At 40.4% G+C, this 72,089-nt stretch overlaps 1 long non-coding RNA gene and 1 pseudogene across 1 annotated transcript; both read right to left on the bottom strand.

Annotated features, from left to right (window-relative positions):
• Positions 1 to 26,240: 26,240 nt before the first annotated feature.
• On the bottom strand, positions 26,241 to 32,318 carry LOC139042675 (centromere protein V-like protein 3; annotated as a pseudogene).
• A 1,206-nt stretch (positions 32,319 to 33,524) lies between these two features.
• LOC139042676 (uncharacterized) lies at positions 33,525 to 62,900 on the bottom strand. The gene is made up of 4 exons (XR_011499679.1): positions 62,793 to 62,900; positions 46,026 to 46,128; positions 44,399 to 44,607; positions 33,525 to 34,138 (listed from the first exon to the last, which is right to left on the bottom strand). It is a non-coding gene; the product is annotated as an uncharacterized lncRNA (long non-coding RNA).
• Between the last annotated feature and the right edge of the window lie 9,189 nt (positions 62,901 to 72,089).

Below are 72,089 nucleotides of genomic sequence, written 5' to 3'. Positions count from 1 at the left end.
AAAGGCACAAGGATGTGGAGACTAAACGATACACTATTGAACAAGCAATGGATCATTGAATAAATTATAGAAGAAATCAAAACATACCTGGAGACAAATGAAAATGATAACATGCCATACCAACTCATATGGGATACAGCAAAAGCTGTATTAAGAGGAAAATTCATAGCAATACAGACACATCTTAACAAACAAGAAAAATCCCAAATAAGCAATCTTTAACTACACCTACCTGAATTAGAGAAAGAAGAACAAACAAAGCCCAAAGTCAGCAGAAGGAGAGAAATAATGAAAATTAGAGCAGAAATAAATGCTATTGAAACAAAAAAGGCAGTAGAAAGGATCAAAGAAACAAAGAGCTGGTTCTTTGAGAAGATAGATAAAATTGACAAACCTCTAGCCAGACTTACAAAGAAAAAAAGGGAGAAAGCTCAAATAAACAAAATCAGAAATGAAAGAGGAGAATTAACAGACTCCACAGAAATACAACGGATTATAAGAGAATACTACGAAAAACTCTATACAAGCAAAATGGATAACCTAGAGGAAATGGATAAATTCTTGGACTCCTACAATCTCCCAAAGCTCACTCAAGAAGAGGCAGACAATTTGAACAGACCAATCACAAGGAAAGAGATTGAAACAGCAATCAAAAGCATCCCAAAGAATAAAACCCCAGGACCAGATGGCTTTCCTGGGGAATTCTGCCAAACTTTCAGAGAGGATTTAATACTTGTCCTTTTCAAGCTATTCCAAAAAATTTGGGAGGATGGAACACTTCCTAATACATTCTACGAGTCCAACATCATGCTGATACCAAAGCCTGACAAGGACAGCATGAAAAAGGAGAACTACAGGCCAATATCACTGATGAACATAGATGCAAAAATTCTCAACAAAATTTTGGCAACCAGAATTCAGCAATTCATCAAAAGGATCATACATCATGGTCAAGTGGGATTCATACCAGGGACACAGGGATGGTTCAACATCTGCAAATCAATCAACGTGATACACCACATCAACAAACTGAGGAATAAAAACCACATGATCATCTCAATAGATGCAGAGAAAGCATTTGACAAGATCCAACAGCCATTTATGATAAAAACTCTGAACAAAATGGGCATAGAAGGGAACTACCTCAACATAATAAAAGCCATATATGACAAACCCACAGCCAACATCATACTCAATGGGCAAAAACTGAGCGCCATCCCCCTGAAAACAGGAATGAGACAAGGATGCCCTCTATCACCACTCTTATTTAACATAGTACTGGAGGTCCTGGCCAGAGCAATTAGACAAGAAAAAGAAATAAAAGGAATCCAAATAGGGAGGGAAGAAGTGAAACTCTTGCAGTTTGCAGATGACATGATCTTATATATAGAAAACCCCAAAGAATCCATTGGAAAACCGTTAGAAGTAACCAACAACTACAGCAAAGTTGCAGGGTATAAAATCAATTTGCATAAATCAGTAGCATTTCTATATTCTAATAATGAACTAACAGAAAAAGAACTCAAGAACACAATACCATTCACAATCGCTACAAAAAGAATAAAATACCTTGGGGTGAATTTAACTAAGGAAGTGAAAGACCTATACAATGAAAATCACAAGGCTTTTCTGAAAGAAATGGATGACGACATAAAGAGATGGAAGGACATTCCATGCACATGGATTGGAAGAATACACATAGCTAAGATGTCCATTCTACCTAAAGCAATCTACAGATTCAACGCTATCCCAATCAGAATCCCAATGATATTCTTTACAGAAATAGAACAAAGAATCCTAAAATTCATATGGGGCAACAAAAGACCCTGAATTGCTAAAGCAATCAAGAGAAGAAAGAACAAAACGGGAGGCATCACAATCCCTGACTTCAAAACATACTACAAAGCTACAGTAATCAAAACAGCATGGTACTGGTACAAAAACAGGTGCACAGATCAATGGAACAGAATTGAAAGCCCAGAAATAAAACCACACATCTGTGAACAGCTAATCTTCGAAAACGGAGCTGAGGGCCTACAATGGAGAAAAGAAAGTCTTTTCAACAAATGGTGTTGGGAAAACTGGAAAGCCACAGGTAAAAGAATGAAAATTGACCATTCTTTCTCACCATTCACCAAAATAAACTCAAAATGGATCAAAGACCCAAAGGTAAGACCTGAAACCATAAGGCTTCTAGAAGAAAATGTAGGCAGTACACACTTTGACATCAGTATTAAAAGGATCTTTTTGGACACCATGTCTTCCCAGAGAAGGGAAACAATAGAAAGAATAAACAAATGGGACTTCATCAGACTAAAGAGCTTCCTCAAGGCAAATGAAAACAGGATTGAAACAAAAAAAACCCCCACTAACTGGGAAAAAAATATTTGCAAGTCATACATCAGACAAAGGCTTAATATCCATAATATATAAAGAACTCACACAACTCAACAACAAAAAATCAAACAACCTGATCAAAAAATGGGCAGGAAACATGAACAGACATTTCTCCAAAGAAGATATACAGATGGCCAATAGGCACATGAAAAGACGTTCATCATCGCTGATCATCAGGGAAATGCAAATCAAAACTACACTAAGATATCACCTTACACCCATTAGAATGACAAAAATATCTAAAACTAATAGTAACAAATGTTGGAGAGGTTGTGGAGAAAAAGGAACCCTCATACACTGCTGGTGGGAATGCAAACTGGTGCAGCCACTATGGAAAACAGTATGGAGATTCCTCAAAAAATTAAAAATAGAACTACCATGTGACCCAGCTATCCCACTACTGGGTATCTATCCAAAGAGCTTGAAATCAGCAATTCCAAAAGTCCTATGCACCCCAATGTTCATTGCAGCATTATTTACAATAGCCAAGACGTGGAAGCAACCTAAGTGCCCATCAACAGATGATTGAATAAAGTAGATGTGGTATATATATACCATGGAATACTACTCAGCCATAAAAAAGAACAAAATCATCCCATTCACAACAACATGGATGGACCTTGAGGGAATTATGTTAAGTGAAATAAGCCAGATAGAGAAGGACAATCTCTGTATGACTCCATTCATATGTGGAATTTAAAAATGTAGACAAAGAGAACAGATTAGTGGCTACCAGGGGAAAGGTGGGGTGGGGGTGGGCACAAAGGGTGAAGGGGTGCACCTACAACACGATTGACAAACAATAATGTACAACTGAAATTTCAAAAGATTGTAACTTATTAACTCAATAAAATTTTTTTTAAAAAAGTTTGAAAACATGGACCCCAACGATAAAAGGTTTTCATTAATAGAGAGGAATGTTCGTGGTGCATTTTCTGCTTGCAAGCAAATCTATGATGAAAAAAAGAGACAAACCAAGCAAACCATCATCATCATATTTCTTAAAAAAGTGACACCTCCTCAAGAAGAGCTTCAGGCAGTTCCTTCAGTGAGTATTCTAGAAGAAGACATTGTTATCATAGGAGATAACAGCTCCATGTGTGTTGTTGTCCCTTCAGACCTTCCAGTGGGACAAGATGTGGACGTGGAAGGCAGTGACATTGATGGTCCTGACCCTGTGAAGGCCTATGTTAATGTGTGTGTTTGTGTTTTAGTTTTTAACAAAAGAGTTTAACCAGTATAAAAATAAAAGATAGCAAAAACCTTATAGAATAAGGATGTAAAAAAAGAAAATATTTTTGTAATTTTGTATATTTTTTCAAGCTAAGGATTATTACAAAAAAGTCAGAAAGTTAAAAACATTAAAAAGTTACAGTAAACTAAGATTAGTTTATTGTTGAAGAAAAAAATATTTTTTATAAATTTAGTGTAGCCTAAGTGTACAGTGTTTATAAAGTCTACAGTTGTGTCCAGTAATGTCTTAGGCCTTCACTCACCACTTGCTCACTGACTCACTCAGAGCAACTTCCAGTCCTGCAACTTCCAGTCCTGGTAAGTGCCCTCTACAGATGCACCATTTTTATCTTTTATATTGTATTTTTACTGTACTTTTTCTGTGTTAGATATGTTTAGATACACAAACGCTTACTGTTGCATTACAATTGCCTACAGTATTCAGTATAGTAACATGCTAGACAGGTCTGTAGCACAGGAGCAATAGGCTATACCATATAGCCTAGGTGTGTAGTAAGCTATATCATCTAGGTTTGTGTAACCTATGTTACACTCTATGACGTTTGCACAATGACAAAATCACCCAGTGACGCATTTCTCAGAACATATCCCTGTCATCAAGTGATGACTGTACTTACCTTTCCCAGTGCATTGTTTATTTTCATATGTTTTAAGGTTAATTACCAGTCTTTCATTTCAGCTTGAAGAACTCATTTCAGCATTTATTGTAAGGCAGATCTAATGGTGATGAACTCCCTCGGCTTTTGTTTGTCTGGGTAAGTCTTTTATCTCTCCTTCCTTTGACGACTTTGCCAAATAGAGTATTCTTGATGGGGAGTTTTTTTACCTTGAGCGCTTTGACTATATCATTCCACTCTCTACTGGCCCATTAAGATTCTGCTGAGAAATCCTCAGATAAGCTTATAAGGGTTCCCTTGTAAGTTACAAGCTTCTTTTCTCTCACTACTTTTAAGATTCTCTTCATCTTTGATTTTTGACAATTTTATTATATATGTCTTAGGGAAGATTTCTTTCAGTTGAATTCGATTGGGACCTTTGAGCTTCATGAAGTTGGATGTCCAAATCTCTCTCCAGATTTGGGAAGTTTTCAGCCATTATTTCTTTAAATAAGCTTTCTGCTCCCTTCTTCCTTTCTTATCCTGTGACTCCAATAATTGGCAGATATTTTTAATGGTTTCCCTTCAATCCTATAGCCTTTCTTCACTCTCTTATTCTTTTTTCTTTGTTCTCTGACTCGATAATTTCAAAGATCCTGCCCTCTAATTCAGATTCTTCCTTCTGCTTGATCCATTCTGGCATTGATGCTCTCCTATTGCATTTTCATTTCATTCATTTTATACTTCAGCTCCAAAATTTCTCTTTTGTTCTTTTTTATAGTTTCTATCTATTTGTTAATCTCATTTTGTTCAGGTATTGTTTTTCTGATTTCTTTGAATTTTCTGTGTTTTCTTTTAGCTCATTGATCTTCCTTAAAACATCTATTTTGGATTCTTTATCAGTTGGATTACAAATCTCTGTATTGGGTGTCAGTTACTAGAAGATTTTATGATCTTTTGACGTTGTTATGTTACCTTGATTTTTTTTGTGTTCCTTGAAGTCTTGTGTTGATGTCTTCACATATGAAGTGGCAGTCACCTCCTCCAGTCTTTACTGACTGTCTTTGGGAGAGAAATACCTTCTGTTAGCCCTGCTGGTGATTATGAGTTTTTCTCAGACGTTCTATGGATGTGCCTGCTCCACAATTTTTGCTCCTTCTTGTCACAGAATTCTTAAGTTTGTATGCCTTCTCTTAATACGGCAACACACCAGGCTGGATGCTAACATCCTCCCTTTTGCTTTCCCATAGGCAGTGCTGAAGCTGAAATTTGTGGTCTTTCCCTGGATCACACATGTGAGCCAGCTTTCTGTGCACGCTCACTATCCATTTGCCAAAGCTCGCTCTCACCGCCTTTGGAAGCACACACAGGGAGCTGGCCACAGGGCGAGCTGGCCACAGAGTGGAGGATTGTGTAGGTGAGGTATGTGCAGTGCTGGGGACACCTGTGGACCAATAAGGAAGATCAGCAGGTCAGGCTTTCCAAGCACCTTATGGTTAGACTTCTTGATGGAGTCTTTAATGTGATTAGTAGGATCTTTGTGCTACTAATGGCCTCTGAGAGTCCTATCTGCTTTTCTCCCAGCCTCTTCCTGCCCCCCTAGATATCCAGTTGACAATTCAGTGCTCTGAATGAGGCAAGAGACAAATGGGGAATGCTTGGGAATGTGGACACTTACTCACATGGTCTCACTTTCCCCTGTGGGAGAAATGACAGGCTGAGAAGGTCTCTCTTGCACTAAGCTGTGCCACCTTGGGAGAGAGGCAACATGGGTAAAGACAAAGTCTTCCTTTTAATCTCCCAAATGCATCCAAACTCATTTTTTGGTGTGTTCCAACAGTGTGCTGGAACTTCTGCTGGACTCCTGGACTTCCACAAAGGCTCTGTCTTTGTGGATGATGGTCTAAGACAATGTTCTCCAAGAGCTCCTAGAGCATGGCTGAGAGGTGCTGGAACCGGTCCATGGGCCACTGCAGGGTCCAAAGCCAGGACTCAGGTCTGTATGCCTATTACCCAATGCACAGGTGAGCAAGCATTCTCTCTGGTCCTTGGTGTTTGGTGCTGGGTTAAATAGCTCCCACAAAGGTATTTTTGTCCGTAGATGGATGCCAAATTGTTGTTGTTAAGGGAGGTATGAGCAAAGGACATCTTATTCAGCCGTCATTTCATTGTCTATGGATATCCAATTACTCCAGCACCATTTATTGTAAAGGCCATGCTTCCTCCATTGAATTGCTATTGTACCTTTTTCAAAAATCAGTTGGACATACTGCATGGGTCTATTTCTGGATTGTCCATTCTGTTCCAATGATATGTGTGTCCATCCCTCCACTAATACCACACTGTCTTGATTGCTGTAGCTATACGATAACAATTGATTTCTAGTGAAATGATTCCAAAACTTTATTCTTCCTTTTCAAGGTTGTTTTAGCTATTCTTTGGTCTGTGCCTTTTTTTTTCCTGAGGAAGATTAGCCCTGAACTAACATTTGTGCCAATCTTCCTCCACTTTATATGTGGGTCACCGCCACAGCATGAGTGGTATGGGTCCATACCCTGGATCCCCAGGCCACCGAAGCAGAGCACGCTGAACTTAACCACTATGGCACTGGGCTGGCCCTGTGCCTTTTCATATAAATTTTAAAATAAGCTATCTATGTCTACAAAAATCTATCCTGGGATTTTCACAAGAGTTACATTAAACTTACCTGTCATTTTGGAGAAAATTGAAATCATTATTATGTTGAGTCTTCTAACTCGTGGTATGTCTCCACTTGTTTAGATCTTCTTTGATTTATTTCATTAGCATTTGTATTTTTAGCATACACATTCTCTACACATTTTGTTGATTTTATATGAAAGTAGTTTTTCCTTTTTTTGGAGCTACTGTGAGAAGTATTTTATTTTTCATTTCAATTTACACATGTTCTTTGTTAGTATATACAAATGACATAGATGTCTGTGAGTTGGTGTTGTATCTTACAAGTTTATTAATTCTAGAAGTTTTTGTACATTCTTTGGATATTCTATATAGAAAATCATGTTATCTTTAAAAGGGACAGCTTTATTTCTTCCTTTTCAATCTGCATAAATTTATTACTTTTTCTTCCATTTTATTTGTGTTGGCTAGAACTTTCAATTCTATGTTTAATGAGTGTGTTAAAAGTGGACATCCTTGCTTTTTTTTCAGTCTTAGAGAGAAAGTATTGGATCTTTTACTGTTCAATATGATGTTTTTGTAGATTCTGTTTATCAAGTTGAGAAAGTTCCCATCCATTCCTAGTATACTAAGAGTTTTTTTATCACGAATGGGTGTTGGATATTGTCAAATGCTTTCTTTCTGCATCAATTGATATGATCATATTATTTGTCTTCTTTCGCCTGTTGACATGGTGGATTACCTCGATTCATGATTTTTATTGTAATGAAATTCACATAATTTAAAATTTACCATTTAAAGTCTACAACTCAATGGCGTTTTGTACATTCATAATGTTGAACAACCATCACTACTATCTAGTTCCAGAACATTTTCATCACCCTAAAAGGAAACTCCATACTCATTAAGCAGTCACTCCCATCCCACCTCTCCCCACCAGCTCCTGGCTGCCACTATCTGGCTTTCTATCTCTATGAATTTGCCTATTCTGGACATTTCATATAAATAAAATCATACAATATGTGGTCTTTGGTGTCTAGCTTCTTTCAGTTAGCGTGTTTTCAAAGTTTATTCATGTTGTAGTATATATCAGTACTTCATTGTTTTATTTGGCTAAATAACTTTTCATTGTATGGGTATAGTATGTTTTGTTTATCCATTCAACCAATGGCGGTCATTTGGGTTGTTTCTTCCTTTTGGCTATTCTGAATAGTGCTGCTATAAACACTCTTATAAAAGTTTTGTTTGAACGCCTGTTTTCAGTTCTTTTGAATGTATGCCTAGGGGTGGAATTGTTAAGTTATATGGTAATTCTGTATTTAATTTTTGAAGAACCACCAAACTGTTTCCTACTTTAGCTATACCATTTTAGATTCTCCTCAGCAATATATGAAGGTTTCAATTTATCCACATCCTCATCAACACAAATTATTTTCTGAGTTTTTATTATTATTATTACTATTATTACTATTATTATTATTATTATAACCATCCTAGTGGATGTGAAGTGGTATTTCATTGTAGTTTTGATTTATATTTCCCTAATGACTAATGATAGTGAACATATTTAACATGTTTGCTGGATATTTGTATATCTTCTTTGGGCATATGTCTATTCCATTCTTTGTCCATTTTTTAATTTGATTGTCTTGAGATTGTTGAGTTGTAAGGATACTTTGTCACATTCTGGATATTAGACCCTTGTCAGATATATGATTTACAAATATCTTCTCTAATTCTGTGGGTGGTCTTTATATTCTCTTGATAGTTTCCTTTGATGCACAAATGTTTTTAATTTTGTTGAAGTCCAATTTATTTATTTAATTTTTAGGCTTATGCTTGGTTTTTGTGTCCTAGAAATTACTGTCAAATCTAAAGGCACAGAGATTTATCTCTGTATTTTCTTCTAAGAATTTTATAATTTTAGCTCATATTTAGGCATTTGATCCATTTTAAGATACTTTTTATATATATGGTGTGATGTAAAGTTCCGACTTCATTCTTTTCCATGTGGATATCCAGTTGCCCAAGCATGATTTGTTGCCGTGATTATTCTTTCTTGATTGAATGGTCTTAGCCCCTTTGGCATCTACAATCAATTGATTGTAGATGTTTCGATTTATTTCTGGACTCTCAATTCTATTCCATTGATCTATATGTCTATCATTTTGCCTGTACCACATTGTTTTGATTACTGGAGCTTTGTAGTAAATTTTGAAATAAGGAAGTGTGAGTACTGTAATTTTATTCTTATTTTTCAAGATTGGTTTGACTATTTGGGGTGACTTGAAATTCAATATTAATTGTGGGATCAGCCTTTCCATTTTTGCAAGAAAGGTTATCTGGATTATGATAGGGATTGTATTGAATCTGTAGATCACTTTCAGCGGTATTGCCATTTTAATAATATTACATCTTCCAATCCATGAATAAGTGATGCCTTTCCATTTATTTAGGTTTTTAATTTCTTTCAGTAATGTTTTGTAGCTTTCAGTGTAGGAGTCTTTCACCACTTTGGCTAAATGTATCCCCAAGGGTTTTATTCTTTTTGATGCTATTGTAGGTGGCATTGTCTTCTTAATTTACTTTTCTGATTGTTCATTGCTAATGTATAGAAATACACTGCTTTTTGCATGTTGATCTTGTATTCTGCAACTTTGCAAAATTTGTTTATTAGCTCCAATAATTTTATGGTGGATTCTTTAGCATTTCCTTTTAGGAGGATTATGTTATCTGTGAATAGAGATAGTTTTATTTTTTCCTTTCCAATTTGGATACCACTTATCTCTTTTTCTTGCCTAATTGCTCTGGCTAAAACTCCCAGTAAAATATTAAATAGAAGTGCCCAAAGCAGGCATCCTTGTCTTGTTAGTAATATTAGGGGGAAATCCGTCAGTGTTTCACCCTTAAGTATGATGTTAGCTGTGTGACTTTCATAAATTCCCTGTATACCATTTAATAATTCCCCTCTATTCTTAGTTTGTGGAGTGTTTTTTATCTTGAAAGGGAGTTTGATTTTGTCAAATGCTTCTTCTGCATCAATTGAAATGTTCATATTGGGTTATTTTTTCCTTCTTTCTATTAATGTGCTGTTACATTGATTGACTTTTGTATGTTGAAACATCTTTGCATTCCTGGGATAATATCCTTTTGATCATGGTGTATAATCTTTTTAATATGATGCTGGTTTCAGGTTGCTAGTATTTTGTTGAGGATTTTTGCATCTATATTCATAAGTGACACTGGTCTTTAAGTTTCTTTTTTTTGGCATGTAGTTTTTTGGTTTTACTATCAGAGTAATTATAGCCTAATAAAATCACTTAGGAAGTATTCCCTTCTCTTCTGTATTTTAGAAAGTTCTGAGAAGGATCAGTGTTAGTTCTTTAATGTCAGGTAGAATTCACCAGTGAAACTGTCTGGTACTGGGCTTTTCTTTGTGGGGAGATTTTGGATTATTAATTCACTCTCCTTACTTGTTACAGCTCTATTCAGATTTTCTGTTTCTTCTTGGGTCTGTTTTGGTAACTTACGGGTTTCTAAGAATCTTCCCATTTCATATATATTATCTAATTTGTTGAACTGCAATTCTTCATAATGTTCTCTTATAATCTTTTTTCTTTCTGTAAAGGTGTGTAGAAATGTCCCTACTTTTATTTCCGATTTGGGTAAATTAAGTCTTCTTTTTTTCTTAGTCAATCTAAGTTTGTTGATGTGGTTTATCTTTCAAAAACCAATTTTGATTTCATGGATTCTCTATTTTGTTTTCTCTTTTGTTTATCTCTAATCTTTATTATTTCCTTCATTTTGCTAGTTTTGGATTTAGTTTTCTCTTCTGTTTTCTAGTTACTTAAGGTGGAAAGTTATGTTATTGATTTGAGCTCTTTCTTTTCTAGTGTAGGCATTTACAGCAATAAATTTCTCTCTGAGCAGTGTTTTCACTGCATCACATAAGTTTTGGTATGTCGTGTTTTCATTTTCATACATTTCAAAGCATTTTTAAATTTCACTTATGATTCTTTTCTTTGACTCATTGGCTGTTTAGAGTATGTGGTTTTGTTAGATGCTCAGCTCACTACTGGTCCCCACTAACACTGCTCTGGTAGGGGAATCTGTATTGTCTGCTTCCACCAAGTGAGGGATGGGAGATCAGCTCCACCTCACCCCATCCAGAGACACAATCTCTGCATGGGAATTATTAGAACATCACTACCTGCTTTCTTCAAGTGGAAGTTGAAGATCAGTTTTCCTCTTAGCATGCTGAAACTGTTCAGTGGGGCAATGAGAACACTGCTTGCTTCTGCCAGATGAAAGATAGAACATTAACTCCCTGCTCAGCTTCACCAATTCCAGTGGGTTGGGGAATTAGAGGGCTGCCAATATGGGGGGGAAGGAGGTGCAGTTTTCACTTTGGTGTTTGATTGGAGTAGGGCTGTTGTTGCCAAAAAGGTTTTATATTGTTAGGCCATCCTTTTCCAGTCCTTTGGCTAAGAGCAAGAGCTTTTCTTGGAGCATTTTGTCTATGCCTGATGGAAGTTCTAGGTTGGAGGCATCTGCAGAGCTCTGTCTGTCTGCAATATAATGGAGTCAATAAAGGAACTCAGGAAATCAGTACCCGTGTTGTTCTTTGAATCTGAAGGTCCTTAGGCAGCCTGACTTTTTTCCACCTTTCACGTGTTTTCATGTTTGTAGTATTATGTCTGGAGATTTTTAGTTGTAAGAAGGAGGACCTTAAGGGTATGTGGGGCTGCTCCATCTTGCATATCCCACAAATTTTGAAATGTTACATTTTCATTTTTATTGAGCTCCAAATATTTTAAAATTTGTCTTGAAACTTCCTTTTTGAGTCATGGATCATTTATAAGTGTGTAGTTTTGTTTGAAAATATTTAGAGATTTTCCCAGATAGCTTTCTGTTATTAACTTCTGGTTTAATTATGTTATGGTTGAAGAATTTATCTTATTTTTTCCTATTCTTTTAAATTTGTTAAGATTTTTATAGCCTAGATAAAAGCCTATCTTCCTTAAGGTTCAATGTAAATCTGAAAAGACTGTTCAATCTACTGTTATTAGTTGGGGCATTCTATAAATAGCAATTACGTCAAGACATATTTTGAAAAACTTGAGGAGAAAAATAGTCCATTATATTTATCCAGACATTTACCATTTCTATTTATTTTTCTTCATTCTGAAGTTCAAAGTTTTCTGCTCTTATCATTTTCCTTCAGTCTGAAAAACTTTACTTAGCATTTATTTTAGACTAGCTCTTTTAGCAGCAAACTCTATTAGTATTCCTTTTATCTGAGAATATCATTGTTTAATTATTATTACTTAATGATATTTTTGTTGGATGTAGAACTCTAGGTTGACAGTTATTTTCTTTCAGAACGTTAAAGATATTGCTCCACTGTCTTCTGGCCTCCATGGTTTCCTAGGAGTAGTGTACCATTATTTGAATCATTATCCTCTTATATGCATTGTGTTACTTTTTCCTGGCCATTTTCAAGGTTTTTTTTAAATCTTTAGTTTTTAGAAGTTTTATTATAATTTCTATGGGCAGGATTTTCTTTGTTTACAATCTTTGGAGTTCACTGAGCTTCCTGAGTCTGGAAATTTATGTCTTTCACCTATTTTGAGAAGTTTCAGCAATTATTTCTTGAAATATGTGTTCTGTACTAATATCTTTTTCCTATCCTTTTGCGATTCCAATGAACACCACAATTTCTGAGTCTCTGCTCATTTTATTTCAATCTTTTTTCTCTTTGCTCATGTGATTGGATAATTTCTATTTATCTGATTTCAAGTTACTGAATCTGTATCATTTCCATTCTTCTATTGAACTCATCTAGTGAATTTTCAAATTTCTGATATTGTATTTTTGATTTATAAAATTTCCATTTTACTTTTTAAAAAATAAGTTATATTTTTATGCTTAAAACATGTATATATTTCCTTTCATTTCAACAGCATTTACCTTCAATACCCCTGGCCCCATGCAACATGGTTGTAACAGCTTCTTTAAAACCTTTGTCTGACATTTCCAATATCTGGGTCACCTTGGGGTTGGCACATGTTGCATTTCCCTTGCATTTTTTTTTTCAAATTTTCCTCATTCTTGATATGTATTATAATTTTGGATTGTATTCTTGTTTAGAGTTTTATAGTATTTTGAATATTATGTTGTTAGACTCTAGGTTCTACTAATATCCTCTGGAGAATACTTTTTTGTTTATTTGGTTGGTTTAGCTAGAATCAACCTGGTTAGGTTTAAACTAAAAGTTCTGTCTCACCTTCTTTGAGTGATTATTCTATTTTCAGTTCAGTTTAGAAAGGAATTGCTATGCTGCTTTGACTGTCCCACACACGCACCTCTCAGGATTTAGTCTGAGATTTGAGTGGTGGTTTATGGTATAGTTAAGTTCAAAATATCTTACTATTCTGCTTTGGGTCTATCCTGTGCATGTGAAACCTAACAATAAGCCTGAAATATATACAGATTCATTCACAGAATTTTCTTATGCACTATCCTCTCCAAAATTCCCATCCTCAAATTCTCTGGTTCCCAAGGGCCCCTTCAACCAGTCCTCGGTCCAGAAAGATAGAGTTGCTCTTGGATTTTTAATCACCCATGCCACCATAGGGGAATTCTGTGGATGAAAATTCTCTCTAGCTCTGAGTGTCACAAGCCTTCAGGTAGGACATCACCTCTTCTTTCCCAGATGACAGCTCTTTCTAGGAAGCTGATGTCTCTGAATAATGGACCTTATTTGAAGGGCAGAACAGAAGAAACAGCTCCGTTTCCCAAGTCCTTTAAACTCTGTAAGGTACCCATCCCTCTTATAGTGTCCTTTACTTTTGTTGCTCAGGTTGCATGCTCCTTGTTCACCAGTGGAAATTTGGAAAGATAGAGCCAAATCTTGTTGGTTTCAGAGAAGAGCCTTTTAGTTTTGATCAAGAATACCTTACAAGGATCCTATGCCATGTGAGGTGCCTGTATTTTTCAGTAAAAATTGTATTGGGTGTGGATGACTATCTTAGGAGTAAAGACTTCTATATCTCAGCGGTTCTAATATAATTGAATTTCTGTTATCATCCAAAATTGAGTATTTATATACACGTGGTAAAATGGAAAATGGTCCATTGCACTCAGATTCTTAACTGCATTAGCAAAAATATTGTACTTAGCAGCACAATGAAATATTTTCTCGTTTTCAAACAATTAAAAATACATATTTAACTTCCCCAACATTAAAAGCTAATTTGAAAAAATATCCATTTACAATGAATCTAAAGCAGATGCCTCCTCCCCATACCTGTGTTTTGTTTTCTCTTTGGGGGCATCCTGACTTCTTTCCCAATATTTAAGTCCTTGAACTAGAATTTTAAAACAAGTTTAAATGTTGTAAGTCTGCCCCACCTCACTCTCTACAATAGCCTCTTTGAGAATAGTTCTGATGTTCACTACTTTTTGATATATTGCAATTTAAAATCTTTATCTCTTTCTCTTTTGCTGGAACACTGCTAACCACAGCTAAACACAGTCATGAAAACTTGCTTTTTAAACAAAATGATCTCTCATATCCAAAGGCAAGATGCAAGTGGAAATCAGTGGTTAAGCATAAAATATACTTTTAAAGAACAATATAGTTCTGTTTCCCAGTATCCATTCCACTTCACTGAACTTGGAATCCAAGGTTCTATTATATTTTTTCTAAATATTATACTGGAGCATGGAAATTTTATTGACAAAATGTGTAGCTCCAGGACAGATTCAGGCAGGAAACACAGAAATAATTTTTTAAAATTTGCTAGTGTATATTCATCCATTCCAGGCAGCCTGGATACACACACACACACACACACACACATATGTTACAGCAAAAGAATCTCATAAATTCAACACTGGGGATGTTTGTTTCCATTCTGGGGGGTACTGTGTTAAGCAAACAAGGATGTCTGAAACCTCTGAACGCTCATTTTAAAACAATTACCTCTGAGCTGATTTGCACAGAAATATTGAACACGTATTGAACACTTAGGATATGCCAGCATTGTTTTAAGTACTTCGTGTTTATGGACTAACTTAATTCTCACGGCAACCTTGTGATGTAGGTACTATTATTTTATATACTATATTATAGTATAGTACATAACTTTATATATGATTATAAATATATATTATAGTATGTAATTTTATTTTATATATTATATACTAGCACACACGAGGAAATGAAAGACCTTAGTCAATTTACACAGCTAGCAAATGGTGGTGCTGAGATTTGAATCCAAGCATTAGTCTGGTCCTAGTATCCATGATTTTAGCCCACTACAGTACACTATTTCCTCCTCATTTGTGTAAAGAAGAAACAGAAAGGCATTTTTATACAGAAATACAGACATAGTAGGAACACAACACTTTCCCCTATTAAGCCATTCTCTTTACCTCTCTTTCCTTCTTTACCTTAGTCCATCAAATCCATGCTATGTGATATTGCACACTTCTAAATTCAGATGCTCCTTTGACATTCTTTGACCACAACCTCAAAATAAATGGACACTCTGGGAGAGAAAGGGTTAAAACTACAGAGACAAAGAGCCCTCTTGGCATGCTAGAGTGGCTACAACCCTTGGGGGCTCTCCAGAAAGTGGAAGTGATTGATTGTAGCAAGTTATTCCTGAAAACAAAATGTCTTAGTTGTCAGGTTACCAGGAGGGGAAGGGATGTATTAGGGGAAATGTGTCTTAATTCATTGTTAAGGCAGGAGTGGGGAAAGGGGAGGGAATGGAGGGTAGAGAGTAGGCGGCAGGGTGTAAAGAGAAGGTGGGCTTCTCTGTGTGATGGGTGTGATGGCTTAATTATTTCTTCCCTACACAAAATGCATCACTACTTCTTGGGATCCCCCCAAACACTAGGGGCCTTGGCACTTGACAGTGTCTGCCACTCCTAGGATGGTGACTGTTGATGACAGATGATTCATGAGGAAAAAGTACAGGAGGTTACAGGGCACTGGACATGAAGTTACAGTAAAGGGATGGGTTGGAGAACCTGTTTTTTTAATTCTTTGGGTGGCAGGCAGGACCTGGAGGTAGAGGTGAGTGGAAGGGTTGAAGGGAGTGGGCTTCTCTCTGTAACAGGCTTTATAGGTTATTTCTATTATAGTATGCTCATGTGGCAATAAATGACTGTTATCTTGAATTTTTATGGATTTAAAAAAATAGGTCGTAACATTCATTTGGTAAAAATTTCAGTAACTGTCCAAGTGAATTAAGTATATTGATCAGTAGATTCCCTATCCATTTTTGCCTAAGTGGTAGCACAGTGTACACACTGTTTTGTAAATTGCTCTTTGGAATTACCACTGTAACCACAGACAACCAGAAAAAAAACTCTGAATATTTATCAAAGTGGGGAGTGATTACATGAATTATGCTATATCCATAAAATTGAATATCCCAGAGACACTAAAAGTGATGATGCAGGCATATATTATTTGACATAAAAATATATTCATCTTCTAAGGCCAAATGAAAAAAGCAGTTTTTGAAAGAGAAATGTGTGTGTGTGTGTATGTGTGTGCACATGTATGGTCAGAAGTTTGGAAAAATACACAAACACACAAAAATGGTTGACTGTGGACATCTCTGATGATGGCATTACAGATGCTATATTTCCCCAGTTTTATGTGCATTTTGTTATGTTTCGGTTTTGCTACCATGTGAAGTAATTGCATGTTCAATTATTTTATTTCTGATTCTATAGTACTCTCATAGAATTAAAAAATCAGCAAATAACAGAAGGTATATGTTAAAGTCTCCCTCCTATACCACGTCCCTAGCCTCCCTGTTCCCATTCCCAGATTAGGGCACTTGATATTCAAAAAATCAAAACAACAGGGTTCTCGTGATATAGTGTGTATATGGGGAGGAAAGGATGCCGTATAAGCCAACGAGCCCAGTGTATTAATATCAGAGCTAGGATAGAAATCTGTTCCTTGTGTGAACCAAGCTCTCTCAGACCTTCAGGGCCTCAGATATGCTATTCCCACTATCTGGACAACTCACCCTGCACCCTGTCTGTCTGTCTGTTGTTGTCTCTTCAGGCATCGGCTTATAAATCTCTTCCTTCAGGACGCCACTTTAAACTAGGAGAGATTTCCATCCTCATGGTATCAAAGTATCCTGAGCGTCTTGTATCTCAAAGAGAACTTACACACTTTGCTGTAGTTTCTTTTTTGTTTTCTCTTTCTTTTAGTAGAAATCACAAACTCTGTCTGCCTTACTCATTTTTGCATCCCAGAATCTAACATGCTGCCTGGCAGGCAGGTTTGGGAAAAATCTATGTCATTTAGATCTCAAAAACCAATATAAAACTTTGTCCCGATTATTTCCTCATCATCCAACACAGACTAGAACTATTTGAAAGGGCACAAATAAAGGAGTTGAATTTTTAGTGGGGGGAAGACGATGGAAGCTCATTACTAATATCACAAATGGACCAAGATCGTATTCAGGCTTGGAAAAATGTGATTGGAAATCGAATTTGGGGGCAGGAGATTCCTGGAAAGGGTTTTCTTGCTCCTCAAAAGAGACATACAGGAGAGGCCAGCCTTCTTTTTCCACTGGATGTAGTTGTGCCTTGACTTGATGCCTGGAACTTTTATTGCAGAGGAAAGCATCCTAAGTGAAGTATCTTGATGTCAGAAGGCTCATTTCTTGGACTTTCTGGAGACAGTCATCAACTATCTGAGGACGTCAGGCAATCCTTCCAGACACGCTGAAAAGGAGCCAGCCAAGAGGCCAGCTTCCCAGGGAATCTGTCCAGGATTGTACAGTTTCCTCCAGTTTCCTCTGGAGGTCGCTATTCCACTGCTGTTATCATCTGCTATTGTCCAGTGAGAGTAAATGTGAATCATTTACAACCTATTATTTATTAGAAGTCCTCATAACACAGAGCACCTAAATGTAAAATAGGTCCAAGACTTAGATTTGTGGACAAAAAGGGTAAGACAGAAATGGCAATGATCCTGCCCCCAGCCTTATATTCCCCCATCCTTGGCCTGAGGACCCCAGGGGTCCTGGCATGCTTCCCTCCACATTGATGTGTGGCTAGCACAGGCACAGTGTGAATGCTCTTCCTTGAATGGCATGTACTATTCATCAACTCTATGTAAAGGATGCCCTAATCCAGGACTGAGGGATTATCTCAGACTGTGAAATGCAAAATGCCTAATTATAGACAAGATTAACTGTTTGCAAACCTCTTCCACCACCTTCATGTGCAGCTTTCCAATCCAGGCCTGTCTAACTTCAAAGCCCTTTCTCTTTCCTGAAAGTAGGAGCTTCCAAAAGTGTGGAACACAGAAAACTGATAACACCCACAATAATTTTAGTGCTACTTGGACATTAAAAATTTAACATTACTATATGTGTTTTTTATTTGGTAGGAAACATATAGCATATCACAGCCACATCAAGGCCTTTGTGAGATGATGGGGAAGGATGTTGATATCGCACACTCCATGGAAAATCACCATAGTTTTTCTCTGAATATCTCTGGTCTTTTCCCCAGGTTTCTTTCCCTATTGGCAGTTGCCCAATTTTTTCTCTCTCTACATCCTCTATCCCTTATCAGACTTCTTGTTTCCCCAAGGTAGAAGCTGCCCCTCTGTCCTTCCCCTTTACCATCTAGTTTTACAGAAGCAAACTCTAAGTTTCTGATTTTCATTCTTTCTACCAGAAACCATTTCTGCAATAAAGAACTCTCCTCAGGACACAGTATTTTGGATCACAGCAGGACACTATAAACAGCAGTGATTTTTTTGTCTCTCAGAAATTGTTCAAACAAATTGACCTGTCCCCAAAAGACAGAAAATATAACTACATTTCAGGAATTAAAAGGCCATACTTAATCTCGTTGGGTGTCTTGAGCATTTTGCCACAGAATCTTGGGAGAAGTCTCAGGGATGAGAAACTGACTGATAGTGTTGAGAGGAGATGGGATGTAAATTCCACAAGCTGTGTCAGAGAGAAAAGAAAAGGGAGAATTGTTGATAGGTAATTAAGCTGAGGACTGCCTACGCTGCCTGCTCAGCAATCTTTGTGGGCTTTGACATCATATGACTGGAAGTTTCCATCCTAAGTCTGTGGCATAGCAGTTCCGTTTCTTTGTGCATGTCTCCTAACTTCTAAGGTCTCAGTTTACTCATCTTGAAAAATGGAAGTGGTGTTATGCTTTCTGAGTTGTCTTATAAGGATTAGATGAGAGAATACATGTGGAATGTTTAGTAGTATGGAAATCTATTCATTTCATTTTTTCAATTTCATTTTAAAATTTAAAATGTAAAGAACTTTAAAAAATGTTATTGTATTTATTTTTACAGTTATCTTTAAGTTACCCTGATTTTCCATTTCGATCTTAAAAGTCATTCAGTTTTATTGAAAATATTAGGAAAAAACAGCACAGTGGTATCAAGATTTGTCAACAATCTTAAAAGTGTGAATGAATGACTCCTGAGAAATACTAACCCAAGTTATGTCCTGTGGTCTGGACTGTGCTAGCTACAATGAGGAATGACACTGAAAAATGAGTCAGAATTCTCCTTTCCCTCAATACCTCATAGTGCAATAGAAGACTTTACTTGGCACCCAATATACAACAGCCAGATTGTGGTACCTACTTTACTAATTCCAGATTGGAAGAGAGGTTTCAACAAACACTTGATGATGCTTACTGTATTTCAGTCTGGATTTCCTGGAGTCTAGTGGGTGAGGCCAATGCATACACAGGACAGCATAAAAATAGGACTATAGGAGATGAATTAAAAGTCTTCACCTAGATAAATAAACAAATGCATAGACAAGGAGAAACAGATTGGTTGTTACCAGAGGGGAAGAGGGTGGGGGGATGGCCATAGGGGTAAAGGGGCACGTATACATGGTGACAGATAAAAACTAGACTATTGATTGTGAACATGGTGCAGTCTGTACAGAACCTGATATGTAACAAGGTGCACCTGAGATTTACACAATGTTATATGCCAATATGACCTCAATGAAAAAATTTTTTAAAGTCTTCAACTGGTACAGCATGAAGACAGATACCAAGAAAAAAAGATTAATTCAAATAGATTGGAAAGGAGTGGCCAAAGGAGTAGGAGGAAAACCAGAAGAGTGATCTCTTTGTGAGTGTGAAAACGTTCGTTTATGTTGACAGTTTCACTAATCATTGGGTTCATGAATTTAATTCTGTCAGGATTTAATTGTCAAAATGCTATCTATAAATTTAAATTCTAAAATAAAATAATACAATTGGCAGGCTTGTATTAATTCAATAGTTTATTTACCCAAGAAGGATTTATTGGAGACTCACTGTGTATCACACAGTTTGTGTTTGGGAAAGTTTCAATAAGTCCTCTAATGTCCTGTCACCCTGAGGTCAGATTAGTGGATAGGTAATAACAAGTTCACCAAGATTCATTAAGAAGCATAAGTCAGGAGTCGAAGGTCTGGAGTGTTCTAAACACAGGGTGAGGATGAAAACCACAAATCTCCCACCAACTGAAAGGAAGTTTGAGTACAGTGGTGGGATAATAGCTATCCTTTACTAAGGATTTGGTCACACAATAAACGTTTACTGAACATGTGTGTGTACCACGACTGGGCTTTCTGGACGCAGAGAGGAAACAAGCTAAGGCTACAAATCCTTCTAGTCTAGTGGACAGACAGTTATACATAAATGTCATTATCACACATTTTGACAAGGGCTCTGACAGGGGTAAGAAGAAGAGGCTCTGGAAACACAGAGTAAGGCCTCTAAACACCAGGCTGAGGGATGGGTGTGATCAGGCTGTAAAAAGGCATAACTTGATCAGGGACATAGAGCTCAATAGTAGTGTAGTCAGTTTTCGTCACTAGATTGGTCTGACTCCAGTGCTCCGTGCAGTTTACAGTACCCCAACTCCCACTTGTAACAATGCCATCAGTTTTAGTTCAGAACTTAAATGTACACTGCCTCTGGCTCTGCTGTCACTTTTCATACTGGCTTCTGCTTCCTGACTCACTATAAAGTGAGGTAGTTGACACACAGGCCTGTTGGTTTCAGAGCAGTAATTCTGAGACTGACCTAGCACTTTACAGGGATAGTCTTTCCTGACGGGTGCCTAGATCTTCCATGTGTGAACGCAATTGGAAGCATAATGCATGGGTCATGAGGAAGGACAGGTGTATCTCAGCAATTATAATGTAAGTGAAATGTCATAGTGAGTGGATAAAGGTTTAGCTTTGGAGACAGACAAACCTGGATGTGAGTCCTAGCTCCATCACTTACTACCCAAGTTACCTAACACCTTTCAGTTTGTTCTCTCATCTGTAGAAGGCAGAGGGTAGGTATTGATAAATACCTCTCAGAGTAGTTGGGAAAGAAAAAAATGTACTCATTGACATGATCTGTTTATGTTTCTTCCTTATTAGACTGTGAACTCCCAGAGGGCAGGAGTCTTGTGTGCGTCATCTCTGTGTCCTAAAAACTCCCAGAACCATGTCTAGCCCAGAGTAGCACTCTGTCCAATTTCTTGTGCCGTATTTCTGAACAGGAGCTTCTTCTTTTCCAAAGTGATGATGCTTATCCTGGAGTTTCTTTCTTGCATCCTAGAGGTCTATGGAAACTGTTAATATGGCAACATTGATGATAATCTCCACAGAGGAAAGTATATTTTGCTCCATTGTGACTTTTGCTGTCATTTGAGTTTTTGAGCTACACTTGGATAGAGCTGCGCCAGAAATGATTCCTCACTGTCTCTACCATATTAAATTTTATACACAGATGATTCTAGAGGCAGGCTGGAGGCCTTTTAGTATGGCTTTATTACCAGAAATATTGGAAGAATGTGAACAGCAACAGCTTCTCTTACTACATCTGCCAGTGGCACGCTATAATGTCCCTGTCAGAGCCCTAATCGCAATGTGCTGTAAACACTGGTAACTTGTCTGTCTTACCACTGTGACCTTCCAGAGGCCAGAAAATGCATTTATTTCTCTTATTGCTCCCAGTACCCATGACAGGAACATAGGGGACATTCAATAGATGCTTCTTGAATGAATGAACAAGAGCTTTTGTAAATTTTCTACAGCTATGTAGAGGAGGAAACAGGTTAAGAGTAGTTCTAAAACAATCCCAACGTCACGCAACTTGCAAGTGTGACAGGCAGAATTCCATCCCAGGTCTGCCTAAATCAGGAAGACTGCAGTCTTGGTTGTGTTGGCTCTTCTGGACTCTGGGACTCCCTGCGGCGTAACTTGGCCACTTGGCATGCTACTCAGAATTCAGAAAGGAGCCTTGCTTAGGATGGACTTTGTCTCCAAAGCTGGTTCATAGATCAGATTATTCATGTAACAAGTATTTATTATTCACTTAAAATGACTAGGCACCCCTGTAGGTACTGGGGATTCAGCAGTGAAGAAAACTGACAATGTTCCTGCTCTATTGGAGTTTATATTCTAGTTCGAGTAGACAGAAAATGAACAAAATACAAACAATGCTCACTTTGAAATACTACTTGACACAGAATCTAAAAAAATAAAAAATAAATAAAATGCTACTTGAGGATTAATTATCATAACCAGGTAAGTGCTTAGCACATTGTGGATGAATCAAATAAATGAAAGTAAATGCCGTAATACTCTTACGTTATTTATTTTATTTAACTTTATACATGCAATTAATGGCAAGTAATAGTTTTGAATTAAAAGCAAGGTTATGCAAGTAAAACAGTGTGAGGATCCCTGATTTTTGGAACAATTATCTGATTAAATAGCCAGTGCTTCAAGTTTCTTTCACCAACTCACACAGCTTCTGAGAGCAGAAAAATGGTAGAGAGTACTTTTGACAGACACATTCTTTCTCTACCTGTGATATCATAACAGATTCAGTCTTGTCCGATTATGTCAAATTTCAAGCACAAACTGAGTCCTGATAAACTAGTCAACAGGTATTTCATGCACACCTACTATGTGCTTAACTTTAAATTGGGTACCAGGGGCGCAAGAGAATGCCAAATCATGTTCTCTGCCTATAATGATCCTATAGCCCAGTTGGGAAGACAGTACATATTGACCTCTTACACAGGTAAGCTGAAGGCAGTTTAGATTAGGGTGGAGCGTATAGGACCTAGATTTATAACATACTCTTGATCACCACTTACTGGTTTTGAGACTCTGGACACTACCCTGAACTCCTCTAAGCTTGTTTACTCATGTGTAAATTAGAGAAAATAAAACCTACCTCCCAGGGTTACCAGGAAGAACAGAAATTACTGCTGTACATAGCAGACTCATGTATTAGTCTTGTACATTGTATGAGCATCGGGGGTTAGCACAGGGCTATCAACATGTATTAGGCATTATTACTGATACACATTTTTCTGGTCAGAAAATGGGAGTGAGAAATAGTTAAATGCAACCTGATCCATGCAGACAGGACAAACAGAAATCTTTACAACAGATTAGATATTGATCTAACAATGTAATGGTCTCCCTAGCTCCAGGAAGCTCACAGTCCGCCAACACAGTAGATTAGTAAGGGGTTTGCCTCGGGTCAGAAATAATAATAATTAGGATGAGAGGTGTATTTTTGAGGGCTAACTATGTTCCAACATCCATTTTAATCCTTAGAACAACGATATGTGGTAGGTACTGTTATTGCGCCCCATTTACAGGTAAAAAAAACCCTGAGACTCAGGAGCTATTGAACTTGCACAGAAACACACAGCCAGTAAAGAAAGGGATCAAGATTCAAACCAGGGCGCTCTGATTTTAGCACTTAAGACCTACCAGGAACTATTTATCTAAGTGTTTCAGATCTACTATCTGACTTAATCCTCATAGCTACACAGTTCTTTATTAAATAGTATAGTTCTCACCTAGAAAAAAAGGAGGATTTACATACAAAATTTTTTCAAATCCAGAAATACTGACGTTGCTGGAATTGTAACAAATATCCAGCCTACTTTTAACTCCTATTTCTCTCTCTACCTCTATCTCTCTCTCTCTCTCTCTACCTTTATCTCTATCTTTCTATCTCTATCTCTACCTCTATCTCTATCATCTTTATCTCTATCTCTCTCTAACTCAGTCTCTTTCTCCTTCTCTTCCCCTTCCTCTCTCCCAGTTCCTCACTCCTCTCCTATTCAAATCCTGGCAATAAAATGTTACTAAGAGCTCATTTAACATTCTTTTACCATGAAGTAAAGGACTGCCTCTACAAAGACAAGGATTAAGACCATAGAGAACAGAGCACCACGCATTTCTGCATTGACCCAACACACCCACAGATGATGGTAATTGCCTGGAACCAGGGTTTCCTAGAGGCTTTAAGTTTAGAGTAAGGGACTTGAGGTTTAAAGGAAAGGTAATTTTAGGGAAACTGGATCCTAATTATAGTCCTCTAGGTCAGCTGGAGAAGGAGTGTAAAAGGTGAGGTTCTCTTTGTGATGGACTGGTTAGGTTCTGTCTCAGGGCTTCATGAATCTGTGGAGGAAAGGGTATCAAGACCAGTGGTGTGCTGTATGAAGCTCATACCAACTCATTAGACCTGAGGATTAAAAATTGAGTTATGTGAACCTAAAATTAATTATATTAAAAAAAGATAAAAATATCCAAAACTTCTTGCTTCCTAATTATTTTATTACCTTTTACTATTATCTATGTTCTTGAAGTTATTGACATCTCTTGTATCTGTATTGTGGAAATGTTATTTAACCGTGTGCAACTGCACATCTCTTCTTAGGTATCTATTTAGTGACTTCATATTGGTGGCTTTTTGAGGGTAAATGTATGTATATTTATACATACATAAATATTGAATATTGATATGTCAGATGCTGTACTGAGCACTTGGAGTTCAGAAAAAATTGGTTAGTGTCTTTACCCTCAAAATGTTTACAGAGAGTAAGAAACAAATATAATTTATGATCTGATATTGAGGCCAGAATAGAAGTCTGTTCCTCACATTCATCACACTCTCTCAGACTTCCAAGACTTCATATATGTTATTCCCTCTCCCTGGAAAATTCTAGTTCCACTTTCCACCTAACCAACTCTTACTTATTTGGTATGTCTCATATGGCACGTCTTTTCTTTTGAAAAGTTCTGGGTTGCCCCCGTCTTGATATGTATTATCAGGACCTCTTGAATCTCCCCGTCACCATGAGCACCTACTACAGTTTGTTGTAGTTTCTTGTTTTGTTGTGTGTCTCCTCCAAAATGCTGTGAGCTCCACAATGACTGAGACCAGGTACTATCTATCCCAGAGGCTACTTCAGGACAGGCATACAAGTGTAAGGAAAGGCACTATGACAGCTAGACGTCTTAATTCATAGGATAAGGATAAAAAGCAGATAGAAATAATGCATCCACATCAATTTCCTATTCCTATATCACAGTTAAAGCTGGATTAAATTTACTGATAGAGGTTATTTTCTTAGCATACTAAATAGAGCAAGATCTTATTCAGCTCAGAAAAAGAAAATTGGAAATAAAATCTAGGAGCAATGATTTTGGGGAAGATTTCCTATTTCATGAAAAGAGACAGAGAAAGAGACAGGTCCTCTGTTTCTGCTTGATACTGTTCTTCATGGTTCTAATTCCTGGAACACTTAATGCAGAGGAAAGCATCCCACTACTAAACTTCTTTCCCAGAGACTCTGAGGAAGAAAGTATCACCCATCACCTTTGAATTTCTCAAGTGTTACAGTACAGTCATCCAGTAATGTGACATTACTTACAATGTCCACCGGAGGGCGATATGCCACTGCTGGTACCATCTTCTATAGCATGACCTGTGAGGACTAACTTGAGTTACAATCTATAATTTTAAGTCCACATAGCACAGAACACCTACTAAATAAAAGAAGCCCCTTCGGTAGATGTGAAGACATAGAAGAAAAGATGGAAATGGCACCAATACTGCCCGCACTCCCCGGTTCCTCACCCATGGTCCCAGGGTAGTCTAGATTCTCAGGGGTCCTGGAATGCTTCCCCTCCACACCGATGTGTGACTGACACAAGACACAGAGTTAATGGTTTCTCCTGGAGTATAGCTGGTCTCTTTAGGTTCCTTAGGAGATAAGTATTATCAGTGTAACCGTTTTAGAGATGAGGACCCTGAAACTGAGGCCCAGAAAAGTTTATTAACTGGTCCAAGAATAGAGGCCTTTTCTCCGTGCTCCCACAGTGCTCTGTTGTTTCCCTAGACAAACTGTGTTGTAAGCTGACAGTTATTTGTCTCTCTCATCTGCCAGATGGAAGTGATAGGGGCCTAGGGAATGCCTTTTGTTCGCTGCTCTATCCAGGCATGGAGAACAGTGCTGGGCACCCGATAGGCAGAAAGTGGAGTAAAGCTGGAGAGAGAATAGGGTATGAGGTGGGGTAGGATGAGGTTCCATCTAGGGTGATTCCTTTGTTAGAGGCTTGGATGAATGAGGACAGGAGCATGTCTGGGAGGCCAGAGAAGAAACGGTAGGTATTGTCTGGTGAATCCATTAAAAGGGGAAAGAGCATCTAGCCTCCTGAAGACTTGTGGCCTATTACTCCTTCTACCCCACCACTGGACTGCTCAGATTCTCACTTTAAGTGGCCAAAAAATGGCACCTGAGAGAACGTACATGAAAGTGTCTCAATCCTAGAACTGAGTACAATCATGAACATTGGTTCTGTTTATCAATGTCCTGATCTAATACGATCAATAATCATAGCAAATTCTTATTGTGTGCTTGCAGGGTGTCAGTTACTGTGCCAGGAGATTATACACATGACCTCATTTAATCCTCACAATGAAGGTTACTGTGGGTATTTACAGATTTTACAAATCTAGACAGCAGTAGGTGGAAGAGTTGGTATTTAGCCCAGGCTCAAATGCAAAGTCCTTGCTCTTTCCTTGAAGTAAGAAATGCCTAAAGCATGGCACACAGACCACTGTCAGTGTCCATGATGACTTTAATGGTGCATGGACAACCATTTCATATACAATTTTTAAGTTTATTATATATTTTATGCAAAAGAAAAATGACAGCTAACACGTAAAGCAATACTAAGGCCTTCTTTGGAGATGGGGGAAAAACACTGACAACACACAACCTGTGCCAAACTCCCTAAGGACCCATAAAATTGTATACCAGTTAACAATGCCATCTGAAACTTTTGAACATGGGTTTTTAACCAAATAAACTCATGAAAGATTTGCACATGACATAGAGAAGCGGAAAATAGTCAATATTCACTTTGAAAGAAAAGTCACTTTTAGAAATTTAGAAAAATTATATATACACATATTTGTACAGAAACACTGATGTGGTAGAAACATGAAGTCTTAAGCCATTTCTTTCTCTAGCTCCCTGGATCCTGTCCATGCAATCGAATGCCATATAGGTGCAACTCTAGGTGCAATTTGGTATTTTCTGACTATAAAGATGGCTGAACCTCCTAAGGCATATAAGCATGTTCATGTTCTCCCTCCACCTCTCCCTTTTCTACCTCGACTCAGCCTCTAGAGGGTGAAGGGCTGGGACAAGAAATTCCAAAGAACTAAGGAGGATGCTTGGGAACTAGGGGACGTCTTAGATAAACCAGGTCATAAATTGTAAATTCCCTCACTGTAGTCTGGGGTGGGGGATGATGGATAATGAAGGGTAGAGACTGGAGGATGATAGCTTCTCTGCATGATGGCACAGTCATGTTATTTGCAATATACGTGGAAACACATATCTACTTAGTAGGGTTTTAATTTGTTGAATAGGTAAGTCAAGTTAAACAATTCAGTGTACAATGAATGCACATCTAATGAAACATATGTACAGAAGAGAGACAGACAGCAAGAAAAAGAGAGATGGAAAAGCTCCAGGCCCTTTTACCCAAGTGATAGAACACTGAGGATAGTTGTTTGTACCTTAATCCTTTGAAATATCATTATTATAGTGAAAAGGTGGAAAAAAGATAAACATCTATTAGAAGAGGTTGGTTAAATACATTATGGAAGATCCACATTTTTAATTCTATGAAGTCATTAAATGATGATGCTAATACATACCATTTGACAGGAAAAGACACTCACCACCTATTGTTTGATAAAAATCTCAGGTATCAAGAAATTACAGATAAATTAATGCTTATTTTTAATATACAACATAGAAACACATACTTTTCTACTTATTATTTACTTCTGAATACTTTACACATGTACCAGATATGAATTTCAAAACATCAGAGGGCATACAGTGCACAGACATCTTTCTCGTTCTTCTGTCTCCCCATTCTCCTACCCAGAGACAGTTTTTAAAACAAAGCCAAGAAAAATGTCAACATAATTTGAAAACTAAGCACAATGAGGTATGTAACACTACTGAATCTTAAACATATTATGTAAAAATATATTAAATAAACAATGTGTCTGAAAATAATGCATATCGCTAAGTAGCGAAAGTGTCTACCTAAAATACACACACACAAAGTTGATCAACAGAAAGTGTGCTAGTAAAGGTTTATAAAACTGTTTGGATGTAGTGGTCCTACATACCTGATGCAACTGTTAGAAACAATCCTGTTCGTAATAGCACCAAAACCGTACAGTATATATGAATAATCTGCAAATGATTTGTAAGAACTGTATGCAGAATAATCAAAGTGAGTGACGTAAAACACTTGAAAAAGTAGAGACTACTTGCTTATTGGATTGGAAGATCATCCTTCTACACACACAAATGCGTGCTCAGTTTTTTTTTTAATTAGAAGCAAGTCTGTTGAAAAACACTTAAAGGAAAGGGATAGAAGCTTGGAGCGACATCACAGGTTCACCAGTCTAAAAACAGATCTCTTTCATACAATAATTCTGTTACAAGCACTGAGGTGGCTCCGTCCCTCAAGGGGCGCCCTGGGCACGTTTCAGGCGTGTTGCAGCCCCAGTCCTTACTCCTCTTCAGTAGGAGAGGCAGGGGCTCACTCGGTGGACGCATTCTGGACGGCCTTGTGCTCCTTCGGGGGCACCGCCCTCCCCCACCTCCCCCCAGCCAATCGCCACCGTCGACCTCCTCGATGACCACCACTGCGCACGGTGCGCGCGTCCAGGCAGTATGGGGCAACGCGGTAAACCCCGGGGTCAGAGGCAGCTGCGTGGAAACTCTGCACCCCACACCTGCTGCAGAAACTGTGCAGCGCCGCCGGCTGCGTGTGGGATGGATCCGTGACGATGCTCTCGGCGCCCAGGAGGAGCGTGAAGCGCGAGGCCAGGACGAGGAAGTGTCGGTGCTGCTGCTTCCTGGACAGCCTGCAGCTGCGATCCGGAACTCACAGGTGTGCAGGGGCCCTGGCTCAAATTGAACCGCGCCGCAGTGGCAGCCCCCGGTGTAGCGCACGGGGCCTGGGTACTCGAGGGTGTCCAGCAGGAACGCAGCGCTCCCCTCGCAGCTGAGGCTCCGCGGCTTCCTGAACGTCTCCCAGCGCTCCCGCTGCGCGCCCAGGTCCATCTCTTTGGGGGACAGGGCGGGTGCCAGCGGCTTCGGGGAGGGCAGCGGATCTTCCGAGCTCGCCTCTCGGAGACCGCCGCCACCAGCGCTTCCGCCTCAGCCTTGCCGGATCCCTCTCGGCCGCCGCCGGCTTCCTCCCTGCCGCGTGGCTCCCCACCTGGCCTTGGACAGGTGGGCACCGCTGCGCGCCCACGACCGCGATGGCTGCACAGGCGGCGGCAAGATCCCCAGCCCTCTTTCACCCCCGCAGTTGAGCATTCGCGCTGCTCTTCACTCTGGCCGTGGCGCCTGCAGCCTTCCAAGCGTGTGCCCACCGTCCTTCGTTTCCTAGTAAGTCACCGAGCAGTAGCCTCATTGCATCAGCCAGGTTGGCCACTTGTCGAACGCGGCGTAAAGAGACCCTTCCCTTGACCCTATCAAAACAGCCTTTACTTGCCTGAATTTCAGTCATAAGGCAAGTATTTACTGAGCGCCTGCTGGGCACTAGGTACTATTCCGGACTCTTGAGGATGTGGAGATAGATCAGGCTTTCCAATCTGTTGGAGTCAGTTATAGAAAAATATAACCACCAAAATAGCGTGGCGTTTGCTCCGACAGGGGTAAGAACAGAGGGCTCTGAAACGTAGAGAAAGACCCATACACACCAATAGGAGGGGTAGATAGGAGGAATCAGGAGAGACTCCTCCCGGAGGATTGATTCTTTTATTATGTAATGTTTTGTTTCGATCTCTACTAATTGTCTTCGTGATGAAATCTACTTTATGTAATTAATATAGTTACTCCTGCTTTTTTTTAATGGCCAAAGTAGAAATTTGAGCAACAAAACAAGGTAGTACTGGATTATAACTCAGAGTATAAAATAAATATCCATGAGTCCATACTGATAGAAATAATGACTGAATAAATTAATAAATGGAGAAAAGAAATTTGTGCACAAGAATTCCAAATAGTTTAGATAAATACTCTGCCCTCAAGAAAGTGGAGCATAACTCCCCACTCTAAATGCGGACTGCCCATGGTCGTTCCTCCCAAAGGTTACGGTAGGGAAAGGGGGGAAAGGAACTTCACAGCAGAGAAACCTGACAAACACATCTGCTTTTTAATTTATGTCTGCATGATATGACGTTTTCTATCCTTTTTACATTTGATTTACCTATATCATTAAAATTGAAATGATTTTCATATAAACATTTTATGATTAGGTCATGTGTCATACTGACAATGCCAATATCTGCCTTTTAATTGATGTATTTAGTCAGTTTACGTTACGGTAATTACTGATATGCTAGTGTTTATGTCTGCCAATTTATTATTTGTTTTCTTTTCTTTCCTCTGTATCTCATACAACTGTTCCTCCTCTCTTGCCTTTCTGTGCCTTACTTTGAACACTACAGGGTTCCGTCTTGATTTTTGTCTAGTGTTTCTGAGTGTTTTGCTTTGTAAAATTTTCTCATCGGTTGCTCTGGGATTTACAGTATACACATGTGATTTGTCACAGTCTACTAGTAGCAAGTTTCATCACTTTGATTGAAGTTTGGAAACCTCACTTTTTTAGGTCCCTTTGCCTTTCCCACTTTTAAACAAAATCACCTGGATTATCAGATGGTTTTATGATTTTTGTTTTAATCATGTAATCTGATTTCTACAACTCGTGAGGAAAAGGATAGGCTATTGTATGTCCCACATGTGTTTTCTTTCTACTACACTTTATTCCTTTCTGGTGCTCCCAGAGTCCTCCTTTGATCATTTCTTTTCTGTTTTAAGCACCTGCTTTAACTTTGCTTTCAGCATAGATCTGCTAGCTACCAATTCTTTTTGCTTTCCTTTGCCTGAGAATGTCTTGATTTCTCCTTCATTCACTAGAGATAGTATTGCTGGATACAAAGTTCATGATTGACAGTACTTTTTTTAAACACTTAAATGTCATGACACTTCCTAATGGCCCCCTTAGTCAAATGAGAAGTTTATGGTCACTAAAATGCTGTTCCCCTATAATCAATGTGTCATTTTGGTCTCACTGCTTTCAAAATTTTTGTCTTTACTTATAAAAGATTGACTATGATGTGTCTTGGTGTAGATTTATTTGGGTTTGTCATATATGTGGTTCACTCATTTTCTAGATTCTCTAGGTTTATATTTTTCACCAAGTTTTTGACATTTTAAGCCATCATTTCTTAAAGTTTTTCAGCTGCACTCTCTTTTTTCTGAGACTCTGACCATGTGGAATTTTGAAACTTTTGTTATTGTCCTAAAATATCCTGAGGAAGAATCTGTTCATTTTTTTCTTTTCAGTCTATTACCTCCCTCTCTCTCAGATTTGGCAAATTCTATTGATCAAGTACAATAATGCTAACTTCTGTAATCTTCACTCTACTTTTGAGCCCATCCAGCAATGTTTCAAAATTTCTGTTGCTGTTCTTTTTTTCAATTCCATAGTTTCCTTTTGTTTTTTATAGCTTCTATTTCTCTCTGAGATTTCCATTTTTTCATTGGGTTCAATAAATTTATAATTGCTTATTGAAGCATTTTTATGATGGTTGCTCTAAAATATTTGTCAGATAATTGCAACATCTGATTCATCTCTATGTTGGTGCTACTTGATTATCTTTTCTCATTCAAGTTGTGATTTTCCTGGTTCTTGCTATGATGAGTTATTTTCTATTGTATCCTGGTCACTTTGGCTATTATGTTAGGAGTCTCTAGAGCCTATTTAAATATTTTATTTTAGAAGGTAGCCACCCTGTTTAGATTTAGCATGCAGATAGTAGCCTCCTTTCTGAAGCTCTGGTTCCTAAGAAAATGTGTTTTCAGAGCCTTTGTGGTGCTAATTTTGTCAGCTCGGTTTGCCTGGTGCCATTAGGGTCTCAATTATTCCTTGCTGGTGGACCTGAGAGACAGAAGAAGCTAAAGTGAGTACTTTATTCAGATTTTATTAACTTTTATCTAATGTCCTTTTTATGTTCCAGGATCCCATCTAGCCTACTGTATTACATTTAGATGTACTTTAGGCTCCTCTTGGCTGTGATAGTTTCTCAGACTTTCCTTGTTTCAGATGACCTTGCCAGTTTAGAGGATTGGGAAGACATTTTATAGAATATCCTTCTATTGGGATTCATCGGATGTTTTTCTCATGATTAGACCGGTGTTGTGAGTTATGGGAGAAAAACCACAGAGGTAAAATGCTATTTTCATCAAATCCTATCAAGAGTACATAATATCAACATAATTTTTGATTCTTCAAGCAGAACTTAATCACCTGGCTGAAATAGTGTTTGTCAGATTTCTCCAATGTAAAGTTACTCTTTTTACCCCGTTCCACACTTTGCTTTTTGGAAGAAAGTCATTAAGAACAGACCACACTTAACTGGTGGAGAGTTATGCATCCTTTTCATGAAGGCAGAGCATTATGTAAATTATTTGGAATTATTCTGCATGGATCCTCTATCTATGCTCCCCTATTTATTTATTCATTTCTTTGTTTGTTTATTTCACAATGGTCTCATTTTTTTAAATATTTGAGTTATAAACCAATTTTTTTTTTGAGGAAGATTAGCCCTGAGCTAACTACTGCCAACCCTCCTCTTTTTGCTGAGGAAGATTGGCCCTGAGCTAACATCCATGCCCATCTTCCTCTACTTAATACACGGGATGCCTACCACAGCATGGCTTTTGCCAAGCGGTGCTATGTCTGCACCCAGGGCCCAAACCGGCAAACCCTGGGCCACCAAGAAGCGGAACGTGCGAACTTAACCACTGCGCCACCGGGCCGGCCCCGAAACCAATTTTTAAAATTTCTTTTGTTTCTTAAATTGTTCCAGTTTTGGTCATTGAGAGCACTTTCAGTTGTCTTTTAGGTCCCTTTGATATATGCTCCCATTATATGGGGTTTCTTTTTGAATAAATCTTTGTTTTCTAGCTCATCTTACACATTTCCATGTTGCATATGTTCCAGCCTCATCTTGGATATTTCCAGGCTTGTAGAATCAGCTAGTTCTCCAAGGAACACTGTTTCCTTTTATTAGGAAATGGTATTAAAAACCAATATCTGTGTGCCAGGTGTCCTCATTGCTTCTTGGAGGAAGTGGCTTCTAGGCCCTCTCAGCTAAAAAACAAGAAAATACATGTGTGTATACAGTAGTCCCTCAGTATCCTTGGAGGATTGGTTCCAGAGCCCCTGTGGATACCAAAATCCCTGGGTGCTCATGCCCCTTATATAAAATGGTGTAGTATTTGCATATAAACTGTGCACACCCTCCCATATACTTTATTTTTAATTTTTTTAATTCTTTTTTAAAGGTTGGCACCTGAGCTAACAACTGTTGCCAATCTTTTTTCTTTTATTATTATTCTCCCCAAAGCCCCCCAGTACATAGTTGTAGATTCTAGTTGTGAATGCCTCTTGTTGTGCTGTGTGGTACACCGCCTCAGCATGGCCTGACAAGCGGTACCATGTCTGTGCCCAGGATCCAAACCAGTGAAACCCTGGGCTGCCAAAGCAGAGCGCACGAACTTAACCACTCTGCCACGGGGCCGGCCCCTCCCATATACTTTAAATCATCTCTAGCTTCCTTATAATACATAATACAATGTAAACCCTACATGAATAATTGTTATACTGTATTGTTTAGGGAATAATGATAAGAACAAAAGTCTGTACATGTTCTGTACAGATGCAGTCATCATAGGCCTTTTGATCCACGGTTGATTGAATCCTCCGATGCAGAACCTGCAGATACAGAGGCCCAAATGTTTTAACTCACTTTTCTATAAATTTTATTATATGTAAGCATCAATCTCTATATTAACTTAAATATGAATTCATACTGATGCCTTCAGCTCTAATCTGTGATTGCATGGATCATTCTTGCTGCTTCCCCTTCATTATCTCTAACCTCCCACTCCAGCAGTGAGAACCCTGCCCCTCACCATCTACCACTCATTTCCTGAATTGTTCAGTTGCAGTGCACATGCATAATGGTTTCAGTTTTTTAAACCTGTACAAACATAGGAAAAAAGTTTGTCCACTAGAGTACATTGCATATACAAATTCTCTTCTCTCTTTAGCTTTACAGACTTCTTTAACTTCCAAAGTTACTTAGGTCAGCATTGTTTCCCTCTCCCCCTTTAGTGCAATTTTTCTATACGTTTGAATTATAGTTAGATTCTTTTTTTACATTCTGCATTCCATCCTGATATCCCGATATCCTTAATAATACCTTTAAATTTTGCATACATTAAGTCTCAATCTTTGTGCTGTAAATTACTATGGATTTTGACAAATGCATAGTGTCATGTAACTACCATTACATTATCACACATAATAGTACCACTGCCCTAAAATATTACCTGTGCTTTACCTACTCAAGTCCCCCTCCCACAACTCCTGTCAAACACTCTGATCAGTTTGCTATCTCTATTTCTGGCATTTTCACAGTTTCTGATAGTTGGATACACCATATATAGCCTTTTGAGAATGGCTTCTTTCACTTAGCAATAGGAATTTAAGATTCATCCATATCTCTCCCTGGCTTGAAAGATCGTTCCTTTCTTTTGTCAAATAGCATTCCATTGTATAGATGCACCAAGATCATTCATTCATTCACATCGATGTACACCTTGGTTACTTCCAATTTTTGCAATTATGAATAAAGGTGCCAAAAACATTGGTGTGCAGGATTTTGTGTAGACTGACAGTGTTGAACTTTACCCAAGCCCTGTGATCCTGGAAGACAGTGAAGGTTAAGAGATATTCCCATACTTTGTGTTCCGGGAAACTACTTACTGCAAGGAGCCTCCCTTCCCCATATAACTCAGATAAAATTCAGGGGTGCCGCCCTTGTTTACCTATGACAAAACCAGACACAGTCCCTCCAAATTCCCATTCCTCAACTCTTAAATGATTAGCTGAACTACTTGTGTACAACTGGAGCAAAATACTTGTTAATCAGACTCTGCTTAAGGTTCTCTCCTTCCCCTAGTTTTTGTAACTTTGATCCACCTTCAGCCTGAGCCAGCACACAACCCCTCCTGAGAGGAGATTGGCCTCAGGGTGAAACATTCTTTGATTTGCTATCTGTTCACGCACCCCTTTCATTCCATTCCCCTACACTGGGTTCTTTGTATCCGCTATATAAAAGAAAGAGCCTTTTTGCCTAACTCTTGAGATGCTTGCTGATCTTATGGTCAGAGTGTTCTCCCTGTTACCACAGTCCCTTCCCCCAGACCCTTTTCCTTACAATAATCCTTTGAAAAAAGTTTCTCCTTACTAATTCTAGATTTGTATTTTATTTGACAGGATGTAAGTTTTTAAGTCAGTGCGCAAATAGCACGATTATTGGATCATATTACTGTAAGACTGTTTAACTTTGGTAAGAACCTATCAAACTGTCTTCCAAAGTTTCTGTACAACTTAGAGTTCCAACCTTAAATGAATGACTGTTCCTGTTGCTCTGCATGCTCACCGGCAGTTGGTTTTGTCATTTGTTCAGATATTAGCCATTCTAACAATGTGTAGTGTTATCTCATTATTACTTTAATTTGCCTTTCCCAAATGCCAAATGATACTGAGCACTCTTTCATATGCTCATTTGCCATTTTTACATCTTAATTGATGAGGTGTCTGTTCAGATCTTTTGCCCATTTATAATTGAGTTATTAGTTTATTAATTGTTGAGTTTTATCAGTTCTTCATATATTTGGATACAAGCCCATTATCGGACATGAATTTTGCAAATATTTTTTTCCAGTCTCTGGCTTGTCTTTAATTTCTTAACAGTCTCTTTTGCAGAGCACAAGTTTTTGTTTTTAAGAAAGTCCAACTTAGCTTTCTTTCTTTCATGGATTCTTCTTCTGGTGTTCTGTCTAAAAGCTCATCAGCAAACAGAGTCATGTTGATTTTCTCCTATGTTTTCTTCCAGATTTTTATGTTTTGGATTTTATGTATATAAGACATTGGTCCATTTTTAATTAATTTTTATAAAAGTGTGAGGTCTGGATCTAGGTTAAATATTTTTTCCTTGGACTCTGAATTGTTCTACCACCATTTATTGAAAAGACTAATTTTTTCCCTCCATCAAATTGTGCTTATCCCTTTGTCAATTTCAGTTGAGTAATATTTGTGCGGGTCTATTACTGGGCTTGCCATTCTGTTGCACTGAACTCTGTGTCTATTCTTTGTCAATACCACACTGTCCTGGTTACTGTAGCTTTCTAGTAAGTCTTGAAATCAGATAATATAAGTCCTGCAATTTTGTTCTTCTTTTTCAGAATTGTGTTGTCTATTCTAGAGCCTTTGGTTTCCAATATAAACTTTAGAGTCAGTATGTCAATATCTACAAAGAGCTTGCTGCAATTTTGATTGCTATCCTGTTGTTTCTATAGATAAGTCTGGGAAAAATTGAAATCTTAACAATTATGAGTCTTCTGGCCCAGGTATATAAAATCTCTCTCCTTTAGTTATATCTTTTATTTCTTTCATCACTTTTTGTGGTTTTCCACAAAGACATCCTGTGCATATTTGCTATATTTTTACCTAAGTACTTCATATGTAGGGTTGCTATTGTAAAAGGTGATTTTTTAAAAATATCAAATTTAATTGCTTACTAGCCAGCCTTGGTGGTCTAGTGGTTAAGATTCAGTGCTCTCACCACTGCAGCCTGCGTTCATTTCCCAATCAGGGAAGCATACCACCCATCTCTCAGTTGTCATACTTGGGTGGCTGCATGTTGCTGTGATACTGAAAGCTAAGCCACCAGTATTTCAAATACCGGCAGCATCACCCATGGTGGACAGGTTTCACCAGAGCTTCCAGACTAAGACAGACTAGGAAGAAGGACCTAGGCACCCACTTTCGAAAAAATTGGCAGTGAAAACCATATGAATAGCAGAGGAGCATTGTCTGTATAGCACAGAAAGTGAGAGGATGGCGCAGAAATATGGGGCAGAGTTCCACTGTGCTGTACACAAGGTCACTAGGAGTCAGAAAGGACTCAACAACACTAACAACAACAAATTGTTCACTGCTCATATATAGGTAAGCAATTGCCTTGTGTATATTGACCTTGTATCTTGTGGCCTGGCTAAACCCCCTTATTAATTCAACAGTTTTTTTTAGATTTTTTTTGGAATATTCTACATAGATAATCATGTCTTATGCAAATAAAAATCCTTTTATTACAACACTTCCAATCTCTACACTTTTAATTTCTTTTTCTTTTCTTATTAAACAAGCTAGGATTCCATTATGTGTTGAAAAGGAGTGATAACAGCAGGCCTGTCTTAGGGGGAAAGCATCCAGTCTCTCAACCTTAACTATTGTGTTATCTGTAGGTTTTTCATAGATCTTTATCAGGCTGAGGAAGTTCTCCTCTATTCCTGGTTTACTGAGAGTTTTTAACATGAACAGTGTTGAATTATATCACATACTTTCTGCACCAATTGATATAATCATATGATTTCTCTTCTTTAATATGTTGATATGGAAACTACATTGATTGATTTTCAAATGTTGAACTGGTCTTGCATGCCTGAAAGAAATCTCATTTGGTTTTGCTATGTAATTCTTTTTATACACTGTCGGATTCATTTTACTAATATTTTGTTGAGGAGTTTTATGTCAATGTTTATGAGAGATATTGGTCTGTAGATTTCCTTTTTTGCAACATCTTTGTCTCTCTTGCTATTAGCGTAATGCTGACTTCAAACAATGAGTTAGGAAGTGTTCCTCCATTTCTATTTTCTGGAAGAAATGCTGCCAAATTGGTATCATTTCTTCCTTAAATGTTTGTTTAGAATCACCTGGGAAAATGTCTGGGCCCAAGTCATAAGTATATAACTATTCAGGTTATCTATTTGTCTGTGTGGGTTTTGGTAGGTAGTGTCTTTCAAGAAATGTGGCCATTCATCTAATGTATCAAATTTGCAGGCATCGAGTTGTTAATGGTATTCATTTATTATCCTTTTAGTGCCTGTGAGACCAGTAGTGATGTCCCTTTTTTCAATTCTAACCTTGATAAGATGTGTCCTTTCTCTGTTTTTCTTGGTTATAAAGAGGTTTGCCTCTTTTGTTGATCTTTTCAAAGAACTGGCTTTTCTTGTCATTGCTTTTTGCTATGGTTTTCTTGCTTTCAATTTCACTGGCTTCTGCTCAATTTTTATCACTAATTTTCTTCTATTTACTTTAGGCTTAAATTGGTCTCCTTTCTACTTTCCTAAGGTGAAGGCTCAAGTTACTGATATTCTCCTTCTCCAATACATAAATTCATGCTATAAATTTCACTGCCCTCTAAGCAAAGCTGTTGCTGTATCACAAAAATTTTGGTTTTTTTCATTGTAACTTAATTCAAAATGTTTTTAAGTTTATCTGAAGCCTTCTGCTTTCATCAATGTGTTGATTAGCAGTGTTTTGTTTAATTTTCAAACATATGTGGATTTTCCATTTATTTTTCTGTTTTTAAATTTCTAGTTTAATGCCATTGTGGTGAGAGAACATACTTTATATAACTCTTATTCCTTTGCATTTGTAAAGGTGTGTTTTTTGTCCCAAGATATGGTCCATCTTTGTGATGTTTCCTGTGAGCTTGAGAGGGTGTGGATTCTGCTGGTATTGGAGTATTCTATAAAAGTCATGTAGATTGAGTTGACGGATAATGCTGTTCAGGTGATCGCTGTCTTTTCTGATTGCCTGCTTGACTTTCTAATTACTGACAGGGGTGTTGAAATCTGCCACTATAATCGAGCACTTATGTATTTCTCCTTGAACTTCTATCAGGTTTTGCAAAACATAGTTTGACACTGAGTGGTTAGGGGCTTACATATTTAAGATTTATAACCTCTTGGAGAATTGACCCCTTAATCATTATGTAATGCCCTTCTTTGTCCCTGACAGTTTTCCTTATTCTGATGTATGCTTTCTCTATAATTAATATAGCTACTGCATCTTTTGGTGAGTGTTAGCATGGTGCACCTTTCTTCATCCTTTTACTTTTAAGCTATCTGAGTCTTTATGTTGAATGGGAGCTTGTACATAATATATGGTTGGGCCTTTCTGTTCTACACTCTGAAAATATCTTTAATGGGTATACTTAGACCATTCTTATTTAAAGTGATTTTTGATATAAATGGATTAATATTAACCATGATTTCAATTCTTTTATATTCACTTCATTTATTGTTTCTTTTTTCATGTCATGTCACATTTTTTTGCAGGTTTATTGAGAAATAATTGACATACATCACTGTATAAGTTTAAAGTAGACAGCATGATGGTTTGAATTACATATATTGTGAAGTGATTACCACAATAGGTTCAGCTAACATCTGTTTTCTCATATAGATACAATAAAAAGAAAAGAAAGGAAAAGATTTTCTCCTTGTGGTGAGAACTCACAGGATTTACTCTCTTAACAACATTCTTATATATCATACAGCAATGTTAGCTATGGGTCATCGTGGTGTACATTACATTCCTAGTACTTATTTATGTTATAACTGGAAGTTTGGACCTTTTGACCGGCTTCCTCCACTTACCACTCCCCCCACCCTCTGCCTCTGCTCAGGAAAAGTCTGATCTCTTTTTCTGAGTTTTTCTTGAGATTCGACATATAAGTGAGACATACAGTATTTGTCTTTCTCTGTCTGACTTACTTCACTTAGAATACTACCTTCAAGGTCCATCCATGTTGTCACAAATGGTAGAATTTGCTCATTTTTTTTTCGAGGAAGATTAGCCCTGAGCTAACATCTGCTACCAATCCTCCTCTTTTTGCTGAGGAAGATTGGCCCTGAGCTAACATCTGTGCCCATCTTCCTCTGCTTTATATATGGGACACCTGCCACAGCATGGCTTGATAAGCAGTGCATATGTCCACACCAGGGATCCAAACCGGTGAACCCTGGGCCGCTCAAGTGGAGCTTGCAAACTTAACTGCTACGCCACCAGGTTGGCCCCAGATTTGCTCATTTTGTTTATGGCTGAACCACAACTTCTCTATCCACTCATCCATTGATGGACACTTACGTTGTTTCCATGTCTTGGCTGTTGTAAATAATACCGCTATGAACATGGGGGTGCAGATGTCTTTTTGAGCTAGTGTTTTCGTTTCCTTTGGATATATTGTCTGAAGTGGAATTGCTGGGTCATATGGTAGTTCTATTTTTAATTTTTTGAGGATTCTCCATACTGTTTTCACTAGTGGCTGCACTAACTTACATTCACACCAACAGTGCAAAAGGATTCCCTTTTCCCATATCCTCCCCAGCATTTGTTTCTCTTATCTTTTTGATGATGGCGATGCTAACAGGCATAACGTGATACCTCATCGTGGCTTCGATTTGCATTTCCCTAATGACTAGTGGTGTTGAGCATCTTTCACGTACCTGTTGCCCTTTCATCTATCTTCTCTGGAGAAATGTGTATTCAGGTCCTTTGCCCATTTTTTAATCGGATTATTTGTTTTTTTGCTATTGAGTTGTATGAATTCTTTATATATTTTGGATACTAACCGCTTATCAGATATTCGCTTTGTAAATATCTTTTCCCATTCCGTAGGCTGTGTTTTCTCTTTATTGATGGTTTCTTTTGTTGTGCGGAAGCTTTTTAGTTTGATGTAGTCCCACTCGTTTATTTTTGATTTTGTTGCTTGTGCTGTAGGTGTCATATCCAAAAAGTCATTACCAAGACCCATGTCACAAAGCTTTAGTCTTATGTTTTCTTCTAGGAGTTTCGTGGTTTCAGGTCTTACCTTTAAGTCTTTAATCCATTTCGAGTTAATTTTTGTGAGTAAGTTATGGATCCAGTTTCATTCTTTCACATGTGAATATCCAAGTAGCCTAGCACCATTTATTGAAGAGACTGTCTTTTCTGCCTTGAGCATTCTTGGCTCCGTTGTCAAATATTCGTTGACCATGTGTACTTGGGTTTGTTTCTGGGCTCTTGATTCTGTTTCATGGGTCTGTGTGTCTGTTTTTATGCCAGTACTATACTGTTTTGATGACCATAGCTTTCTAGTATAGCCTATATATAATATACATAGGAAGTGTGATGCTTCCTGCTTTGTTCTTCTTTCTCAGGATTTCTTTGGCTATTTGGGGTCTTTTGTGGCTCCAGATAAATTTTAGGAGGGCTTTTCGTACTTCTGTTAAAAAAATGCCATTGGAATCTTGTTAGGAATTGCATTGAATCTATAGGTGGTTTTTGGTAGTATGGACATTTTCACAAAGTTAATTCTTCCAATCCATGAACACAAGGTACATTTTCATTTATTGTTTCTTCTTCAATTTTTTCATCAAGGTCTCGTAGTTTTCAGAGTAGAGGTCTTTTACCTCCTTAGTTAAATTTATGCCTAAGTATTTTTATGGTTTTCAATGCTATTGTAAATGGGATCGATTTATTATTTCTTTTTCAGAAAATTTGTTGCTAGTGTATAGAAATGCTTCTGATTTTCGTATGTTAATTTTGTATCCTGCAACTTTACTGAATTCGTTGATTAGGTCTAACAGTGTTTTGGTCGAGTTTAGGATTTTCTATATATAAAAACATGCCATCTGCAAATAGAGACACTTTTGTTTCTTCCTTTTGAATTCTCATACCCTTTATTTCTTTTCCTTGCCTAAATGCTCTATCCAGGACTTCCAGTGCTGTGTTGAATAGGAGTGGTGAGAGTGGGCACCCTTGATCATTCCTGATCTTAGAGGAAAAGCTTTCAACCTTTCTCCATTGAGGATGATGTCAGGCGTGGGCTTTGCTCCTTTGTGCCCCTCTTGTTCTGCCTTCTCTGGTTTTAATTAAGCTTTTCATATGGTTCCCTTATTCCCTCTCTTAGCATATTGCTTATACTTCTTTTTCTCGTTCTTTTACTTGTTCTTAGTGGTTTCCCTAGAGTTTACAATACACGCTTTTACTAATCAAGTCTACCTGCAAATAACACTGTATGGCTTCTTGTGTAGTGTGGGCACCTTGTAACAGAGTATGCCCAATTCCTCCCTCCCGTTGCTTGGGACGCTTCTGTCCATCATTTCACTTATCCATATGCTATAATCACCCAATATGTTGTTACTATTATCTTTTTAGAAAACAGTTATGTTTTAGATGATACAAGAATAAGACATGGAAGATGCTATTTACGTCCATTTAATACTTCACTGACCCCCTTCCTTTCTTTAGGTAGACCCAAGTTTCTGGCCTATATGATTTTCCTTCTGCCTGAAGAACGTCTCTTAGCATTTCTTGGAAGGCAGGTTTCCTGGCGATTAATTTGCTCAACTTTTATTTGTCTGGGAAACTATTTATTCCTTGTTCACTTTTGAATGATAATTATTTGGCAGTAGAATTCCAGGTAGGTGGACTTTCTTTTCAATCAACACTTTAAATATTTCACTCTGGTCTCTTCTTCTTTGCATGGGTTCTGATGAGAAGTTGGCTGTAGTCCTTGTCCATATTCCTCTATAGGTAAAAGTGTTTTCCTCCTCTAGCTTATTCTTTCAACATTTTTCTTAGTTTTTATTTTTATATAGTTTGAGTATAACATGTCTAGATGTGTGTGTGTGTGTGTGTGTGTGTGTGTGCATGCGTGTGTGTGGATTTAGTATATATACTGCTTGGTATTTGCTGAGATTCCTGAATCTGTGGATTGCTGTCTATCATTTCTTTTGGCAGTTCTTGACCCATATTGTTTCCAGTAGCCATCTTTCTCTGTTCTTTCTATCTTGTGTCCCTTTTTGGCACTTGGATTAATATGTCAACCTTTTCCAATTTCACAGGACAAGGATGTTCAGCTGCAATGTTTTTCTGTTTTTCTCCTCTTTGCACTTCCGTTTGGAAAGTTTACTGACCTGTGACCTATCTTCAAGCTTACCAATTCTTTCCTTGGTTGCGCTGAGTCTACTGATGTGCCCCTCACTTCTGTTACTGTGCTTTTATTTTGTAGTCTTTCCTTTTAATTCTTTCTTAGGATTTCCATCTCTCTGCTTAAATCACCCATCTGCTTTTGTGTGTTGTCTATTTCTCTGTTAGAACCCTTACCATATTAATCATAGTTATTTTAAATTTCCTGTTTGACAATTCCAACGTGAGTGTTATATGAGAGATTGGTTCTAATGCTTGCCTTTTCTCTCCATTCTCTCAATTTTGGGCCTGCTTCGTAATGTTTTTGTTGAAAGCCAGTAAATTTCTTTTGGGTAATTAGGACCTCATGTAACTAGGCATTTAGTGTGAATATTTATGTTAGTCTGGCTAGGGGCTAGGCTGTGTTTTATGTTTGCTGCAGTATAATTGCCAGAGGATTCCAGTGCTCTAGTGGCCTTATTTTGGTCCCCTCTCTTGAATTTGGGCTTTGCAAAGCACTCCTGCTGAGAGAGAATCTGTGTTTTTGAAGTGCTTTCAGTTACAATCCACTGATATTTCTCTAGAAGCCCACTGATGTGGTGGTAAGGTGTGGGGGAGGGAGAGAATTCCACAGCTTCATGACTAAATCCCGGTCTTTTAGAGGGACTGTGTCGCTGGGCTGCAAGCTTCACAAGTGTTTCTCCAGTGGCATTACCTTCTCCCCGTGACCTCTATCCTTTCCCTGGCTGCAGTATTCCCAAATTGTTTCCTGGAAGCCTTGGCCCCTACTCACTTTTCTGTTTCCCTTAGGAGAGACAGGAGGGCTAGAGCGGGCTGGGGCGGGAGCTATAGCCTTCCTCCACCTAGGATAAGGGTCTAGCAAAGTCTTTTCCCTGGAGAGTAGGCCTTTGTCATGGAAAAGACTCTGGGAGATATTTTGACACTGATTTCTCTCTCTCTCTCCCAGACGCAAGAACCAGGGCATCTTTCTCAGAGCTCCACCAGGAAAATCTGTTTCCTGGAGGGAAAGTCCATGAACTTGTGGATGCCCCCTGAGAGAGCAGTGGAGGGGTGGGGTGGGTAGGGGGAGCAGATTCTCACTCTCCTGCTAGTCCACATTCAGCTTCAAGAAATTCATCTTACTTACCATTTAAATGTTCTTACCAGGTTATGACTACAGAGGATTCTGATCCAGGGAGGCAGATCTCGGTTTTGACACTCCGGATTCCACTCTTGCTCCAGAGTTTACGTGGTGGTTTGCCCTGCCAGCTCAGTTCTGTGAGGAGTCCAAAACATGGGTGGATTCAGTTTTTCCAGCGTTTTCTTGTTTTAAGGATGGGATTGGTGATCTCTGCCCTCTCTATATGTTGGGGCTGAAACCAGAAGTTTTATTTGTGACCATTTTTGAAATATGCCACAATCAGTATAAGCCTATGATTTTCAAATATCATGGTAAGTACCAACAGAAGCAGGTAAACGTTCAAAGTAGTTGTCTCAGGGAGCCAGCAGGAGTGTGTGTGTGTGTGTGTGTGTGTGTGTGTGTGTGGTGGGAAGGGGTGAGCTTTGGGAGGGGGTGGATAGATTTAGAATTAAGTGATTTCTGTTTTCATTCAATGCTTGTATTTCAACTTAACCTTTAAAATTCTATACATATATGATTTGAGAAAATTAAACGATAGGTGGTATGTTTTATGTAGAAATAGTCTATAGAAATTTTACATAGGAGAATACACGGAAATTCTAAGCGTGATTTCAAGAAGACTAAATAAACACTTCCAATACATAAAATTGCTAAAGCAACTATTACCTCTCGCTTGTTGATGTCAGTTGTCACTATTTGTTAACTGATATGCATGTATTGCTCATGATCACAGTGGGTTTGCCCACTAATTGAGTGGGGTAATAGTGTGAGAATTGCTCTCTGCTAAATCTTGGGGAAACAGTGAAAGAGAGGGGGCTATATTCCCATTTCACGAATGAAGACACTAAGGCTGAAAGAGATTCAGTATCATGCTGAAAGTCATACACTAAGTAAGTGGTGGATCTGGGACAGTCTCCCAAGTCTCTCTGAGTCAGCATCCGTGTTCTTTCCTGTGTACTTCTCTGCCTGTTCTGGAAGGCACCTTTTTTGAGGAGTCACAGCTTCATCAGCAAACAGTGTTATTTTTTTAACTAGGTTTGGGAACCAAAATTACTGAGGGAAGTACAAGGAGAGATGAATACAATCATCCAATTCTTTTCAGAAATCACAAGTTCCTAAGCCTTCTTAAATGGATTTAGAAGCTAGAAACAAAGATAGAAATATTCCAAATTTATTTAATGAGGATAGCCTAAACCCTGGTTCCAAAACCTGTAAAAGCTAGTACATGCAGACAAGCCCACAAGCACACAGACATACACAAACGTGCATGCATACGCTCGCATGCGTGCACGCACACACAGAAATAGGGATCTGTCTCACTTAGGAGCATAGGTTCAATTTTTTTATCCATAAAGTTTGAGTGCATAAAGTTCAACAGTACATAGGAAATCTACTACATCCTGGCAGTTTTTCTAGTCATGAGAGACTGGTGTGATATTGAGAAATATTGTAGTATTTTAATAACCCATCCTATCATTAGGTCAAAGGAGGAAAACCACATCATAGGACATGTTGCGAAAAACACCTCAAGAAATTCAGCCCATCTCTGATAAACTCTCTGCAGTCTTCCTTAGTTCTTGTCTGCTTGATTTGCCTTCAGCTGAGAGAATTATGTTAATTATGTTAAAATCCCCATCCACAATCCCTTACCTGAAACTCTTGGGACCGGATGTTTCAGAATTCATACACCACACTTCACTAAGAGCCATAGCAGGGTCTGGAATAGCACCGTGAATCCAGTAAAACAATATTTCTGCAGGGAAACATAAACATTCATGCCAAGAAGGATAGATAAAGACTAAAAAGAGCCTCATGTCTGTTCAGGTCATGTTTTATGGGCAAATGAGTCAGAGAAACAACTTTAGTTTTTATAGCCTTTGAGGCTTTAGGCTTACAGTAAGGGATGTTCAGTCTGAAGTGTGTTTCTGTCAATTCTTCTCGCATTATATACATGTCTTCCCCCTCTATTTTTGTTAGATTTTCTTTAATTGAAGTATAGCACAGAAAGTGAAGAGTACACAAACCATAAGAGACAACAATTTGATGACTTTTCACAAAGTGAACACATACCTGTAACCACCACCAAGACCAAGATCTGGAATATTACTGGCACCTCAGAAACCCACGTTATGCCCCTATCTAGGTGTTACACGTGAAGGCTAACCACTATTATGACCTATGTCAGTATAAGGGGTTTTTGTTTTTGTTTTTGTCTTTTTGCCTGTTCTTAAACTTTATGTAAATAGAATTATCAATCATGTACGTTTTTATGCCTGGCTTCTTTTGCTCAGTGTTCTGCTATTGAGATCTGCCCATGTTGTTGCACGTAGGGGTATTTTCCTGTTTCGTGTCTGTGTAGTGTTCTATGATGCGAATATACCACGCTGTATTTATTCATTCAACTGTGGATAGACGTTCAGATGGTTTCCAGTTTGTGACTACCATCTGTAATGATGCTGTGAACGTTTTTATTCGTGTGTCTGGAGGACATGTTTGCATTTGTGTCGCATATCTGCTTGGATTGTGTGGTAGCCAGAATTCTGTGTTGATGCCCGATGACCCATGTCTTTTTTAAAATTTAGGTAACATTGTTTTATAACATTATATAAATTTCAGGTGTACATCATTCTATTTCAGCTTCTGGATAGACTGCAGCGTATTCACCGCCAAAAGTCTAGTGGCCATCCATCATCATACACACGTGCCCCTTTACCCCTTTCGCCCTCCCCCCACCTCCCTACCCCACTTGTAACCACCAATCTGTTCTCTGTATCTATGTGATATTTTTTCTTTGTAAACAAACAACCCGATTAAAAAATGGGCAGAGGATCTGAATTTTTCCAAAGGAGATATACAGATAGCTGATAGGCATGTGAGAAGATGTTCAACATCACTAATTATTAGGGAAATGCAAATCAAAACCACAATGAGATATTACCCCACGCCTGCCCGTCAGCTGGCTATTATTAAAAAGACAAGAAGTAACAAGTGTAGGAGAGGATGTGGAGAAAAGGGAACCCTCGTACACTGCTAGTGGGAATGTAAATTGGTGCAGGTATGGGGGACAACAGTATGGAGATGCTCGAAGAAAATAAAAGTAGAACTACCATATGATCCAGCTGTTCTAATTCTGGGTATTTAGCCAAAGAGCACAAAAGCAATAATTCAAAAAGAAATATGCACCTCAATGTTCACTGCAGCATTATTCACAATAGTCAAAACGTGGAAACAACTTAAGTGTCCATTAACAGATGAATGGATAAAGAACATGTAATATATATAGATAGATACACACACACACACAGACACACACACACATACAATGGAATACGACTTAGCCATAAAAAAGAAGAAATCTTGCCGCTTGTGACAACATAGATGGACCTTGAGGGCATTATGCTAAGCGAAATGAGTCAGATGGAGAAAGCCAACTACTGCATGATTTCACTCCTGTGTGGAAGATAAAACAACAACAACAACAACAAACAATACATAAATACAGAGAACAGATTGGTGGTTACCAGAGGGGAAGCGGGGTGCGGGGAGAGTGAAAGAGGTAAAGGGGCACATATGTACGGTGACCGATGGCAACTAGACTTTTGGTGGTGAACACGATGTACTCTATACAGAAGTCAAAATAGAATGATGTACACCTGAAATTTCAAACAAACAAACAAATATATGGATAAATACTGAATAATGTAATATTGTAATGGTGGTATGTAAATCACTTTTAACCCTAGTCTGAAAGTTTAAAGACAAAAACATAATGAATAACTGTACCAAAAAAATGTGCTAGTGGATACACAACATAAAAGGAAGCAAATTCTGACATCAATAACAGAGCGTGAGAAGGGAGCAAAAAGTGCAGTTTTTGTATGCAATTGAAGTTAAGCTGTCATCAGCTTAAAATAGACTGTTGTAACTATAAGAACTTTTATGTAAGTGTCTTGGTAACCACAAAGAAGAAGCCTATACTAGACATAAAACAGATAAAGAGAAAAGAATCAAAGTATATCACTGCAAAACTCATCAAATCACAAAGAAAGACAGCAAGAGAGGAAAAAGAGAAGTACAAAACAGACGGAGAACAACCAAATGGCACTAGTAAGTCCTTACTTATCAATAATTACTTATTGATAAAAAAAAGTAAATGGATTAAACTCCCGTGGGGCACAGATTAGAATGCTTTTATTCTTGTCAGCACTCTCCAGTTCCCTGGCAAATGTGACAGTCCCTGGAACGGTGTGGGCCATCAGGAAATGTTAGTTGAATGGATGGAAAGGAGGCAGACATGAAATGCTGAACCTTGAAGGACGTGTAGAAAGCAGCAAGACAGCTGGTATGAGAGAGCCTGGTGTACTCAGGAAAGTGCAAGTATTTCAGCGCTGTTTGTCTGTCTCCCCTGCGAAGCTGTGAACCTTTTGAGGACAAGGACATCAACGGCAAGATGCCTTGTATCTCAGAACTCATTCAACCAATTATTTTGAGGATCTGCTGTGTGCCAGGCATTATTCTACGTACCTAGGATGCATTGGTTAGCACAAAAGACAGAGTCTCTGCCTTCATGGGACTTATCTTAATATGGGAGACAGACAGTAATAAATGAACAAAGAAATGTCAGCCAGCAATATCCTATGGAGAAAAAATAGACCTGGGCAAGGGTGTAGAAAATTATAGGAATGCTATTTCAGATAGGGTGATTCATATCTCCAAGACCTAGCACAGTGCCTTGCGTACAGTAGGCACTCAGTGTATGCTGGGTGGGTGAATTAATAATAAAAGATAGATAAGGGGAAAGAAATAAAGCCTGGAAAAAGGAAGACTATCCCAAATCTTAAAAGAGAACACAAGGAAGAGGGTACATTTCACATACCAAGTGAGATTATGTTTCCAGAATTCTCCAGCATCACATCATCACAACCCTGTAGAGAGTCCTCTGGGAGGAGTCAAGCTGACTCCATTCCTCCTCTTTAAGAAAGAAAGAGAGACAGGGAGAATGAGAGAGAGAAGGAGAGAAAGAGAGAAAGAAAGGAAGAAAGGAAAAGAAAGAAAGGGAGGAAGGAAAGGAAGGGAGAGAGAGAGAGAGAAAGAGAGACAGAGAGAGAGAGAGAGAGAGAGAGAAAGAAAGAAAGAAGGAAAGAGAAAGGAAGGAAGGAAGAAAAAGAAAGAAAGAAAGAAAAAATTAAGAGATTGCTTCTGAGGATGTGATGTAGGGACAAAGCCAAGGGTGTGGCTGTACAAACCTTTGCTAAAAGCTCAGAAAGACCAAAAGTTCAGAGTATTCAGTCCCACAAAAGCCCTTTCAAGAGACTAAAAGTGTGCCTCACAGATTTTTCTTAACTACGCTGGAAGGCCTCTGGGAAGCTCAAGGTTGCTGTCCCTCAGTCATCCCAGCAGGACCCCCACGAAGAAGGGATTGCCTTGAACCAATGTATGGGTGGGGCTTTTGTGTGAAAGAGTGAATGCCAGTGAAATTCACACAAGCCCCACAGGGTTCCGGAGAAACTTCCGTCAGCAGGAACACGGCAAGCCTGGACTCAAAGGGAAAGAGAAGGTACAAAATGGAAGAGGCTGTTGGACCTCTAATATTCTACTGGCAGAGAGGAGGCAGATAAGGACTACTCAGCTGCAAACACCTGCGACCTTTCATGAAAAAGAAAGGGTGGCTCAGAGGGCGGAACCAAGGGCCTGGAGGGCAGAACCCAGAGCTACCAAGGATTATTCCAGGCTTTAAAACTTCATCAGAGAGTTCTGTCTGGTGTTTTCCCCGCTGGATTTCCAAAGTGCTCTGGGACTCGAACTGCATTCTGCCTTCCATTTCGCTCCATATTAAACTAGAATGTTTATAGCTGTTATCCTCTGCCCATCCCACCACAGTGTGTTGGGGGAAGACAGCTTGTCACTTTAGTGTCACTGGTACCCGGTTGGAGAAAGATTGTGCCCCAGGAGTTGTACTACATGGATTATACCCAGGAACGTCATCCATACCTGATTTAGATGGTTGAGGTGATGCGATTTTGGACTTTGAGCTGATGCGATTCCGATGAGCTTTTGGAATTGAGCTGATGCCATAATACCATGAGACATTTGGAGACTGTGGAATGGGGTGAATGAGTTTTGTGTGTGGGACAGATTGGACCACCGGGGGCCACAGGGCAGACTAGTAGGCAGAATTCTAAGGTGACCACTAATGACCCTCGCCCTTGCATAATCCTCTCCCATTGAGTGTGAGAGGAGCCGGTGAATTTGATGCGACATCACTCTTGTGATTATGTTACATTAAAAGGGAAAGAGATTTTGCAGATGTATTAAGGTCCCATATCAGTGGACCTTCAAATAAGGAGGTTATCTTGGGTGGGCCAGGCCTAATAAGGTGAGCCCTTAAAACGGCCTAGAGACTCAAGTATGAGAGGATGTACGGCATGGCCCATGTGCTAAGGAACTATGGGTGGCCTCTAGGAGCTCAGAGTGGAACTGAATTCTGCCAATAACTTCAGTGAGCTTGGAAGTGGATTATTCCTCAGAGACTCCACAAAGAAACACAGCCTGGCCAAACACATGATTTCACCTGGTGATACACTGAGCAGAGAACAAAGTCATGCCACTGTGAAAATTAGTAAAGGGAAACCTCATTTAAAGTGGAGTCAGGAAGCCAAAAGTAGGAGCTCCCACACCGTACCACTTGAGGTCAATTAGAGGAAAGATGGTCAGTTACAGACCCCAACACAAAGAAGTTGTCAACAGGAAAGAATCATTAATTACAGGAAGAAATGTACATTGCATCCCAAACAGAAAACGACTACCCCAGAAACTCAGCCTGTGAGAAACCATCACCACCCTGAACTCTTGCTTTTCTCCAGTGGACTTTCGTTTAAAATAACCGCTCCCAAATTCCTCCTTTTTCTGTATGAAATAACATTCCTCTGCCTTGTGTGTTGGATTTGCCTATGGTCCACTGTAGCACGCACATCCAAAATTGCAATTCTTTGGCTATTCCTGAATAAATTCGTTTTGCTGGTAAAATGACTGGCTGTTTCATTTTTAAGGTTGATATAAATGGTGTCATAAGGTGGGATCCAAAGGAGGTGACCCCTCGAGAGACGATGCATCCTGGAGCCAAGCAAGGTACTCACACCGAGGCCCTTGAATTCATTGTTTCCAGGAGTCGCTGCCTGCTTTCAGGTTGGTGAGTCTCCACTTGGATTTCGAGCTCCACGCCCCTGGTGTTCTGAGCCTCTGACTTTATTTGGGATCCGGAGAGGCTTTGTCCTCTCGAGGGAGGGACTTTGTCCTTCCGGTTCGAGGCTCTGTCCTTGGGCTCAAGGCATCATCCTTGGTGAGTATTCAATTGTTTTCTGAAGGCAGCACAGCTCCTTTTGGGGCTCGGGCTTGCTGAAAATCCAGGTGTTTTTCTTTGGTTTCCAGATTCCTTTTGGAATCAGGGATGAGAATCCGGCAACTTTCTTTTGTTTTTAGATGCTTTTGGGGATGAGGGCTAGGACCTTAGCAACTTCCTCGGGTTTTCAGAGGAAATTTCAGAAATGGGACCCCGATCACCTAAATGTTCGGAGGGAAACCCTCCTTCAGGGACCCCAGCTGAGTTTATACTTGAGAACTTTGGGCCCCCCGCATGCATGTTTCTAACTAAATGGGCCAAACTGACCAAGAGTAGTTTGGAATTACAGTGGCCATTATGGGGAACTTTAGATCTCCCTAAACTCATTTTTCTTAAAAAACAAATTGGAAGACCGCAGCTCTAAAATTAAGCAGAACAAGTGATACGTTGATTTTAATTGGTACCTGGAGGCTTCCAACTGTGCACAGAGCTCTAAAATTGTCTCACTGCAAGATACTGTATGTAAACTAGCCAAAACAGCTGAAAAACTGAGGGAGAATAAAACGGCTTCTGAGGCCTCTCCTTCCCTTCCCCTGTTTTCTTTGTCTTATGCTCAGGCCCTACCTCCAATGCCATCTGCCTCCTTTGCTTCTGCACCACCTCTGGTGCTGAAACTCCGGCCATGCGAGCGAGTAACCTTAACTTCGTCCGTCTGCCGTCTGCCAGAAACACAATTTGCACCCAACTGTGCCTTTGAACTTTGTACCTGAGACATGGCTGAAATGTTTAAAACGAAAGCTATAAGGTCTCTGTGTCTGTCTACATGTCATGTATGTCTAGGCACATATGTGATTTTTTTTTAACCTCTGGGTGGTATTGCTAAGATCGATTTGTAAAAGAGCCCTGTTGAATTGGCTTGAAATTAAGCGCTTATAAAGTAAGTATGCATAACCTCAGAAATATAACAGAAACTTACCCAAATGTTTTCCAGTTTACACGATTGAGGATTAATCTTTAGTAAATAAAAGCTAGCTTAAGGTTCTTGGTTTAATTGAAACAGGCATGTCCTTTAGAGTTATCAGTGCTGAATATAACGTAGACATACAACTTTCATTCTACCTGGGTTTATTAAGCTCATTTTATCTCTGTTACAAAATCTGTCAGCAAGAAAGTAACTGAAGAGGATGGTTGGCTATTTAATGTCAAATCAGAGCATGATTGTTAAAAGCAAGTAATTTAAATGAAAGTAAATAAGATCAAAGTTTATACTAAGTTAAACTAAATAAGGGATGGTCATTGGATATCTAAATCATCTCAAAATAAGATGAATGTCAATCACTTAACATAGGTTAATCTACTCTTGGCTGCTTATTGCACAGAAGCTAAAGATATTTGAATCTATTAGTGAACACGTTTTATACTATGCTGAGAAATTTTCTATGAAAAATGACGTTTCTAGAAATTTGTAAAAGATATTTATAAGTTCACAAAGCTGAAAAATGCTAAAATAGTTCAAAATTGCTTACTTCTTTGTTTTTCACTAAGAATTAAGGATCCTAAGGGTGAAGAATTATAATCAATACACTTACTAATAAGGGAAACATCTCCGTATGTAAAGAAAGTAAGATGTGTGTTTTGATAAAAGAGGGTATAAGGAATGGAAATGCATTTTGTTGAGGGAAAAGAAAGCAATTTTGCCCTAAAGAGAGGCTGGTTGTTTTGGAAAGGGGAAGAGGGAAACACAGGACAAAATCTGCATGTGAAAAGAAAGTGTGGAAGGTTTGTGGAAAGGAATCTGGGGAAGGGAATTTTAAGGTGTGGTCAAGCTGGCGAAGATTAAAGTGAATGTATTCAAATGAGTTTTAGTACCAAAATAAGCTGATGCAAAATTAAAATTTGGCTTTCTTTTCTGTTGAAAGGACAAGGTTTTCCTGGGCTATTGGTCTGTTTTTGATAATGGATTGCGAAAGCTTCTTTATTTTTAAGTAATATGCCTAGAAAACAGAGATTTTGTGTTTTATCAAGAAGGTTCCTGTGTTGTTCCTATCAGGTCTTTAATTACTTAGGAAAACTGAGTCTTCTTAGTATTAAAGGAGTTAAGTTTTGCTTACAACCATGGAACCTTTTTGTATTTGCCTTTGAAACCTCTTATTTTTACTTTGATCGAATCGAGGCTTAAGTATTATTTCATAATGATCAGGGATCCTATTTGGTCAAGTATCCAAACCTTTGGATATTTTTGAAAAGCTTCCCCAAATATTCAAATTCTAAGTGAAGTCTTTTTGACCTGGATGTAACTTTGGAATTTTTCAGAGGGCACCTAGGACACCTCAAAAGATTCTTTCCTTCTCCTTATAAAAGGAGAGACATTATACTAATTAGGCTTACTTGGTATGTCAAATTACATGAGAAGTGTGTTCGAATAAGCAATAATAAACTTTTTTAGGTTATATTGTATGGGGGAATGTTACGAAAAAGTGTTCTAGAACTTGTATAAAATACATAAAAATCTGATATGTCCTAATCTAATGTTGTTACCTATAATTGTAGTTGGTATCGAAAACGTATGCCACAAAAGTACCCAAATTTACTTGTCAGTTGCATTTACCCATTGCCTATTGTCTTAAGCCTTTTGTTAGTAACAGACACTTATTATTTACTCTGATGCTTTTACAAATACGTTTCATTTTCAAAGAGATTCATGGAAAAAGACTTTGGTAGTACTCTGGAATACAGGTTTTAATAACTTTAAGATCATAACACTGAACTGGGTGGAAATTTCTGGAACTTGGCTGGAGGACTGATTGCTCTGATGTTTTGTTTCCCAAATGTAAGAGACCCCCTTTTCTCCTCTCCTTCAAGCTATCTACAACTTAACAGCAATTTGCTAAAGTGTATCTCTGCAAAAGGGGTTGAAACATTTCTCTTTTTCTCTCTACCTGATCCTCCCAGAATTTGGAAACTATTAAGTATTCTTTTCATGACACTGTATGTATTTGCATGGGTTCCCTGAAGGTCTGTTCTTCTTGTAACAGGGCATAATTGGAAATACCGGCTACATTAGCAAGGCTTTGACTAGAAGGTCATATTCAAATAAGATGTACATAGATTCAGAAATGACTAGACACCTTTAAGGAACTGCTTGCAAAAATTGGCCTGGTACCTTGCTTATAAGGTTTCGGTAAAGCAACCTTAAAAAAAAAAAAAAAAAAAGAGCTTATACGGTCAATCACTATTTTTGCTGTATTTGTCATAAATAATAAATGATTTATTATGAAAATAATGATTTTCTGACGCTTACAACCTTGGACAACTGTAGACTTTGAATAAGAGATGCCTGAGAGTTCTCCCTCCTAACCTTCCTTGTTACTCAAACGTGGCCTAAATGGTTTCCAACCACTATGCGCTTTCCCTCCAACGGGGGGCATGACAACCAGAAGGGGTCCTTCCTGGCACTGAGGCACAAAACCACTATGCACAGAGAACCTGACTCTTGATCAGCGATGCTTTCGGAGAAAGATCTTGATCAAAAGGGAAAATATGAAAACTAATAGAGGGAAACCTCATTCAAAATGGAGTCAGGGAGCCAGAAGGCGGAGCTCCCTTGCAGTACCAATGGAGGTCAATTACGGGAAAGACAGTCAATTACAGATCCCAACACAAAGAAGTCGTCAATAGGGGAAAATCATTAATTACAGGAAGAAGTGTACATTGCATCCCAAACAGAAACCGACTACCCCAGAAACTCAGCCCATGAGAAACCATCACCACCATGAACTCTTGCTTTTCTCCAATGGACTTTTGTTCAAAACAACCCCTCCCAATTTTCTTCTTTTCCTCTACAAATTAACATTCCTCTCCCTTGGTTGTTGCATTTGCCTATGGTCTGCCATAGCGTGCACGTCCTGAATTGCAATTCCCTGGCTATTCCCAAATAAACTCGTTTTGCTGGTAAAATAACTGGCTGCTTTACTTTTAAGATTGACACCATACATGGACTTCTGACCTCCAGAACTGTGAGCTAGTGAATAGACGTTGTTTTTAAGTGGCTAAGTTTATGGCAGTTTGTTATGCGGGAACAGACAATTAATATAGATAGAATTGCTGGGTTATAGAGAATGCACATGTTCAGCTTTAAGAGCTAGTACCAAACAGTTTTCCAAAGGGGTGGTACCAATTTACACTCCCACCAGCATTAGGGGGTTCCTCCGTATCCTCACTAACCCTTGCCACTGTTAGTCGTCTTGGCTATTCTGCTGGACGTCTCATGATATCTCACTGGGATTTTAACGTGCGTGTCCCTGGTGACTGAGGTTGAACAGCTTTTTATTTGTCTGTTGGTCAGTTAGTTGGATGTCCTGTTTTGTGAAGGTCCTGTTCAAATATCTTGCCAATTTTTCATTGCATGGTCTTTTCTTCTTCTTGATTTTGGGAGGTATTACATTCTGTACATAAGGCATTTGTGGGATATACATGTTGCAAATATCTTTCTCCCGTTCTGAGGTTTATCTTTTTGCTCTCTAAGTGTGTCTGTTGGTGAACAGTTCTTATTTTGGCAAAGTCCAAATTATCCACGTTTTCCTGTATCGTTAGTGCTTTTTGTGTTCTGTTTCCAATATCCTCGTCTACTCCAAGGTCATAAAGATATGCTCATACGTTATTTTCTATAAGCTTTAACTTCTGGAATTGGTTTTAGTGTAGGCATAATTTTAGGGGTGAAAGTCCCTTTTTTCCCCCATATGGATGGCTATCCAGTTAGTCCGGCTCCACTTATTTAAAAGACTCTCCTTCCCCCGGAGCACTGCAGTGGCACAATTGATGTAAATGAGGTGAGCGCACTTGTGTGAGTCTGAGTACGGGCCTTCTCTTTGTTCTCTTTGTCTATTTGTCCATTCCTGTGCCCACCCCACACTATCTTAATTATTCTAGCGTCATAGTTGGTCTTGCTCTCTGGCTGTAAAAGTCCTGGAAAGTCTTGTTTTGGATGACTGTTCTTCGGCTCTTCTTGGATCTTTGTTATCCATACGTAATTCGGACACAGCTGCCCATTTCCATTTTCAAAATCTCTGCTGGGAATTGGATTGGGATTGCATTGAATCCATGGATCATTTTCACGAGAAGTCTCTCTTCAGTTCACTCTTGATATATCTCTGATTTACGTGGGTCTTCTTCAAGTTCCCCCAGAAACGTTATGTTATGTGCGGGCAGAGGTGTTGGGACTCCTTTGTTAGATTAGTTCCCAGGTGTTTGCTGTTTTCTGATGCCGTAATAAGTGGCATTTTAAAATTTTTCTCTTTGCAATTTTAATGCTAGTATATAGAAATCCAATTGAATTTTGTGATATTGACCATATGTCCAGCAATCATGCTGAATTCATTCATTAACTATAATATCAAATATATACATTCTTTTAGATTATTAATGTAAACAATCTGTTGTGTCTCTTGTATTTTTTGAAGAGCTGAGAAAATGTTCCACAAAGACTCCAGGCAGACACGTATCCATAGCTCATCAACTACAACTGGGGAATGCCCATTCCTAAGCCAGTCACTGGAAGGGTAATGAGATTACCATGACCTGGTTAGTCAACCACACTGCCCTGTATAATCAGGTACGTGGCGTTATGGGCTGCAGTCTTCCTTTATTTTAACCAAATATGTTAATAGTTGGAAATGAAACCTTTGATCAGAAAGGTGAAAATCAGTAGATAGATGATGATGGATTGATACTGGTGGAATCTCTCTCCACGTAAATGAGTTCAAATTGCAATTCTTAAGGTACTTCATTTCCTTTTTTTTAATTGAAGGATAGGTGACGTGCAAGGTACATCATTTCTTAAGCAAAGACTAAGATGTTTAATATTTGAAAATCATCTGTCGATTGCGGAGGAAGAATTAACTCTAAAAATGAGGTAATTCACTTCACACATACCCCTCTGGTGACTATAAAATACAAAATTCTCATAGAAAATCTAACACCTACACATATCAAATTTTTAACAGTAGTTATTGATCACTGACGGGATTGCCCATGATTTAAATTTTGTTTAAACTTTTCTGAACTATCTACATGCTCTACTGCAGGGTTTGCCAACCTGGACGCTACTGATCTTTTGGACCAGATCATTCTTTGTTATAAGACGCTGCCTTGTTCACTCAGGGAGTTTAAGCAGCATCCCTAGCTTTGATCCACTGGATGCCAGTAGCACTTCCCATTTACCCCAGTTGTGACAAACAAAAATGTCTCCAGACTTTGCCAAGTGTCCGCTGGAGGGCAAAATGCCCCTGGATGAGCACCATTGCTCTAGTGAATGAGATTTCAATATACATAGAATGCTAGGTATATAGAAAGATGGATAGATAGATAGATAGATGTACATACACATCAGTATATTATTTTTTATTGGCATAAAATAGCCATTTTCCAATAGCATCAAAAGTTCTTCAAAAACATCCTATAAAATCTGCTTAAGTTTATCCTATGGACATCCAGTATCCTGCTGGAAATTTAGGTGGTTTCAAATTTTTCAAAATAAATGACATTAAAATAATCATGTTTGATCATGTAACATTGTGGTCATATATATATATATATAGTATGTGTGCATATACATACATATATATATATAAAATATAATGTATTTCTTTAGAATCAATGCCTACAAGGCGAATTGTAGCGTCAAATGGATTTCGTGTTTATGACTTTTTATGTCTCACCAAATTTCCATCTGGCAAGGTGCTATGAATGTATAACCCCATCCAGCATCACACAAGAGAGCCTGGTTTCTTAAAACAGCTTAAATCATAACTGAACATTAAAAATTAGTTACTTTCCAAACTGCAAATAGCTGTATTTTCCTGAATATAAGAATACCCTATGTTCACTGAAAACATATAAACCACGAGGCAAACAAAACTTACTCTTCCAGAATTTATTTTCCCCATGAGAATCAGTGATTCCCACTGTGTCCCCAATCTGCAAGTCTTCCCAATTCCAGCAAGTGGCACCACCATCCACCCAGATACTATGTCCAAAATCAGAGTCATCACTGATTGCTGTCCTACCCTCACGACCTCACAGCCATTCAAGTTTTGCCAGCTGAGGCCTCAGACAACGACATCCTAGAGCAGAGACAAGCCATCCCCGCTCTGCCCTGAGCTCCAGCTCTACAGGATGCCTGAGCAGGATCAAATGGTCATTGTCCCAAGACACTCGGTTACAGAGTGGTAGATGACTGGAATGCATTCTATCCATTTATTCTTTAAGTATATCCTCTACTTCATCAGTATCTGTTTTCCATATTCCACTCCAGTTCATTTTTATTGTCTACTTCATCCTTCATAACCTTGTATTCTAGATATTTTTTGTGTATTCCATATTTCATTCGAAATTTCATTCCGTTTGTTTCTACTCCATTCCAGTACTTTTAAATCTGTAGTGCAAATTTCATAGCATTGACTTCAGGACACTGCACATTCTGTTCCATTCTATGATTCCTTCCCATTTAATTCTGATTTCCTCCTATTTTCTTTAATATTTTATTTCACTGTATATTCCATTCCTTTTCTCATGTAACATTACATATACATTTTTTGTTCCACGTGCCATTAGATATTTATTTCCAGTCCCCCTTCCACCCTGTTTTCCCATTCTATTCTATTCAATTTCCATCCCATTCAATCTTCCATTCCATATCCTGTTCAAGTCCGTATTCCACTCCCCATTTCATTGCACTTTCCACTTTAATCAGTCTCCATTGCATTCCACTTCAAATCCACTTTCCATTCCATCTTATTTAACACTCCAAATACCGTTCCAGTCTTTTTTGCATTGTGTTTCACTCCAGTTTCTCCTTCGGTCCCGGAAACATTCCATTCCATCCGGCCAAAACGGTTAGAACAGTAACTTTCAGGAGAACATCTTGCTAATATTTCAGTCAAAGAATTACAAATGTGCATGGCCTATACCAAGAATTTCCCCTTCTGGGAATTTATCCAAAACAAGGTCACATTTGAGGGTGTCAACAATTTTTAGCCAAAAGGCTATGTGTCACATTGATGTGTCAGAGAGAGTGCAAAGTCGGAAACAACATATATGTTGATCAATATAGCAGTGTTTGAAAGTGTAAGCTTCCTCCATAAAAGGAATGTTTTGTAGTTACACAATGATCTTGTGGAAATTCACTTGTTGACACGGAAAGAATGTTTCCTGGACCCAAAAAGGAGATAACAAAACAGTAGGTATGCATAAATAATTTCATTCTTACATAACAAAAGAACTCTGCATTATTTATGAACGGCCTTTCTACCAAAAAATTATTAAACATTTCCAGTACTCGCCTGTGAGAATGTGGGAACTTAGGTTCTAGCTTTCCTGCTTTTACTTTTCTGTTTTGGGCACTAAACATGCAGTAATAACGACGTTTGTGACAGTGACTAAAAATCAGTGCGCACATATTGAACTTCACGCCTGTGCATCACAACATATTTATAGTCACATCAAAGGCAGAACGGGAACCAAGAATGGAGACTAGGTCAAACGAATTAATGCACATTCATCAGTGGACGACTACGCAGCTCATACAAATGAGGACGCATATTTAAGGACAGTATCACCCTTATTCCCAGGCTACCCCAGTGTGTATTCAGGGGGCAAGGCAGGGAGACGCATCTTACTGGAAAATTCTAAATCCCCCTCTGGCGCGTGGCAGGAAACGCCCATCCCTTTTCTCACCTTCCGGCCGCCCTCCGACCCTACGGCCGACCAGACCCCGGTGCAGCGTCACCCAGATGCCCTGAGGAGTTCCGGGGCCGTCCCCTCTGGGATCCCACACGGGCCCAGTGTCCTGACCAGATTCCAGGAGGGACAGCCGGCTCGGGGATAGCTCCTGTTGGCCAGCACGGTATTTCTTTCAAGCCATCGCTTGAGGTTGAGCCACCAGAGCGGTGCTGACAAGCTAAGCTGATTTGAGGTGACACAAACGGTTTATATACACAGCCTTCCTGCCCCGGCCCGTCCCTCGAAACACACCCACCCCCACAGCCCCACACCCCCACACTCGTAGGGGTCCGGGGAAGGACGGGCCATTCAGACCATTGACCTGGCCAGGCCGACGGCTGGCGGGCGGAGCACACCCTCCTGCTTGGCGCCAGAGGGAGCTGGGTTGGCGCGCTCTGGGATGACGAGAGTCACGTGGTACCCAGCTCACCAATCAGAGGCGAGGACTCGACCGGGCCCGCCCCGCCCCTCCAGCTCCGGGCTCCACCCAGGCAGCGTCCGCGGGCCGAGCTCTGCCGTCTCTGAGGGAAAACTGGGCGTGATGGCCACCCAGTCGTGCTGGGAGAAGGAGCAGAAGCAACAGCAGGGTGAGGAGAACCAGGTCGCCCCTGCCCCTGGCGGCGCCCGCGGGACTGGCAGTCCCCGTGCGTCGGTCCCCACAGTCTGCAGCGACGGGTCTCTGCCGGACGGCGGCGCCCCACGCGGCGGCACAGCAGGTTCCTCCTCCTCCTGCGCCACGGCCGCCGGCGCCATTTCGGTCACTGCTGACGCCCCGTGGCTGCCCTCCATGGACTGTGCGCAGGAGAGGGGGCCTTCTGCCCTCCAGGCCGGCCGTGGTCCCCACGCAGAGCCGAGCCGCGTGGTGCCCGAGACGGGCCGAGGTATCCAGGCCGCGCACGCGGGCAGCGCGGCCGCCATGGGGCGGGCCACGAGGGGCGCTGGCCAGGCCCGCGGGCGTCCGACCCACACCGCGAGCCCAAGGGACGGCCGTGGGAGGAGGCAGCCCAGCCGCCACCGCGACGAGGCTGCCCGGGCTCCGAAGCCTCCAGAGCGCTGTCTCTTTCCTGGGGCTCCCGGGCCTCAGTGGTCCGAGCCCTTGCCGCCATCTCCTCCCAAGTCGCAGCCCAGCAGCAGCCGCCCTTCTCGGGCTTCTCCGCCGAGTCACGCACCGCCGCCTGGCCCTGCCCTTCCAAGCCAGGCCAAAGCAACCGGCCCCGCTCTGCGCAGCCGCCGCACCCCACCCGGCCCTGCTGTGCGCAGCCCTGTATCTGAGCCACGCGATGCTGTCCTCCGCCGTCGCCGTGCACCCTCGCCCGGCCCTGCTGTCCGCCGTCGCCGTGCACCCTCGCCCGGCCCTGCTGTCCGCCGTCGCCCTGCACCCGCGCCAGGCCCTGCAGTCCGCCGCCGCCGTGCACCCTCGCCCGGCCCTGCTGTCCGCCGTCGCCGTGCACCCGCGCCAGGCCCTGCAGTCCGCCGTCGCCCTGCACCCGCGCCAGGCCCTGCTGTCCGCCGCCGCCGTGCACCCTCGCCCGGCCCTGCTGTCCGCCGTCGCCCTGCACCCGCGCCACGCCCTGCTGTCCGCCGTCGCCCTGCACCCGCGCCAGGCCCTGCTGTCCGCCGTCGCCCTGCACCATCGTCAGGCCCTGCTGTCCGCCGTCGCCGTGCACCCGCGCCCGGCCCTGCAGTCCGCCGTCGCCGTGCACCCGCGCCAGGCCCTGCTGTCCGCCGCCGCCCTGCACCCGCGCCAGGCCCTGCTGTCCGCCGCCGCCCTGCACCCGCGCCAGGCCCTGCTGTCCGCCGCCGCCCTGCACCCGCGCCAGGCCCTGCTGTCCGCCGTCGCCGTGCACCCGCGCCAGGCCCTGCTGTCCGCCGCCGCCGTGCACCCGCGCCAGGCCCTGCTGTCCGCCGCCCTGCTCCTGGGCCAGGCCCTCCTCTTCGCAGCCGCACATCCGGGTCAGGCCCTGCCCTCCAAAGCCGCGCATCCGGGCCAGGCCCTGCCCTCCAAAGCCGCACCGGCCCGCTAGGCCCTGCCCTCCGCAGCAGCAGCACGACTCCAGGCCTTGTCCCTGGGAGCCGCGCCACCCAGAGAAGATCAGCCGCTTGCAGCCGCCCCTCTCTGCCTGGGCCTGCTGGCCAGGGTCCTCCTTCTTCCCCTGGGTTCGCCCTTCGAAGGCCTGCCCTGCACAGCAGCTCAAGCTTTCCTGATGCTGAGGTCCCAAGCCTTGCTCCCCAGCCCCGTTGGCGTGCAGTCCGTATGCGCGCCTCCTCACCCTCACCTCCTGGTAGGTTCTTTCCTTTACCTGCGCAGTGTGGTGAGAGCTTCTCCTCCTCCTCCTCCTTCTCTTCTTCCTCCTCCCTCTCCTCCCCGACTGGGTCTCCTGACCAGAGCCCCTCCTCCTCCCTCACTAATTTTTCTGGCCAGAGCGCCTTGTCCTCCTCCTCTAAGGTTTCTGGCCTGGGCTCCATCTCCACCGCTAGCCTTGCTGCCGTTAGGCGCTCCTTGCTGCCGCAGTTTGAGGCGCTGAGCCCTCTCTCTCCATGAGAGCGGGCTGAAACAGGGAACACGCCTCGCCCCCCTACACCTCCTGTGCTGTGACCCTCCGTGAGCATCCGCCTAAGACCCACAAAAGGCATCACCATCCACCCACTGCCCTGAATGGGCTGCCCGCTCCGCAGTTACCTGTGAGGTTTCCAAGAGTTCTGTGAGCCAGCAACCAAAGTTAGGAGTTTTGAAGCCGCCTCTCCCCAAGACTGGACTACCCAGCACTAACCTGCTCTTGGCCCTTGATTGCAGGCTCCCTTCTCCCTCCGAAGGGCCTGCCCTTGCCCCTGAGTTGAGATTCCCCTTTTCCAGGTCGCCTCTTATACAATGAATATTTGATGAATAAAATAAAAATGTTGGCTCTCTTTCTTTTAATGTACTGTGGGTTTTTATTGAAGCAAAAAGTTTTGTGGTTTTTCCTTTTCCACTTGTGTTTGTGGGTCTGCAGCAATAAATTCTCATGCAAATTGTTGTAAATATTCTCCATGCATTTCCGGGGGCTCTTTTAGTTTTTCTCTGTTTATATGTGTTTGTTCAGTTGAAAAGCTATGCAGCCACCACTGCCACCATCTTCCTAGAATCCCCTTCACCTAGTACCTTACTCCTTGAAAATGTGCTCCCTCTGCTTAGGTGCTTCCCCACCATCTGATGATAAGCAGTGTCTCTGCCTTCCATAGCTCTCAAAAGAAAGCAAAGGGATTCGTCACCTGCACTGACAGACCAAAATGGTAAAAACAGTTAAATTCAGGAAAGAGACCAAAAACCTACTGGGAAGGCCATTCAAAATGTTAGAACCAGCCAGTGGCCTGGCGGTTCAGTTCAGGCATTCTGCTTCCGTGGCCCGGGGTTCTCCAGTTCAAATCCCAGACAGGGACCACGCACTGCTTACAAAGCCATCCTGTGGCAGGCAACCCACATATAAAATAGAGGAGGACGGGCACGGAAATTAGCTCAGGGCAGATCTTCCTCAGCATAAAAGAGGATTGGTGGCCGATGTTGGCTCAGGGCTCGTCTTCGTTAAAGAAACAGAACTAAAGGAAATATTTCTGAGGACACACTTTAAAACATACTACTTTTGTCACATTACTTTTCTTGAATAATTCTACAGATGTCCAAGACTAGGACAAGTTGGTAGATACTTTTACTGAAGCCAGTCTCACAACTTCCGGTCAGAGGGTCTACATTTATTCCCCCTTTATAGATGTGGAAATTGAGGCTCAGAGCAATTTTGTGGCTTTTGAGATCTCATTGCTAGGAGGGCTTGCTGCTGGAGTCAGAATTCCTGGGTTTGAATTGCGGTTTCCTGTTGGTTCATTGTGTGTTCCTGGACAAGTTCAGTAACCTGGGATCCGAAGTTTCCTTATTTGTCAGGCACAATAAGAGTGCATGCCTCCTAGATTGTTGTAAGGATTAAAATGGATGGTGCGTGTTAAGTGCTTCCAACAGTGTCTGGCACACAGTGAGTGCCCAGTAAAGATGGTTCGTATTCTGATAAGGATATGAACATGTACCCAGATATTTCTGACCTAAACAGCTAGACTCTTAACATTTTTTACGGATCTTTCTCAAGCAACAATACTTCAGAAATCAAATTGGCCATTTCAAAAATGGAAAGGGATATTCTTTATCATATTCACTTTAAAATATGAAGGCATTTCCACGTTTGTGCTGAGGTGTTCTCAGGGTTAGGTGTGAAATGCGTCTTGGTGTACAATATAGTTGGTGTTTTGAGAAAAGCGGATTAGTGGCATGGGTCAGGGGCCTTCATTTGTTTTTTACCACATGTATTTTAAACTTCACTTTCAATGTTTTCCTGGTGTGGAGTTAATTTTCACAGGTTTTTTTATTTTCTTTTAGGAATCGTTCTGCATGCTGGATTGGTAAAAGCCAGCATCTCACGGTCTAGTCTAGCAGGCAGACACACAAACAGACAAATTACATGAAAGGGCTTAACCGGAAGAATGAGCAGTCTTTTAGGGGTATCATGAGAATGTAAAGGAGAGACATAAAGGAAGAAGCTGCAGACTGGGATGGACTGGGGCATGAGTGGCCAAAGAAGAAACAGGATACCTGAGAGAGCCATCTCCTTGTGTGTGTGAACGAGCTCATCTGTATTCGACAATTCCACTAGTCTCTGGGTTCACATTCTTGATTCTGTCAGTGTAACCCTGAAGGGCATCTGAGCCTTTCACCCGGAAGATAAACAGCAAGAGCAGGGGGCTCTAGGAACAGAGGTGAAGACCATTCCTCCACAGCTAGAAGGATGAGTGGGCAGGATTAGGAAAGGCTCCTCTCAGAGGAAGTGATTATGAAGTAGATACTATTATCTCCAGTTTACAGATGAGGAGACTGAGGGTCAGAGAGGCTGTATAACTTGCTCAAGGTCACACAGCAACACAGAGATATGAGGCTAGTTTCCAACCCCAGGTTTGTGTGGCCCCAGTGCCAATGCAATTTGTACTACCGTGAGCTCACTCCTATGACAATGTCATCTGTTTTTATTCCTGGCTACCAGCTACACTTTCAGAGCCTCTGCCTCCAGGAAGTGTCTTTTTAAATCTACTACATACAGTATGAGGATAAGCTAATCCTATAGTTTGTGAGGTCCAGTGAAAAATGAAAATGTGGGAGCCCTTGTTCAAAAATCATTACAAATCTTAAGATGGCAACAGCACGTCATAAAACTAAGCAGGGGCCAGTGCGACTGCACAGTTCACCTGACCCTAAGGCCAGCCCTGTACCCTATAGTAGTTGATCAGCAGGCAGCTTCCAGGGACAGACTGCGGAAGGTCTTTCTGCTATTTCCTGGTCCCCCACCACCATGGAACCCTGGGGTGAAAGCTCTGTCCAGCTGTGAGTGATGCCGGACTCTGAGATAGGCCACGCACCTCCCCTTTCCCAGTTCACAGCTGTTTCTGGGGACTGCACACCACGTAGATGGCAGGGACACCAAAGGAGACTACGCCTTCTCATCCTACTAGAGAGGGCACAGAAATTCCCAAGAAGAGCCCTGTCATGCTGCTATCATGTTCTAAATGCCCTGCTCCTGATTCTAGGTAGATTAATCTTCCCTGCACAATAAATTATAATCGCTTGCTGCGATCATTTTCACATGTGCCTTTGAGTTAATGTGGCTGAGCCGGAATTTTTCACCTTCTGCACAAAGTTTGAGTGGTTACTTTTACACATACCAAAATAATACCTTTTCTCAAAACGAACAGCAGTAGATCAGGGTGTCCAAACCATCACCTTTACACTTGACAGAACAGCAGTACTCTGTGCAGGGGCATATCATGCAGCTTGACTTAGCAAAGGTTTATAACGCTGGAAAGGGCTGTGACAGAGTCCACAACTCTGTTTTTCCTTCATATTACATTTTATGTACTCTCTTTTATGCAATTTGCTCAGCTATAAAATGAACACCTGCTTACTAAGGCTGTTCTGATATTAAATGAGTATGTCTAAACCATAAAACAGTACTTACATATAAACATACCATAATTTTTACATATTATCGTATCTGCGTGCCATGTAATGCATAAAGGCAACTTGCAGTTGATAATGTTAATCTGTCTACCAGGACCCTCAAATAGAGGCCGCCCCAGTGGCCTGGCCCACCTCACAAATCTAAACCTAAGCCTGCACTTACAGGAAACACCTGTCCAGGAAACCCAACATGCACCACTCCCAGTCCTCCAACTCAGGTGTAGCTAGCTTACCTTACCCTGGAAAGTAGGTCCTGTTAGGCTTCTAAGGAAAACCCCAACCTCCCAGCCAATTGTGCCCTTTCTGTGCTGCCTCGTCTAATGCGCTACAAACTCGCTCTTGCCCCAAATCCTCGGGAAGAGTGCTCCCCTAGTCCATGGATTGTCTTCCCTTGAATAAAGGACATCAAACTCGTTACTACATTGTTTTAGTTTAGTAATTTGACCCAGTCAATAGTGTTAATCTCAGGCGTTTTCTTTCCATGCATTTCTAAAGGAATAAACTGCAAATTACATGTGTGGCGAGCATTATATTTCCACCGCACAGAAGTTCGTATTACTGAAGTCCGAGATGCCTATCAGACACCTCAAGTGGAGAAGTCAACCCACAGCTGGATATACATGACTGGTATACAAAGATGGGAGCAGATACACAAATTGAGATTCATCAGCTTAAAATGATATTTGAGGGAGCAAAATGGCGGGGTGAGCTGACCCAGGATTCTCTCCCCTCCAAAATACAAAAGATTGGAAGAACTGAATTTCGGAGAATAAACATAATGCCAGCTCATTAGAGACCTACAATACCAAGAAGGCGGAGATCATAAACCTTGCTTACACCTTCGGAGGCGCTGGAACGGTAGGAGAGAACATCGCTCCCTCCCCTAGAGTCTGCGATCGCTGCGGCGCGGGTCGGGAAGGAGCGGGGGAGGGGCCACGCGACCGGGGGACCATCCAGGACTCCTGCCGCTGATTCAGTGGAGACCCGCTGACGGGGGAAAGCTTCCGTCCACGGGGACCCCATAAATCAAGGGCCTTGGGAGACCAGAGAACAGAACTGATCTGAACCCATACTGGCGCCTGTGAGTAACAGCCCCTCCCCCCGAGCAAAGCCAGTGGGCGCAGCCATCTTGCCCCAAGGCGGAGAGCTCATAACACGCCGCTCTCGACCCCCATCTAGTGGCCACAGGCTGTAACTGCAACCGAATTCTACCACCATGAGAAAAAACCGCTCCTCTACCATCCAGCAATTTATAAAAGCCCCAGACCAGAAGGAAAACAATAAAAACACAGAATTAAGTCCTGAGGACTTGGAATTAGGTGAACTAAGTGATAATGAATTCAGAGCAGCTATAATCAAAAAACCCCATGAGGTAGAGAGAAAGATAGAGAAACAAGCCGAGTTCTGGAGTTACTTCACAAAAGAGATTGAAATCATAAAGAAGAATCAAACAGAATTACTTGAGATGAAAAACACAATGGACCAGATAAAACAGAATATGGATTCCCTGAATGCCCGTGTAGACAACCTAGAGGAGCACATTAGCATAATCGATGATAGACAGGCTGAATGGCGCCAGAGGAAGAAAGAGAACTAAGAATTTTTAAAAAATGAGGAAAATCTCTGAGAGATAATGGATTCAATGAGGAGTAAGAACATAAGGATCATAGGAATTCCCGAGAATATGGAAAAGGAAAATGGAGCAGAAAGTGTGCTTAACGAAATTCTTGAAGAGAACTTCCCAAATCTAGGGATCAACAGAGAAATGTGTGTAGAGGAGGGTTTTAGATCTCCTAGATTTGTCAATGTAAAAAGACCTACTGCAAGGCACATAATAGTAAAGTTGGCAAATAGGAATGATAAGCTGAGAATACTCAGGGAAGTAAGGAAAAAAAGAGAATAACCTATAAAGGAGCCCCTATTAGACTGTCAGCGGCTTTCTCTACAGAAATCCTACAAGTTAGGAGAGAATGGAGTGATATATTCAAAGCTTTAAAGGATAAAAACCTTCAGTCAAGAATACTCTATCCAGCAAGAATTTCCTTCAGATATGAGGGAGAAATTAAATCTTTTCCAGACAAACAAAAGTTAAGGGAATTTGTAACTAAAAGCCCTCCATTACAAGAAATCCTCAAGAAGGCTCATAAAAACCACATGATCATCTCAATAGATGCAGAGAAGGCATTTGACAAGATCCAACAGCCATTTATGATAAAAACTCTGAACAAAATGGGCATAGAAGGAAACTACCTCAACATAATAAAGGCCATATACGACAAACCCATAGCCAACATCATACTCAATGGGCAAAAACTGAACCCCATCCCCCTGAAAACAGGAACGAGACAAGGATGCCCTCTATCACCACTCTTATTTAACATAGTACTGGAGGTCCTGGCCAGAGCAATCAGGCAAGAAAAAGGAATAAAAGGAATCCAAATAGGGAGGGAAGAAGTGAAACTCTCGCTGTTTGCAGACGACATGATCTTATATATAGAAAACCCCAAAGAATCCATTGGAAAACTGTTAGAAGTAATCAACAACTACAGCAAAGTTGCAGGGTATAAAATCAATTTGCATAAATCAGTAGCATTTCTATACTCCAGTAATGAACCAACAGGAAAAGAATTCAAGAATACAATACCATTCACAATCGCAACAAAAAGAATAAAATACCTTGGGGTAAATTTAACTAAGGAAGTGAAGGACCTATATAATGAAAATTACAAGGCCTTTCGGAGAGAATTGGATGACGACATAAGGGGATGGAAAGACATTCCATGTACATGGATTGGAAGAATAAACATAGTTAAAATGTCCATTCTACCTAAAGCAATCTACAGATTCAAAGCCATCCCAATCAGAATCCCAATGACATTCTTTACAGAATTAGAACAAAGAATCCTAAAATTCATATGGGGCAACAAAAGACTCCGAATTTCTAAAGCAATCCTGAGAAAAAAGAACAAAACGGGAGGCATCACAATCCCTGACTTCAAAACATACTACAAAGCTACAGTAATCAAAACAGTGTGGTACTGGTACAAAAACAGGTGCACAGATCAATGGAACAGAATTGAAAGCCCAGAAATAAAACCACACATATATGGACAGCTTATCTTTGACAAAGGAGCTGAGGGCCTACAATGGAGAAAAGAAAGTCTTTTCAACAAATGGTGCTGGGAAAACTGGAAAGCCACATGTAAAACAATGAAGATTGACCATTCTTTTTCACCATTCACCAAAATAAACTCAAAATGGATTAAAGACCTAAAGGTGAGACCTGAAACCATAAGGCTTCCGGAAGAAAACCTAGGCAGTACACTCTTTGACATCAGTATTAAAAGGATCTTTTCAGACACCATGCCTTCTCAGAGAAGGGAAACAATAGAAAGAATAAACAAATGGGACTTCATCAGATTATGTCCTCGATTATGCTAATGTGCTCCTCTAGGTTGTCTACACGGGCATTCAGGGAATCCATATTCTGTTTTATCTGGTCCATTGTGTTTTTCATCTCAAGTAATTCTGTTTGATTCTTCTTTATGATTTCAATCTCTTTTGTGAAGTAACTCCAGAACTCGGCTTGTTTCTCTATCTTTCTCTCTACCTCATGGGGTTTTTTGATTATAGCTGCTCTGAATTCATTATCACTTAGTTCACCTAATTCCAAGTCCTCAGGACTTAATTCTGTGTTTTTATTGTTTTCCTTCTGGTCTGGGGCTTTTATAAATTGCTGGATGGTAGAGGAGCGGTTTTTTCTCATGGTGGTAGAATTCGGTTGCAGTTACAGCCTGTGGCCACTAGATGGGGGTCGAGAGCGGCGTGTTATGAGCTCTCCGCCTTGGGGCAAGATGGCTGCGCCCACTGGCTTTGCTCGGGGGGAGGGGCTGTTACTCACAGGCGCCAGTATGGGTTCAGATCAGTTCTGTTCTCTGGTCTCCCAAGGCCCTTGATTTATGGGGTCCCCGTGGACGGAAGCTTTCCCCCGTCAGCGGGTCTCCACTGAATCAGCGGCAGGAGTCCTGGATGATCCCCCGGTCGCGCGGCCCCTGCCCCGCTCCTTCCCGACCCGCGCCGCAGCGATCGCAGACTCTAGGGGAGGGAGCGATGTTCTCTCCTACCGTTCCAGCGCCTCCGAAGGTGTAAGCAAGGTTTATGATCTCCGCCTTCTTGGTATTGTAGGTCTCTAATGAGCTGGCATTATGTTTATTCTCCGAAATTCAGTTCTTCCAATCTTTTGTATTTTGGAGGGGAGAGAATCCTGGGTCAGCTCACCCCGCCATTTTGCTCCCTCAAATATCATTTTAAGCTGATGAATCTCAATTTGTGTATCTGCTCCCATCTTTGTATACCAGTCATGTATATCCAGCTGTGGGTTGACTTCTCCACTTGAGGTGTCTGATAGGCATCTCGGACTTCAGTAATACGAACTTCTGTGCGGTGGAAATATAATGCTCGCCACACATGTAATTTGCAGTTTATTCCTTTAGAAATGCATGGAAAGAAAACGCCTGAGATTAACACTATTGACTGGGTCAAATTACTAAACTAAAACAATGTAGTAACGAGTTTGATGTCCTTTATTCAAGGGAAGACAATCCATGGACTAGGGGAGCACTCTTCCCGAGGATTTGGGGCAAGAGCGAGTTTGTAGCGCATTAGACGAGGCAGCACAGAAAGGGCACAATTGGCTGGGAGGTTGGGGTTTTCCTTAGAAGCCTAACAGGACCTACTTTCCAGGGTAAGGTAAGCTAGCTACACCTGAGTTGGAGGACTGGGAGTGGTGCATGTTGGGTTTCCTGGACAGGTGTTTCCTGTAAGTGCAGGCTTAGGTTTAGATTTGTGAGGTGGGCCAGGCCACTGGGGCGGCCTCTATTTGAGGGTCCTGGTAGACAGATTAACATTATCAACTGCAAGTTGCCTTTATGCATTACATGGCACGCAGATACGATAATATGTAAAAATTATGGTATGTTTATATGTAAGTACTGTTTTATGGTTTAGACATACTCATTTAATATCAGAACAGCCTTAGTAAGCAGGTGTTCATTTTATAGCTGAGCAAATTGCATAAAAGAGAGTACATAAAATGTAATATGAAGGAAAAACAGAGTTGTGGACTCTGTCACAGCCCTTTCCAGCGTTATAAACCTTTGCTAAGTCAAGCTGCATGATATGCCCCTGCACAGAGTACTGCTGTTCTGTCAAGTGTAAAGGTGATGGTTTGGACACCCTGATCTACTGCTGTTCGTTTTGAGAAAAGGTATTATTTTGGTATGTGTAAAAGTAACCACTCAAACTTTGTGCAGAAGGTGAAAAATTCCGGCTCAGCCACATTAACTCAAAGGCACATGTGAAAATGATCGCAGCAAGCGATTATAATTTATTGTGCAGGGAAGATTAATCTACCTAGAATCAGGAGCAGGGCATTTAGAACATGATAGCAGCATGACAGGGCTCTTCTTGGGAATTTCTGTGCCCTCTCTAGTAGGATGAGAAGGCGTAGTCTCCTTTGGTGTCCCTGCCATCTACGTGGTGTGCAGTCCCCAGAAACAGCTGTGAACTG

This window comes from Equus asinus, chromosome X, assembly GCF_041296235.1.
Source record: "Equus asinus isolate D_3611 breed Donkey chromosome X, EquAss-T2T_v2, whole genome shotgun sequence".
Lineage (NCBI taxonomy): Eukaryota > Metazoa > Chordata > Mammalia > Perissodactyla > Equidae > Equus > Equus asinus.
The sequence above is the reverse complement of the archived record's forward strand: the minus strand, read 5'-3'. Positions and strand labels throughout refer to the sequence as shown.